The sequence below is a fragment of the Microcebus murinus genome, chromosome 10 (genome assembly GCF_040939455.1).
Source record: "Microcebus murinus isolate Inina chromosome 10, M.murinus_Inina_mat1.0, whole genome shotgun sequence".
NCBI classification, from domain to species: domain Eukaryota; kingdom Metazoa; phylum Chordata; class Mammalia; order Primates; family Cheirogaleidae; genus Microcebus; species Microcebus murinus.
In genome coordinates, this window is record NC_134113.1 from 59,181,842 (window position 1) to 59,252,229 (window position 70,388).

General features: G+C 39.9%; 2 protein-coding genes across 4 annotated transcripts in view; one reads left to right on the forward strand and one right to left on the reverse strand.

Annotated features, from left to right (window-relative positions):
- The window catches only part of MUCL1 (mucin like 1), a 15,699-nt gene extending 4,788 nt beyond the window's left edge, over nucleotides 1-10,911 (forward strand). Inside the window, exons 3-6 of the mRNA XM_012754616.2 lie at nucleotides 6,775-6,917; nucleotides 7,391-7,429; nucleotides 9,355-9,426; nucleotides 10,556-10,911. Coding sequence (XP_012610070.1) covers nucleotides 6,860-6,917; nucleotides 7,391-7,429; nucleotides 9,355-9,426; nucleotides 10,556-10,611 — 225 coding nt within the window. The 5' untranslated portion in view covers nucleotides 6,775-6,859 and the 3' untranslated portion in view covers nucleotides 10,612-10,911. The remainder of the gene's footprint in view (nucleotides 1-6,774; nucleotides 6,918-7,390; nucleotides 7,430-9,354; nucleotides 9,427-10,555) is intronic.
- Nucleotides 10,912-29,886: 18,975 nt separating this feature from the next.
- On the reverse strand, nucleotides 29,887-60,091 carry TESPA1 (thymocyte expressed, positive selection associated 1). Of its 3 annotated transcripts, none has more exons than XM_076007332.1 (12): nucleotides 59,959-60,091; nucleotides 54,299-54,359; nucleotides 50,040-50,247; nucleotides 49,083-49,125; nucleotides 42,550-42,599; nucleotides 41,899-41,952; nucleotides 41,114-41,150; nucleotides 40,761-40,859; nucleotides 39,926-40,134; nucleotides 38,624-39,429; nucleotides 37,347-37,440; nucleotides 29,887-30,000 (listed from the first exon to the last, which is right to left on the reverse strand). In XM_076007332.1, the coding sequence occupies exons 3-11, from the start codon at nucleotides 50,200-50,202 to the stop codon at nucleotides 37,348-37,350; spliced, it is 1,554 nt and encodes a 517-aa protein (XP_075863447.1). In that variant the 5' UTR covers nucleotides 50,203-50,247; nucleotides 54,299-54,359; nucleotides 59,959-60,091; the 3' UTR covers nucleotides 29,887-30,000; nucleotide 37,347. The 3 variants fall into 3 exon arrangements, with proteins under 3 accessions (XP_075863447.1, XP_012608252.2, XP_075863448.1); XM_012752798.3 differs by having other exon boundaries at nucleotides 29,931-30,081; XM_076007333.1 differs by lacking the exons at nucleotides 29,887-30,000; nucleotides 40,761-40,859 and having other exon boundaries at nucleotides 37,346-37,440.
- Nucleotides 60,092-70,388: the final 10,297 nt, after the last annotated feature.

The window sequence follows — 70,388 nt, forward strand, 5'->3', positions numbered from 1 at the left end:
CAGCTCCCTTGAATCCTTCAATATGTTCCCCTTCACCTCTGCACCTTCATCCCTGTGTTCCTGCCAGGCTTTTCCTTCCACCTCAAACGCTCAGTTCCCTACAGTAACTTGAACTTCACATCCCCTGCAAATAAATTTTTATATGCATTATTTAGGTAAATTATCTATTTGTAATTTATTTTAGTGTATCCAGTGAAGCAGTGGTTAGTATTTATTGTTTTCTCTATAAATCTCCAATTTCCCTGTAAACATTCTTTTAAAGGTCCATCTTTTCTTTACTTTGGCTTTAAATTCCATCACTGTATATTTCTGACCTTGCCTCTCTATTTTTTCCATAGTATAATTGTAAATCCTTGTCACAAACCACACTGTTTAGTTCATATAACTGTATTTTATCTGGCAACAATTTTTAAGCTATCTTTGTTTTGGATGACATTGACAAATTGAGGAATACATTTCCATCCCCATTTTTAATAAATAAAGTGTGCCTCATTTGGGGATTATTTAATTATTTCTGACAATTGACTTCAACTTATGCTTTTCCAGCCAGAGCACTACTTAGAGGATATTGAATAATATCTAATAAAATGCTCTGTTCTTGAGGTTTTGGCATGAATTCCAATCAACCCAGAATCTGTTTATTTTATCAAAGACTGTAATGCTTTATTTGACAAGAGTGTTGACTAGATCACAAGTTATGCCAGGTAAAAACTACCAGAATGTCCTAGAAGCTTATGTAAGTTTCTGAATAAATGTTGCACAATATTCAAAATAAATACCCAGCATGTGTGCTGATCAAAGACTGGTAACGTGTTAGGGCAGAGGGAGGTGAGCTGCAGGGAGAAGGAGGCTCCATTAGATGTGTCAAGGTCCATCTGGCACCAAATTTAGAATGATACAGATTTAATATGTCAGGAAGGAGACTCTTGCTGTACAAGAGTTGTCAATGTCCAGAAGGGTAGGGTGATCATCAAAGACTGATCTGCTAAGTGTGAGGGTAGAGAACGGTGAAGAGGAGGAAGGAGGCTCCCTTTAAGTATTCCAGAGTGAGCCTGACACTGTACTTGAAAGAATGTTTCCCAAAGTGTTAGTGAGGAGACTCACAGAGTGAAATTATGTTCAGTTTTCCAGGAAACAAGTCTTGGAAGCCTGAGAATGTTGCATATAGCTTTCACATTTTATGTAAATAAAGAAGAAACCGTGTTAGCAGTTATAGCCGTGTGCTAAAGGCTGATGGGACCAGGCAATCAACTGAACTTTAGAAAGACATATAGACATTTAGAAAAAGAGGAGGAAAAGCTGCAAATTCAGAAAAAGGAAAAGAATGCAACAAATGATATAGGAAAAAGAAAGAGTGTGATAGTCTCATAACGACCACAAAAGAAAGGTGAAGTTAGAAATGTCACTCTTCTGATTGTTTTACTTCATGCAGGAGCATTTTGTGGTTTGTTCTGGGTTTCCCACTTTGAGGAGCCTTCAGTATTAGTGGGAAGAAGACAGGCAGTGATGGGAAATGGGTACACAGCAGTGAGGGGGATGACCGTGTACTAGGAAAAGCATGATAAGTAGAAGAAAGATTGGAAGTTCTTTTCCGTAACTATGAAAAACCAATGGTTGAACAAATTTGTGCTTCAAGGGAGACCTTTCCTTAGAGTAAAATAATGAACCAGGACATGTGCATATCATTACAGGAAGTAATTTGTGTTGTTTACTAATGACATCTGCGTAATGACTGTGCTTCACTTGCTTGTAGACCTCCTACCTTCACCTCGAAGTGCATACTGTTGTTATTTTTTTATATATTCTTTGTACATCCAGGATTTTGTGACAATAAGAGTATTGAGTTTGACTCCTTTCCTTGTTCATTCTGATTATAGCTTTCCTACCTGCCTAAACTTTCCTCGTCTATTTTATATGCTAGCTCACAATCGTAGCCTGAGCTTTTACCTTTCACAATCTAATCCACATTGTGCTGACTTCTTATGTTTCAGAGACATATTCTCTCTTCCCAATAGTTTAATAAAGTCTTCCCTCTTTGTCTTATTCTTTGATTTGAATTGCATATATTCATTCATTGATTCTTCTAGTTAACTCACATGTAACAAGAACTGACTAGGTGCTTGGCACTCTTACAGGTTTTGTGTCATCGTGTAGAACAAAGCAAATTTTTGTTTTTTAACTCACAGAACTTATTTATTGAGAGGGCAGGTAGAAAGCCAACAATCAGAGAAAATAAAGAAAGAGACAAGCAAATATCAGATAATGATAAGTACTATGAGGTAAGTAGAATCAAGTTGTATATCTGTAATTTGGGGCTTACTGTAGTTTGATAGACATTTAAGGCTTCCTTATATTCATAATAATGAAGTCTAGATTGATTGGCAATGATATTTGGCAGAAATCATATGTACTGATAAATAGTAGAAACAACCTTATTGTATATATCGTGTGTGGTGCACACATTCAGATTTAAATGCTGGACACTCACTGCACAGCCCTGTGTGTGCCTCAGCTCTGTTGACCTGATCACAGGAAGAAATCTTACCTTTTGGTCCTAACACAAAATTCTATTTTGCCTCAAATTATCCCAGGTCTTCCCTTCACCTCAATTCTTTTTCTAAAAATTCAATATCTAAACCTCTGGCTGGTCTGTGTTCAGTTGTATCTTGTTTTGTTGAAACCCATGTGTCCTTGCCCATCCCAGTTCAGGACTGCAGCAGGTGCTCCCACCTCTATGTGGCGCGTGCCGACCAGTGAGGGGTCTGGATGGACTGAGTCTCTGATGCTAAGACCTCTCTTCAGGGCGGGGCTTCTTTGCTGCTTTCCCCTCAGGGCCCGTCTGCCCTTTTAATATGCTCTCCACTGGCGCGTGCAGGGATGACTAGAGATAGTTTTGTGATCATTGGGTAAGTCTGGGGATTAACAGTAGATATGTTCTTAGCATAGAGGAATATCAACTTGTCAAAGGAATAACATGACCCAGTTGCATCTCTTACAGATTCTTCACTATAGAAATTATAATAAAAGTGATAGTTCTATTTGAATTTCAAAGATTTAATAAAAAATTATGAACAAAATAAAATGTTAGATTGGAAACTGATATTTATACAAGATAATATGTTAATATTTCTTATAATCTCAGGGTCTGTAAGAAGATACAAGCAGGTAACACAATAGATAAAAAGATTAGAATATGGATATCTTGGAATAGGAAATTCAAGTTCTCAAATATATGCAATATGCTCAAACTTACTGTAATCAAGTAAATGCAATTGATATAACAAATATTGCCTCTAACCTATCAGATTGGCATAATTACATTGAGATGATATTTACTGCTCACTGAGAAGTGGCCATAAAAATATGCTCTTACTATTTGTTTCTATTATTTTAAGTCTTGGAGACTTTCCTGAAACCAGTTTGATAACATGTATCAAAGTGTATATATATATATATATATATATATATATATATATATATATATACACACACACACACACACATATATTCATATGATAATACTGAAAAACCTCTGGAGATATATAACATAGATATAGTACCTTTGTAAATTAGGGTCCATTTAAAAGCATATCAATGGTTTCATGATTTGGTGAAGGCAAAAAATTGAAATGATCTGTATCCCTATGAACAGGTATTACTAGAGTACATTATGAAAGCCACTGAAAAGGATGAAACAGACATACAGGGACTGACATAGAATTTTAAGTACCAGTGTTGAGGGTACAAACAAGAAAAAGTGGTCTATAACATAATGACATTTTGGAACAGCATTTTTAAGGACACGGACACAAATATATGGTCATTGGCATCTACACATATTTGCCTGTGGTAATGGAAACATGGAAAAATTTACTTAATTGTTACTTTTTGGTAGTTGTGGCAGTGATAGTATGGAGTATTAGGCATGGAGGAGTATAGACAAATAACTGTGTGTTCATATATGCAAAATATGTTTTAGGAATGTGTATTTACCAAGTAATAATGGCAATTATCTTACTGTCTTGGTAGATCTGGAGCCCCCCCCCTTTTTTGTAGCTACGCTTCTATTTTGATTTTTATAAAGAAAATCCCAAAGTAATCTAGTGATGTGAAAGAGCAGTGGTAAAAAATTTTGGAGATGCATTATGTACTTAATTTTACTTTTTAATTACATATACTAGTATGTAGTGTATACATATATAGAGAGAGACAGATAACATTTTGTTATATCTAAAATACATGGCTTTAAATAAACTATGTTACATAATATTTGACAGTTGCCACAAAAATGGAGTATAGATGTGTATAGATGTTTGGAAGACTCAGTCTAATTTTCTTACAACATATCCAATATATGTAATGCTGTTTATTTTATCAAAAAAGATATTATTTCTGAGTAGATTTTATATATTCACGTGATACACTACAATTAAATTTTAGATTCCACTGCAAATAATAATACTAAAAACAGAGAATTTGAGCATAATATTATCCAAATCTAATAATTTCAGCCAAATAAGACCTCAAAGTTGTCACAGGTCCCAGGAGGCCCAGCTACACCCTGAGCCCACTCCCCTCTGCACACCGAGGCTACAACTTACTATTGTCTGTTCCCACGTGTACTCTCTGGGTGATGGATCTCGGATTGCACAGCAGCTGCAGACCAGCTTCAGCCTGGTCAAAGCAGCAAACTTCTCTGCTATGCGGAAGGCTGCTTCTCCAGTGAGTTCTGAGCACCTGCCTTAGGGAGGAGGCCCCTGTCCATGGTTGTCCTTTCTTGGACATTCTTCTTTATCCCTGGGCTTTCAAGTAGTTTCCTCATACTCTTTTATTAGACTTTAGTATTTCTTTATATCAAACTTTTTCTTTTTAAGGCACTGTGTGGCTTCTCTCTCCCAAGTGGACCTTAACAGATATACATGTTTAATCTCAACCAGTCAATCACTGCCTTAGGTAAGTCTGTCTGCTGGCTCTCTTCACTGAAGAGGACATATAGTGAGCTCCCAGTAAGGAACCATCCCCTAGAATAGCATCCAATTTGTGTCTTTTTTTTTTTCTGGAGGCTTTGTGTGACTAGATATAGGATTTATTTCATGTTATCTTTAATCAGAAAATATCTGTCATGTAAGTCTTTCTTCCTTGTCTTTATGTCCTTTTAATATTTCTCCCTTTGCCTTTCCATTGAGAATATGCTTTTATTTGATTTTTTTAGCATTGCTTTACACTATCTCCTCACCATGTTATGACGACTCAATGCTTCATGGCAGATGTGAGATTGACTATGACAAGGACACATGCTTGCCTTTCAGAGGTTCAAGACAATTCTCTCATTTTCCATTTTTCCGTTCAACTGATGGTGACCCTATAGCATCTCTTGGCAAGTGAATTGACTGTTATTTCCAGGTAGATGATCCAATAAACAGAGAAATAGATAGATGTTTAGTGCTATCCCAGCTAATAGAGATCTAAGAAAAAGATATACTCTGTATGAACAGGAAGAACTTTGGAGCAATGAGAGACATTGAACAACAGGGAAGTCTTTAATACACAGTGAATTCCTCATCATTCTGGGCATTCCAGACGTACAGCACCCCTCGGAAGCCTTGATTGGGTATATCACTTGGTTATGCTGTAAATGTGGGGATTTATCTCCTTTTTTGTGTTTACTTAGTATCTTGGGTCCATTACAACAAAGGTCGTGTAGTTGGGCATGCCTTGGTGCAGTGCTGGCTCTACTCAACAGCAACGGAGAAACCTGGAAGACAATAATGCACGTGCACTCACGTTGTGTTTTTTCCCAATGCACTATCTAAACATACTACATGGTTGATTTCTCAGCCTCTTAAATCTCTGTGCAAAGGCCATGTTTTCCACTAATGCCCTCTTTGGTCACCTTATCTAAAATTACACCCCACTTTCCATCTACAACATTACTCCCTTTTTTCTTTCTTATTTTCTATTAGACTTTATCACCTCAAATATAAGGCATTATCTTTTTCCTTTTCTGACCTCTTAATTTATGAAATATACAATATGATACATGTCATGAAGTTTTTTTGTACTTTACCTTCTGCTATTTCTCAAATGTCCAGCATTGCTCCTGTCACATAATAATGCTCAATTAATACTTGTTGAGTGAATGAATTGATTCATTGGATGCACTAATTGACAAATGTTAGTTCAGTTTTCTATCTTCTTAACCTCTAATCTAAAATATTTACACAATAATTGCTTTAAACTGGGGAGGTTAAATGTTGTTCTTTAGATAAGTATTGGACTCACTGTGTATCAGTGTCAGATGAGCCTAACAACACGTACAGGAGGTACCCATGGCTTGAAGAATACACAGCTTGATGTACACAGGATGGTCTTTGGACTAGGCTGCTCTGCCCTAATTATTCCCTTATGAGGAGACAGAAGGTTAAGCACTCTGTAAGTTTCTACCTCCTAATGTCTATGAAAGGAGCACTGCAGATATCAGGACGTCTGATAATGAAGTCATCCCTACCTTGACAGAAGAGATTGAATTCATGGAGACACTCAACCCCACAAGTAAGAGGAAGCCTGAAAGTGAAGTTACTGCCTGGAAAATATTTAATATGCACAAGTCTTGAGTTGAATCAAGGATCTGAACTCAAAACCTTTCCAAAAGGCCTCTAGCAATGCTGTTGATTTTCTAGTTGTTTCTCTGTGCCACAACAATTTCTGGCATTAACCATCCTAGATTCTGGTCTGGCAGCTTCTCATTGGTGTTTTCTGCCTATATATTGTCAGGCTGTGGAATCCTGGAGTCAGCATTTGCCTACCCTTGGACTCCGAAGCATTCTTGTTTGTGCTCCTGGGTCTTCAATTCACCACCATGAAGTTTTTGGCAATGCTAGTACTGGTGGGAGTTTCTACCATCTTGCTCTCTGGCCGTAAGTAAGGACACTTACCTAAACATGAGGTTTGAAATAGTAGTCCGTAAAAATAGCCACTCTCTGCTGATTGTACTTGCAGGTGCCTAGAATGCTGCACCTCCTTACATCCACTCCCCTAATTTGTTCTACCACTTTTTGACTGGCTGTACAAGGTGGAGTTGATTCCTCCCATAGGAATATCCTAATTCAGTCAAATCTTAATAACCATAGAATACAATTTTATTGCTATTGTCAATAAAATAAGTTTAGAAGGTAATCAGAGGTTTATTTTACTAAAGGACATATGACCACGTTACTTCTCTATGGTATTTCACGTGTTTTACATTACCTGTGCATGTGTTCACCTTCAATTTCTGCACCAAGGACTGAGGTTCTTCCATTGTGAAAGTTTAAATACTGTCCACATTCTCTTCCCTGCACCTCACAACTGGTTATCATCTTTCATCCTATTTTTCCTTCTTCTCTTTCAGAGGATGCGACAGCTGCTCCATCTGACACCTCTGCTACTGGTGAGACTGAACTTGAACTTCATCTCCTTCCTGCAATGACTGTTTTCCATTTCCAGCTCATGGCATATAATCAGCTTGCATGTGGCTATTCTAAGTTGTAACGAATCCCAAACAGAAGCCTGAGAAGGCTGTATTCCTTATACTAACGTGCATTATGCACACAGTTAACCTATTTATATCTTATATGTTGATAGACAATACAAAATCTAGGACATAGACTTATGTAAATTGTGGACTTCCTCATTGCTCCTCAGACAGTGGCACTAGTTCATGAGGTGTGATGTTGAAGCCTGAGAATTTTTGGCTGATGCGTGTAAAGTCTTTAATAAACTGAAGGACTGAATATTGCTACTGTAAACAGAGACCAGTGGGTCACAGAATAAAGTAAGAGATTGTAATTTTAAAAGTGATATAAAATGAAGCATTTGGACTGCAAATGAAAGTGGTGTATGGAATGTGGAATACAGGGGTCTGGTAGAAGTAGGATTCTGAGTTTGCTTTTCTAATGGTGTATAATGTCTAATTCTAAGGGTAATGTTTGTTTCCTCTCTCTGACCTGAAAACCAAGGTTGTCGATCAAAGTCCCTGGTCATTCTTGGGTTTCTTTCGAAGGGTCCTGTGCATTATATGCTGTGTGTGTTATGTTCATGTATGAGTTATGAGGATCTCTATATTCATCCTCCACAGTTTGGAGATTTGCATCCATTGGTCAAAGGACATTGACTCCAACTAGGCATCTCATTGTGGGCCACATGCCCTATCTTCACTTTTCCCTTTGTTGGCCTTGCTGGGAAGAGTGAATTTGGGATTTTCCCCCAAGGGCAATGACAACAACTGCAGAGATAGGCATGTTCCTTGCCCTAGGCATGAGCACAGAAAACAAGTGACATGTGGTGCTACTCACAGGACTACTGCCCAGGAGCAATAAGTGAATTCATGGTAACCTGACATTCTGATGCCTTCCCATGGAATGCACAAGTCCCATTGTCATTTGAATGAGTGTGAGTAGAGGGATAAAATATAGAGGAGAATTTAGACCCCTACATGGGATCCCGTTTTAACAGTATTCTTTTTCTGAAGAGGTCTCAGACAGCATGGCTGAATAATGGGTTTGGAGATGGAGCTATCCAGTTCTTGAGGGAGGTTTAACTCAGAAATGTGGAATCTGACTCCTAGGCTTTGTCAGTAGCAATAGTGTAAGGTCAAGGGAAGCATAACTCTCATACCTGTTAATAAGGTCCTTTAACATGTAATAACTCATGGGGCATGTGCTCATTCTTATTGCCAGAAGTGTACCAATTTGTCCCATTAAATCAAACGTGGCTCTCACTATTACTCTTCTAATAGGTGACAACTCCTCTGAATTGTCACAAAGCGTGCGATAAATATGACTTCTTTCCGGCTAGAAGGTGACAGAAGTTATTTTACAGCTAAGATAGGAAATACGACTCTAAGATTGGATACATCTTTTTAATCTTCCTCTTCTTCTCGACTAGAAATTATCCCTCTGCTTGTCCTCATTCACGCTGCAATGGCACGTTCGCAGTCCTAGGCTGCTCCGTGGATGCCATCAGAATGTCAACCAAGTAGGAATCTTCTTGTTGCTCTGGGAGTAGTCCTGTCGATAGCACCACATGTGGACTTGGTATTTTGTGCTCAGGGTGGGAGAAAGTACTTGCCTATCACTTCTGTCAGTGCCATTGCTCTTTGAGGGAAATCCCAAATTCTTTCTGTCCTAGTGAAGACAGTGCAGGGAACATAAGGCAAGAGGTAAATGGGAAGGTATGCTACTGGTATGACAGAATTGATGACATATGCAGAAATGAATTGAGGATGAAAAATGAAGGTCCACTCCAGGGTGGGAGAAATTGTATTCCCTGCAGAAGAGTCAAAGTCTTACCTGGAAGTTTTCTTCCTAATTTCAGCTGCCCCTGAAGAAACCTCCCCTGCTGCTGTAAATGCAGATACCTCTGGTTATATTTGCAACCTTTCAGAAGGTAAGATCATTCCATCTAATTGCTTCCATTTTGTAGTCTTGGATTTCCTGGGTTCTCTATTCCCCAGAGACTATATTTTTGGTGTCAGGAAGGGAAAGATAAGATGAACGCCCTGTTTTCCTCACATTGTTTTTGAATTTCTCGTGCATTTTAAATCAAGTCAACACATAAATATCAGAGGAGTCATGAGCTTGTTACTCCTAGTTTTCCAATACTATCTGGATGGATCTTGAAATGTTAGCATTTATTAAGGATAATTGTTATTTAATAGAAACATCATTGGTAAGACCAAATTATCTGCCTTTATGTGGCAAGGTAATGGATTATGTTTTATATTTTTATCAAATCAGACAATTTTTTTTTTCTTGTGAGCATTTCCTTAAAATAGAAAATAGCTTAACAATGGGTAAACTGTACGATCTTTCCTGGGGCAGATTGTTTAGAATATGACTTAGGATATTTCTGGGAATTTGGAAATCCATTAAGCATGAGGTATAGTTTTACTGTTCTTGGTTCATTTTTCCCTGCTTTTCAACTTTCACATAGCGTTGACTACAAGATTAGTTGAATCTAAACATATGCAGCCACTGTTGGAATTTCAATCTCACAGTCACTCTATGAAATAAATATTCTGAAGTTGTGTAAATGGAAAAGTTACAATGAAAAACTTTCCCTTGAGGACATGAGCAATAAGAAAAGGGATGGAATGATGGTCAAATAATTGACATCCCGAGGTTTCATCTTCAAATTTTGCTTTATATTTTTCATGTCTGGGCCAATGATTGGCAATATCCCTAATAATCTGTTTCATGGGTTAGAAAATGCAGAGTTCTCCCTTATAAGAGGATTGCTTTGTGCCATATTATAGGGAAAACCCATATGCATTAGCTGGCTTCCATTTCTCTCTAATTGTCCACCTTACTTGGGCTTCTATGTAGGGAATATATCCTAATTCTTTAAGGACAAGAATTGATCATTTATCTTCTTGGATTTAAAATCTCATATTCTTTTTGAATCCACTGAATTCAGTGATATTTGACATTTAGTAACTATTTATAGTCCAAAAAATAAAGTTAGATTCTTCATCCTTTGTGCAAACCTCATGACAATATATTTTTTTCTCTTGCAGATTACTGGTTTTGTGTTCAGGACATCTATCAGTTTTTCCGTTTTCGATTTCTTTGAGGTAGAATCAGCCTGGGTGTTCTGAATCTGGTCCTGAGGGGCTGGGCCTTTTGACAAACTTTTGGTAATATCCAATTACTTACCTTGCCTTCTATATATCCCTCATCTCATCAATTTATCTCCTTTTGAATTGATAATAATAATGAATAAGACAAAATGATGGAATTTTTAGAGGTGGTAGGGTAGTTGTCCAATGTTTAGACAATCCCAGTGACAGACACTTCAAATTTTACCTTGTACTTCCTTGTGTTCCTGTTAATATTTGGACTTTCCATATCTTTATTCCATAATTTGAAATAAACACTGATCTTGGAAATACTATTAGAGTCCAGAGATTTATCCAGCATGAATATGCTAATCAAAGCAAGGACAAATGTTCAGTTTCATTCCACACACTCCTCTATGAAGTGACACAGAATTTTTTCTTATCTGCAATGATTTAACAAGTGAGCAGGAAAGCAGCTCCTGACATCTGGAAACTGCCTTGACACTTCCAGGCTTTGGAGTTGTGAGAAGGTGACCTGGTGCTGCCTGCTGGGCAGTGGTGCTTTCCTGTTGGACACAAACAATCTTACAAAGCACGAAGATCAGACAATGTCATTTAGTGACTGTGACAAAGTGAGAAAAATAAAGACCCCGTAATTAGTGTGATGCTCACCATCTGGGGGACAAACACGCTTGAAGCTTTGACTGGAGGGGGCCAAGGAGACACTGGCAATATACATATCTTTAACATTTGTACCCCCATAATATGCTGAAATAAAAAAAAGACGAATTCATAATATTGCTTCTGCATACACAAAACCAGAGTTAGTGTGGAAGCCACAGGATACCAAACGTTTACCAAAAATTTAGCACTTGTCCTCAAGGCTGCATCAGAAGAATAAGGAAAAGTGATTTGAGAATGAAAGGGGAGCTTATATGCCAGCAAAATGAGAAGTATGGCAGACCCCCGTCTTCAAGTACCGCAGTCCTTCCTATAAGCAGAAATACAGAGCTTTCAAAAGGACTTTCCCGTTTGGGGTTGCTGTTCCTGTTCAACCCCACCTCTGATGAAAACAGGTGACCTCTGTTGAGCCATCACCTGTGGTACAAAGAACAAAGGACCTGGTTTTGCTCCTCTATTACTGGCCTCAGGCAGGGGTGAAGGTTTTCATTCCCAAAAATTGTGGGGATGGTTTTTAAAGAGACAACGTGTAAAACATTTTTCGCTTTTCCAGGCCATTACCTCTGTTACGTATTCTGCACTATCAATTTTACCCTTCCATATCTATTGGGAGGAGGAGGATGTAGTCATTGAGCTTCTTCCTGCTGAATTTGGGCATTGTTTTAGATGAAAGTTTTATACTTATTAATGCCATTGCAACGTTTTGGAAATAGATCTACAAAAATAAATAATATACTAGATTACCAGGTGGAAAAAGGGGCTTAACCAACAAGTATAACTGTGAGGATTGACAAGGCAAAATGAAGGAAGATACCCGATAAGAGAGATTTTACCTGGCTTCGCATCTATGACACTGGTAGGATTGCAGGTCTTTACTGTCACCTTGTACGTAATGTCTCATTCAGGGCTGGGCAAGAACGAAACATGGGACCTCTGAGCACAGGTTTAGGATGGCAAACTCAGTAGTGAGACAGTTAAGCAGAAAATGTGATAACCCTGGAAATACTCACTCACTAAGGAGTTGTCCTCCATCCTATAGATAAGACAAATAACCAAAGAAAGCTTATCAAAGATATCAGCATTTTCATTTTTCCTTCTTCTTTTTTTTTTTTTTTTTTTATGAGACAGAGTCTCGCTTTCTTGCCTAGGCTAGAGTGAGTGCCGTGGCGTCAGCCTAGCTCACAGCAACCTCAGACTCCTGGGCCCAAGCGATCCTCCTGCCTCAGCCTCCCGAGTAGCTGGGACTACAGGCACGAGCCACCATGCCCGGCTGATTTTTTAATATTATATATATTAGTTGGCCAATTAATTTCTTTCTATTTTTATGGTAGAGACGGGGTCTTGCTCAGGCTGGTTTTGAACTCCTGACCTTGAGCAATCCGCCTGCCTCAGCCTCCCAGAGTGCTAGGATTACATTTCCTTCTTCTTAAACAGATACTTTTAATAACCTTAAAGGTAGCCCATCCACTTGGAGATTTGGTTTGCTTCTTTCACTGGGCACCTCTTTACTCTGGTATCATGGACTCACGGTTTCCTCCTGATAATTTGAATGAGGTGTGTGTTGTGAGAGGCACTTCACAAGTTCTCTTCCACTTCTCTGCTTCTAACTGGGTTGGCACCTGAATGAGGCAAACCCATGCATAGTGGTTAGTATCTGATATATTGAGACAGAGAGAGAGAGAAAGAGAATTTGCCTTTCACGCCTGGGTGCCCTGGCTTAAGCCTATAATCCTAGCACTCTGGGAGACCAAGGCGGGTGGATCACTCAAGGTCAGGAGTTGGAAACCAGCCTGAGCAAGAGCAGGACCCTGTCTCTACTAAAAATAGAAATAAATTTTTTGGCCAACTAAAAATATATAGAAAAAATTAGCTGGGCATGGTGGTACATGCCTCTAGTGCCAGCTACTTGGGAGGCTGAGGCAGAAGGATTGCTTGAGCCCAGGAGTTTGAGGTTGCTGTGTGCTAGTCTGACGTCATGGCAGTTTAGCCTGAGCAACAGAGTAAGACTCTGTCTCAAAAAAAGTAAAAAGAAAAAGAAAGAAAAAAAGAAAATTTGCCTTTCCTGTGCTTTTTGTTCTGTCTGGGCCACCAGCCAATTGGGTGGTACCCAATCATATTGGAGGGTAGATCTTCCTCAATTCGGCCCACTGGCTCATATGTTAATATCCTCAGAGATCCATCCAGATATAATACTTTATCAATTTTCTAGATATTCCTTAATCCAATCAAGCTGACACCAAAAATTAACTAGTACACATTTTTTTTTTGCTAAACTTATTTCTAGGTATTTTATTCTTTTTGATGCTATTTTAAATGAAGTGGTTTTCTTACCTTCACTCTGGATTGTACATGGATAGTGTTTATAAATACAATTGATTTTTCAGTATTGATTTCATATTATGAAACACTGCTGAACTTGCTCATTAGTTCTAAATTTATTTTTTTACTGGAATACTCAGTATTTTATATATTCAATGTCATGCCATCTACAAATAGAGATAGTTTTATTTCTTCCTTTTCTATATTGATAGATTTTACTTCTTTTTCTTGCCAATTTACCCTTTCTATGCCCTCTAAAACAATGAGTAGAAATGTCAAGAGTGGAAATTTTTTTTTTTTTAATGTTAATGAAAAAGCATCCAGTCTTTCAGCATTAAATATAATGTTAGGGGCATGTGTTTTGTATATGTCTTTTATGAGCTTGAGAAAGTTTCCTTCTATTCCTATGTTGTTCAGTGTCACTTTTTCTTTTATCATGAATGATATAGATCTTGTCAAATGCTTTTCCTGCTATTATTACACGGTTTGTGTCTTTTATTGCTTCAATATAATAAATCACATTGATTGACTTTCATATATTGAAGGAATCTTGCATTCTTAGAAAAAATTGTACTTAGTCATGGTGTATCCACCTTTTTACATGTTGTGAAATCCACTGCAGTGGTGCTTATTCGAATCATAATTCTCCCTTGAATAAAGTTTACTTTACCATTCTTTAACAGAAATAGTTTTTTCTTTAATAGCTATGGTGCCTGTGACTTGAATAGAATCAGAGTCACCATTGTATCCCCTGTCTCTCCCCCTTACATATGTGCCTTTCAAGCTTTTATCTTCAATTCTGACTGAACAGTGATCATTGGTGAGTCAGATTCCTGAGCCCTTACTCTGGATGACAGTTCATTGAAACTGATAATGACAGGTTTTGATGCTTAAGATTCTGAGAATACTCAAGAAACTGCATTAGAGTCCCAAGTTTATTTGTTTGCGAGAATTGAGGTTATAAGCAACTGTTTATAAGACACTACTTGAGTCCCAGGAAAGAGGAGCTGGGGAAGAGGCCTAGGCTTCTTTGTTTGGAAGGTGCCTGCTGGGCCAGAAGTCTCTTTTCCTGGCTCTTGCTCTCTGTCTTGAGTGGGGATTATTTCTGACTCCCTAGGCTGGAAGTTTTCTTCCTGGATCTTTCTCTTGAGCAGGAAAATTTACATGGGTGTTTCAGGGGACTCTCTGTTCTGTCTATTTTCTCCTGTCTCTCCCATGGAAACTTTTCAGTTGGCTGCACCTTCCTTCTTGAACTCCTGTTGCCTGTATGTTCCACCAGACTGTCCACTTCCTTCTTGTTGGCAGGATTTTTGTGAAGCTAATTTAGAATTTCATTGGCCTCTTAGGAAACTTATAAAAATCTCCAAAACTTGCTCCTCAAGGCATCTCTCTTCTTATTGCTTCTGTTTCCCCTTTATCCTCTCACCACCTTGGTTCTTATCCTCAGTGCCTTGAATCCGTCAATATGTCCCCTTTGAACTTTACTCCTTCATTCCTGTGTTCCTCAGGCTTTTCCTTCCACCTCAACCTCTCAGTTCTCTATAGTCACTTGAACTTCGGACCCCCTGTAAATACATTTTTATATGTATTATGTAGGTAAATTATCTATTTGGAATTTATTTTAGTGTATCCAGTGAATCAGTGGTTAGTATTTATTGTTTTCTCTATAAATCTCTAATTTCCCTATAAGCATTCTTTTAAACATCCATCTTTTCTTTACTTTGGTTTTAAATTCCATTACTGTATATTTGTGAACTTGCCTATTTTTTCCATAATTTAATTGGAAATCCTCATCAAAAACCACACTGTTCAGTTCATATAACTTAATTTTATCCTGCAACAATTTTTAAGCTGTCTTTGTGTTTGATGACATTGACAAATTGAGGAATACATTTCCATCCCCTTTTTAAATAAAGAAAATATTCCTCATTTGGGGATTGTTTGATGATTTCTCACACTTAACTTGAAGTTACGCATTCCCAGCCAGAGCTCTACTTAGGGGATATTGAATAATATCTATTGAGAGGATCTGTTCTTGAGGTTTTGGCATCAATTTCCATCACTCCAGAATCTTTATTTTATCAGAAAGACTTTCTTTGACAATAGTGTTGAGTAGATCACAAGTTATGCCAGGTAAAAACTACCAGAATTTCCTAGAAGCTTCTGTAAGTTTCTGAATAAATGTTGCACAATATGCAAAGTAAATATCCCACATGTGTGCTGATCAAAGACTGGTAACGTAAGTGTTAGGCCAGAGGGAGGTGAACTGCAGGGAGAAAGAGGCTCCATTAAATGTATCAAGTTCAGTCTGGCACCATATTTAGAACAGTACAGATGCAATATGTCAGGAAGGGTATTCTTGCAATATAAGAGTTGTCAAAGTCCAGAACGGTAGGGTGATCATCAAAGACTGACCTGGTAAGTGTGAGGGTAGAGAGAGGTGAGGAGGAGGAAGGTGGTTATCTTTAAGTATTCCAGGGTGAGCTTGACAATATATTTTAAAGGATGTTTCACAAAGTGTTAGTGAAGAGACTCACAGAATGAAATGATGTTCAATTTTCCAGGAAGCAAGTCTTGAAAGCCTGAGAGTATTGCATATAGCTTTCAAAATTTATATAAATAAAGAAGAAAGTGTGTTAGTAAAGCTTGGGATGGGGTAAAGGCTGATAGGACCAATGGATCAACTGAGTATGAGAGAGACAGAAAGACATTTAGATACAGAGGAAGAGCTGAGAATTTAGAAAATGGAAAAGAATGCAAGAAATGATATAGGAAGAGGAAATAGTGTGATAGTCTCATAAAGACAGGAAAAGAAAAGTAAAGTGAGAAATGTCACTCTTCTAATTGTTTCACTTCGTGCAAGAGCATTTTGTGGTTTGTGCTGGGTTTCCCATGTTGAGTATCCTTCGAAATTACTGGGAAGAAGACAGGCGATGATGGGAAATGGGTACACAGCAGTGAGCTGGATGACCGAGTACTAGGAAAAGAAGGATAAGTAGGAGAAAGATTGGAAGTTCTTTTCTTTATCTATGAAAAACCAATAGTGGAAAAACTTTGTGCTTCAAGGGAGAACTTTCCTGAGAGTAAAATAATGAACAGGGCACGTGGATTTCATTACAGAAAGTAACTTGTGTGGTTACTAATGACATCTGAGTAATGACTGTGCTGCACTTGGCTGTGGACCTCCTACCTTCACCTCTGAGTGCATACTGTTGTCTTTTTTTTTTTTTATATATATATAGTCTTTGTATATCCAGGTTTCAATGACAATAGAGTACTGAGTGTGACTCCTTTCCCTAGTTCACTGTTGTTATAGTGTTCCTGCCTTCCTAAACTTTTCTTGTCTATTTTATATTCTAGCTCACAATCATGGCCTGAGTTTTTACCTTTCACAATCTCATCAACATTGTGCTGAGTTCTTATGTGTCAGAGACATATTATCTCTCCCCAATACTTTAATAAAGTATTCCCTCTTTGTCTTATTTTTATTATATGAATTTGAATTGCATTCATTCATTTATTGATTTTTCTATTTAACTCACATGTATCAAGAACTGATGAGGCGCTTGGCACTCTTCTAGGTCTTGTGTCATAGTGTAGAATAAAGCAACTTTTTTGCTTGTTAACTCATAGAACTTATTTACTGAGAGGGGAGGTCGGAAACCAACAATCAGAGATAACACAGAAAGACTCAAGCAAATATCAGATAATGATAAGTACTATGAGGAATGTAGAATCAAGTATACCTGAAATTTGGGGCTTACTGTAGTTTGATAGACATTGAGGGCTTACTCAAATACATAATAATGAAGTCTAGATTGATTGGCAATGATATGTGACAGAAGTCACATGTATTCATAAATAGTAGAGACACACTGTGTCTATATATCCTGCATGGTGCACACATTCAGATTTTAATGTTGGACACTCACTGCACAGCCCTGTGTGTGCCTCAGCTCTCTTGGTGTGAGCACGGGAAGAAATCTTACCTTTTGGACCTAACACAAAATTCTATTTTGCCCCCTTTATGCTAGGACTTTCCTTCATCTCAATTCTTTTTCTAAAAACGTAATATCTAATCCAACTGCTGGTCTGTGTTCAGTTAAATCTTGTTTTGTTGAAGCCCATGTGTCCTTGCCCATCCAGGTCCCGGACTAAACAGGTGGTCCCACCTTCTGTGTGGCGCGTGCTGACCAGTGAGGGGTCTGGATGGACTGAGTCTCTGATGCTAAGACCTCTCCTCAGGGTGGGGCTTCTTTGCTGCTTTCCTCTCAGGGCCCGCCTGCCTTTTTCATATGCTCCCAATTTGCGTGTGCAGTGATGACTAAGACAGGTTTGTGATCTTGGTTAAATCTGGGGATTAACAGTAGATATGATCTTTGCATGGAGGAATGTTAAGTTGTCACAGGAATAACATGACCCAATTGCATCTCTTACACATTCTTCACTATAGAAAATATTTAAAAAGTGATAGCTCTATTTGAATTTCAAAGATTTAATAACATATTACAAGCAAATTAAAACATACGTTACATTGAAAACTGTGATTTTTATATGAGATAATATGTTAATATTTCTGATAAACTCAGAGTCTTTAAAAGGATAAAAGCAGGAATTACTAGAGTAAAGTATAAAAGCCACTGAAAAGGATGAAACAGATATACAGGGACTGACTTAGAATTTTAAGTAGCTGTGTTGAGTGTACAAACAAGACAAAGTGGTTTATAACTTAATGACATTTTTGAACAGCATCTTTAACTACATGGACACAAATATATGGTCATTGGCATCTACACATATTTGCCAGTGATAATGGAAACATGGAGAAATTTACTAAACTCTTACTTTTGGTAGTTGTGGCAATGATAGTAAAGAATATTAGGCATGAAGGAGTATGGATAAATAACTACATGTGTGCTCATATATGCAAAATATGTTTTAGGAATATATACTTACCAAATAATAATGGCAATTATCTTACTGTCTTGGTAGGTCTGGAATTTTCCCCTTTATATTTTATTTTTTTTTCGGTACCTACACTTCTATTTTGATTTTTATAAAGAAAATCCAAAAGTAATCTAGTGATGGGAAAGAGCAGTGGTAAAAATTTTGGAGATACATTATGTACTTAATTTTACTTTTTAATTGCGTATACAAGTATGTAGTATATACATATATAGAAGGAGACAGAAGCATAACATGCTTTATGCCTAAAATACATGGCTTTAAATAAAATATATTACATAATATTTGACAGTTGCCACAAAAATGGAGTATAGATGTTTATAGATGTTTGGAAGACCCAGTCTAATTTTCTTACAATATCCCAAATATATGTAATGCTGTTTATTTTATCAAAAAAGATATTATCTCTGAGTATATTTTATATATTCACATGATACATTACAATTAAATTTTAGATTCCACTGAAAATAACAATATTAAAAACAGACAATTTGAGCATAATATTATTCAAATCTAATAAGTTCAGCCAAATAAGACCTGAAAACTGTCACAGGTCCCAGGAGACCCAGTTACACCCTGAGCCCACATCCCCTCCTCACACACAAGTCCGCACTTACTGATTGTCTGTTCCCACGTGTCCTCTCTAGGTGGTGGATCTCTGCTTGCCCAGCTGCTGTAGACTAGCTCCACCCAGGGCAAAGCAGCAAACTTCTCTGCTATGTGGAAGGCTGCTTCTCCAATGAGTTCTGAGCTCCTGTCTTAGGGAGAAGGCCCCTGTCCATGGTTGTCCTTTCTTGGACATTCTTTTTTAGGCCTGGGGTTTCAAGTAGTTTCCTCATAGTGGCTCTTTTATTAGACTTTAGTAATTTTTTATATTGAACTAATTCCTTTTAAGGCACTGTGGGGCCTCTATCTCCTAAGTGGACCCTAACAGATATACATGCTTAATCTTTCTTCCTCAATGAGTCAATCATTGCCCTAAGTCTGTCTGCCGGCTATCTCCTCTGTGGAGGACACAGAGTGAGCTCCCAGTAAGAACCATCTCCTAGAAGACTGTCCAATTTGCATAGTGTTTTCTTTTTGTTTTTTTTTTATTTCGGCATATTATGGGGGTACAGATTTTAAGGTTTCAATAAATGCCCATTTCCCCCTCTCCCCCCAAAAGTCTGAGTCTCCATCATGACCATCCCCTAGATGTTGCATATCTCACTCATTATGTATGTATATACCCGCCAACCTCCCCCCTCCCACCTGCCCAATACCCTATTACTGTAGTACCTACGTGTCCACTTAGGTGCTACTCAGTTAATACCAGTTTGCTGGAGAATATATCTGGTGCTTGTTTTTCCATTCTTGGGATACTTCCCTTAGTAGTATGGGTTCCAGCTCTAACCAGGAAAAAATAAGATGTGCTATATCACCATTGTTTCTTAGAGCTGAATAGTACTCCATGGTATACATATACCACATTTTATTAATTCATTCTTGGATTGATGGGCACTTGGGCTGTTTCCACAGCCTTGCAATTATGAATTGTGCTGCTATAAACATTCGAGTGCAGGTGTCTTTTTTGTAGAGTGTCATTGGATCATTTGGGTAGATGCCCAGCAATGGGATTGCTGGATCAAATGGTAGCTTCACTTGTATCGCTTTAAGGTATCTCCATATTGCTTTCCACAGAGGTTGAACTAGTTTGCAGTCCCACCAGCAGTGTAGGAGTGTTCCTCTCTCTCCGCAACCACGCCAGCATTTATTGTTTGGAGATTTTTTGATAAAGGCCATTCTCACTGGGGTTAAGTGATATCTCATTGTGGTTTTGATTTGCATTTCCCTGATGATTAGAGATGTTGAGCATCTTCATATGTTTGTTGGCCACTCTTCTGTCTTCTTTAGAAAAATTTCTGTTAAAGTCCTTTGCCCACTTTTTAATGGGGTTATTTGATTTTTTCTTCCTAATTTTCATGAGTTCTAAGTATATTCTAGTTATCAGTCCCTTATCGGATGCATAGGATGCAAAAATTTTCTCCCATTCTGTAGGTTGTCTGTTTACTTTCATGACTATTTCTTTGGCTGTGCAGAAGCTTTGTAGTTTGATCATGTCCCATTTATTTATTTTTGTTGATGCTTTGATTGCCTTTGGGGACTTCTTCATAAATTCTTTGCCCAGGCCAATATCTAGGAGAGTGTTTCCAACTTTTTCCTCTAGAGTTCTAATAGTTTCATACCTTAGGTTTAAGTCTGTTATCCAGCGTGAGTTGGTTTTTGTGAGAGGTGAAAGGTGTGGGTCCTGTTTTAGCCTTCTACAGGTGGCTATCCAGTTTTCCCAGCACCATTTATTGAAGAGGGATTCTTTTCCCCAGCGTATGCTTTTGTCTGCTTTGTCAAAGATGAGATGGCTATATGAGGATGGTTTTATATCAGGATTCTCAGATCTGTTCCACTGGTCAATATTCCTATTTTTGTGCCAATACCATATTGTTTTAATTACTACAGCTTTGTAGTATAGTTTGATATCTGGCATATTAATGCCTCCCATTTTGTTTTTGTTGCCTAGAATTGCTCTTGATATTCGGGGTCTTCTTTGGTTCCATACGAAGCGTAAAATTATTTTTTCTATATCTGTGAAGAATGCTGATGGGATTTTAATAGGTATTGCATTGAATCTGTAGATCAGTTTGGGTAGTATAGATATTTTGATGATATTGAGTCTGCCGATCCACGAGCATGGTATGCATTTCCATCTGTTTACATCCTCTGCTATTTCCTTCCTCAGTGTTTCATAGTTCTCCCTGTAGAGGTCTTTTATGTCCTTGGTTAAGGATATTCCTAGGTACTTTAATTTCTTTGTTGCTATTGTGAAGGGAATTGAGTCTTTGATTTGGTTCTCAATTAGATTGTTGTTGGCGTATATGAATGCCTCTGATTTCTGTGTATTGATTTTGTATCCTGAGACTTTACTAAATTCATTGATCAGTTCCAGGAGTGTCTTGGTTGAATCCTTGGGGTTTTCTAGATACAATATCATATCATCAGCAAACAGTGAAAGTTTGATCTCTTCTGCCCCTATTTGGATACCTTTGATTCCATTTTCCTGTCTGATTGCTGTAGCCAAGACTTCCAGCACTATGTTGAACAGAAGTGGAGATAGTGGGCAGCCTTGTCTGGTTCCAGTTCTAAGTGGGAATGATTTCAATCTTTCCCCATTCAGTATGATGTTGGCTATGGGTCTGTCATATATGGCTTGTATCATTTTTAGGTATGTCCCTTCTATGCCTATTTCCTAAGTGTTCGTATCATGAAAGGGTGTTGAATTTTGTCAAAAGCTTTTTCTGTATCTATTGAAAGAATCATGTGGTCTTTGTTTTTGCTTCTGTTTATGTGGTGAATTGCATTTATAGATTTACGTATGTTGAACCATCCCTGCATCCCTGGGATGACGCCCACTTGGTCGTGGTGGATTATTTTTTTGATAAGTGTCTGAATTCGGTTAGCTAAGATTTTGTTGAAAATTTTTGCATCTATATTCATTAGGGATATTGGTCTGTAGTTTTCTTTTTTTGTTGCATGCTTTCCTGGTTTTGGTATCAGAGTAATATTCGCTTCATAAAAGGTGTCTGGGAGGTTTCCGTTCTTCTCAATGTTGTGGAATAGTTTCTGTAAGATAGGTTCTAGTTCTTCTTTGTAAGTATGGTAAAATTCAGGTGTGACGCCATCTGGACTGGGACTTTTCTTTTTAGGGAGATTTTTAATTGCTGTTTCTATTTCAGCTGTTGAGATTGGTCTGTTCAGGGAATCTATTTCTTTCTAGTTGAGCCAAGGGAGGCTGTGTGTTTCTAGAAAATTGTCCATTTCCTCCACATTTTCCAGTTTGTGTCCATAAAGATTTTTGTAGTATTCATAAATTGTATCTTGTATCTCTTTGGGATCAGTTGTGATATCTCCTTTTTTATTCCTGATGGAGCTTATTAGAGATTTCTCTTTTCTCCTTTTCGTTAGCTTAGCCAATGGTGTGTCAATTTTTTTTATTTTTTCAAAGAACCAAATTTTTGTTTTATTAATATCCTGAATAGCTTCCCTGTTTTCGATTTCGTTCAGTTCTGATTTGTTCTTGTTGATTTCACTTCTTCTGCTGGGTTTGGGGTTGGTCTGCTCTTCTTTTTCCAGCTCTTTGAGTCGTTTCATTAGATTGTCTATTTGTGATCTTCTTGTCTTTTGGTTATAGGCATTTATGGAGATAAACTTTCCTCTCAGAACTGCTTTAGCTGTGTCCCAGAGGAGTTGATAACTTGTCTCTCCATTGTCGTTTTCTTCATAGAAGTTTTTTATTTCCGTCTTGATTTCTTCATTTACGAAGTAATCATTTAGTAGGAGGTTGTTTAATTTCCACGTTTTTGTGTAGAAATGTGAGTTTCTGTTAGGGTTGATTTCTAGTTTTATTTCACTGTGATCTGAGAAGTTACATGGTATGATTTCTATATTTTTAAATTTCTTGAGATTTTCTTTGTGTCCTAGGATATGGTCAATCTTAGAGAATGTCTCGTGAGCTGATGAGAAGAACGTATATTCAGTGAATTTTGGGTAGAATGTTTTGTAGATGTCTGTCAGACCCAATTGTTCTAGAGTTTTGTTTAAGTCCATTATTTCTTTATTAATTTTCTGTATGGAGGATCTGTCTTGTGCTGTCACTGGGGTGTTGAAATCTCCGGCGATTATGGAGCTGCTATTAATCCATTTGCTTAGCTCCAGTAAGGTTTGCTTTATGAATCTGGGTGCACCTAAGTTGGGTGCATATATATTTAAAATTGTTATCTCTTCTTGTTGGACTGTGCCCTTCACCATTATATAATGACCCTCTTTGTCTTCTACTACCTTGTTGGTTTAAAAACTAAATCGTCTGAAATTAGAACTGCCACACCAGCCTTCTTTTAGCTTTTGTTTGCTTGGAATATTGATCTCCACCCTTTTATTTTTAGTCTATATGCATCCTTGCAGGTTAGATGTGTTTCCTGAAGACAGCATATACTTGGCCTGTATTTTCTTATCCATTCAGCCAGCCTATGTCTCTTGAGTGGAGAGTTTAAGCCATTCACATTTATTGAGAGAACTGATAGGTAAGGTAGATTACTGTTCATTCTGTTGGGTTGGATGTTGTTGCTATGATTTCTGTCTTGAGCCATTGTATTATCTGGCCTTTAATATCTTTGGGTTTTGGTTGTTTTTATATTCATGGGTTATTATTATGATGTTCCGTGCATAACGCTGTTTTAAGTACTTCTTGTAGGGCTGGTCTTGTCTTGGTGAATTCTCTGAGCCTTTGCTTGTCTGAGAATGTTTTTATTTCTCCTTCATATACGAAGCTTAGTTTTGCAGGGAATAATATTCTAGGCTGGGCATTGTTTTGTTTCAAAAGAGTGAGAATGGGGCCCCAGTCTCTCCTTGCTTGTAAAGTCTCATTAGAGAAGTCTGATGTTATTCGAATTGGCTTTCCCTTGTATGTTACTTGCTTCTTTTGTCTTACAGCTCTTAGAAGGGCCTCTTTAGTTGATACTTTGGTCCGTCTGATGACTGCATGTCGTGACGTCTTCCTGTTTGCATTGAATCTCCCAGGGGTCCTCTGAGCTTCTTGGACTTGTATATCAAGATTTTGAGCAAGGCCTGGGAAATTTTCCTCTATTATGTCTTCACACAGCTTGTCCAACCCTTGAGTGTTGTCTTCTTCCCCTTCTTGTAACCCTATGACCCTTACATTAGTTTTCTTCACATAATCCCACAGCTCTTGTAGGCTTTGCTCTTTTCTCTTGTTTCTCTGCTCTATTTCTGTGACTGATTTATTTAATTGGAGGGTGTTATCTTCAAGCTCTGAGATTCTTTCTTCTGTTTGATCTACCCTGTTCTTGAGACTTTCCACTGTATTTTGTAGTTCCCTGAATTGATTCTTCATTTCCAGTAGTTCGGTTATACTTTTCTTCATTGTGTCGATTTCTTTTCCCATATCCTGGAGTCTTTTTGTGGTTTCTTGGTGTTGGTTATTGAGTTGTTGTTGCAGCTGGGTGAGTGTTCTTATGATCCACATACGAAATTCCTCTTCTGTCATATTGGTTGCCTGATTTTGGTTGGTGTCCATTTCTAGGGGGCTGGTGCTCCTCCTTTGGGGTGTGTTTTCCGTTTGGTTCTTCATATTTCCTGAGTTCTTTCGCTGATTTCTTCCCATGTCGATCAGTTGTTGTTTCTTTCCTTAGGCTATTGTTTGGGTATTCACACACCTTGTTTAGTTTCTGAGGCGTTAGGTGGTGTCTGTGGGTGATATTGGACCACTCCCTGTATAATGAGTCAGTGGGTGCTGTGGAAAGGCTGTACAAGATGCCGTCCATGTCAGTAGGTGGCGTTTGCTTGGAGGAACAGGCTATGCAGTTGATTTTGTGTCCTATTATCAGCTCTTGTTCTGGGCGGAGCTGGGTTGGGTAAGCCTGCCCTCAGGCCGTTAGCAGGGGTCAAAGTTCTGTTCTCTGCTTCCAGGGAAATCTGTCAGGGTGGGGCTGGAATGGTCCCGCTTAGCCAGAAAGTCTGGGTGTGGGGGTGGGGCTGTCTGAGACCCGCAGTCTGGAGCAGGCCTCGCTTCTTTCCACCCTCCCCAACTCCGCAGCTACTCCTGGGCCTCTGCCAGCAGGCCAGACCACAAGCCACTAGGCCTCCCCGGACTGTGATGCGGGCGGGGAGGTTCCCTCCACAGGAACGCCACCTGGGCTGAGCGCTCGGCCTCCTCCTGGGAGGAGGGTTGCCCTCTAGGATGCTGATCCGCCCCTGGAGGCACACACACCTCAGTAGGCTGTTCAGGTATAACCCTTCTGTGCCCCGGGCAATGCTAGCCCTTGGTGCAGGGGATCTGGTCTGCAGGTCCGACCTCTGGGTCCCAGAGTTCAAACTGTATTCCTACCAGGGAGAGGATTTCCGGTCCCAATTCACCCACAGGGAGCCCAAGCTGGGTCTATGTCTCTCAGCCTCTGAGTCAGCACCGTTCTCCTGGGAACACGGTGCTAGCAGCACCTGGGAGGGCGGGCGGGTAGGGAGCTCACAGTCTGAGTTCCCCTGAGTCAGGTGTAGGTTCCCAAACGGGAAGGTCCCGTTCCCTGAAGGTGCCTCTAGCTGGTGGCTGTATTGTCTCTCTGGGCAGCCGTGGGTAGGGTCAGCGGAGGGGAGGAGGAGGCAATATGGCGCCTGCCGTGTGGCTCGGGTCTGTGCACACGGAGGTGCCCGGAGGAAGTTGGGAACCTGGTGCCACGTCTGCTACAGGCTCACCGCTGGCTGGTGGCGGCCGTCTCTGGGCTGATGTCCACAGGTCTCTCCACCTGCTGGGGAGCCCACCAGCAGTCCCAAATGCAGGGGAGGGGAAACAGCAAATCCACCTACCCTTGCCGCTGGTCTCCAGGCTGCTCCGGTGGTCTCAGCCTCCAGTTCTCCTCCGCAGCCTCCCTCCGTGGAGTCTCCCGGGGTCTCAGGTACCTCTCCTTCCGGCCCTCGTCCGCTGTATGCTGGTCTTCTTGCTTCTTTTTTCTAATTTCTGCTAGAATCTGTCTTTTCTACAGAGACACTCTGTCTGGCGGTGTTATTTGTCCGCCATCTTTCTCCGCCCTCCTCTGATCTTTTTTATTTCTTTTCTTTTCTGAGGGAACTGAGGTATGGGACTATGGTCTCCATTTTTTGTTCTAAAATTCCCAGAAGGGCCATCATACCCATCTTAACATTCCTTTTAGCAATCCCAGAATCTCTGAATTCACCTGTGCACTCCCTTCCCCATCCAACTTCAGGATATCCTGCCTTTTTGGGCCAGGCCAATGTGTAACCTCCATGTATTGATTTGTTGTTTTGCCTGCCTAAAATGTAACCTTGCCTTTAAAAAGCCTGACTTGTAACCCATTGGGGAGTTTGGATCTTAAGCATGAGCTTCCTGCAATCCTTGCTTATTGTCCTGCAATAAATAAAGTCTTGTCCTCCTGCTGCAACTCTCAGCTTCACTGTTTGGCTTTGCTGCCCTGGGTCAGCAGTCCTCAGTTTGGTTTAGTAACACCTTCTTGTCTTGTTTTATGTCATTGATATCTTGACTTGTGACTCAGTGAAAGCACTCTGTATTGATCTCCACTATCTGGAGGGGCATGATTTTCAGGTCACATTAATAAATGTATATGCCTTTTCTCCAATTATTTTGCCCTTTGTCAGTTAATTTTTCACCAAACCTTCAGAGGGCAAAGAGATAGTTTTCTCTTAGCCTGTACAATATGCTCTGGGAAATGAAAACTTTGTATGACTTGCTTTATTGAGAAATTTGCTTTATTGCGAGTGGTCTGGAACTAGACCTGCAATATCTCTGAGATATGCCCGTAGTCCTAAACTAGGTTGCAGTTTTGTAGGGAAGAACTCAATGTACAGACATAGCCTCAGACTAATGGCCTCCTGCCTATCTAATTTAACAGCTTATATCTTCTCTAAGCCAGTTTAATATCTCTGATCCTCGCTCCCCACTCCAGCAGTTCCCAGTGCCCTCTTCCACCCAGCAGCCTCCAGAGGTCTTTCTGCAGCTAAAGAAAGCCATCTCCTAAAACATTCTCCACCCACGTTACTTTCCTTGGAACCAGCTCCCTGTGATGATCCTGGCTTTCCCTAGCCTTTCCTCAGAATTCACTTAGGAACTCCGATTTGTATATGTATACTTGTCACTTTTTTGGGGGGGGGCAGCACATATGAGCTCTAGCCTGTTTCTTGTGGGTGCCTTATCTCCCAGACTGGCTTCCCTTCCTTATGCAGGGCTTTCAGGTAAGGCAGGACAGCAGTCTGGGCTGGGAGAAGTCATGGCAGAGATAAATCTGCACAGAGAGAGGACAGTGGGGAACTGGGGAAAGCTTGAGCAACACAGAAAATGGATGTAAAAGAAAGGAGCACCCAGCTAATGACCAGGGACCCAAGCTCTAGCTGGTCTTGTTCCCATTCCTTTCTTTTCTCTCACTGAGCCTTTCATGCATTACAATCAGACAACTGAGCTAGCTCTTTTGAGTTGTGATAATTCTGTGATTTCAGGCTTTACTTTTCCTGTTGGGAATGGAAATAGTAGACCCTGTTCTGCTAAGCTTCCAGGGGTGTGGCAACTTACTTTACAGCCTCAGTTTACCACTTTGTAAACAAGCGCACAATCCAGAGCATTACTGAGTCTCCTGGTGTTGTGCTCCACTGAAGGAGCCACTGAATTCTCAAGCATCTAATCCATTTTTGCTAAACAGAGCAGCAACTTTGTCATCCACCAGCTCCTCTCTCACACATCCAAAAGAAGATGGAACTGCAGATTAGGCTGGGGACAATTACCAGTTGTTCTGCTATGACCAATGGGTGCCCTTGGAGCTCTGACATTCCCACCCCCACATGAGGATAATTTGTGGCTGAGGAGGCTGTCAGAGGGGCCTGGTCCTCCTTGGTATCCAAAGAGAGGAGGTCGAGCTCAGGCAGATCCTAGAGAGAGCTAGGCAAGAGAGGAGCAGGGAAGCCTTTGTTCTCCAGACTGATAATATAACCTGTAAGAGATTCTGACTCATATCTCAATTCTTCAGAATCTGCCTCATGGAGGTTGACAGGCAGGGGAGGGTGAGAAAGAATGCATTATTTTTCTCCCCTTCCTGGTATTGCCTATGCAGGTCCATCAGCCACTCCTCATGGACCATGTGGTCTAAGAGATTGAATACTGAGGACGCCTCTAGGGCACAGAGGAGGTTCGTACCCTACCTCCAGAATGAGATGCCTACCTCCCGACAGACATACTCCCAGATGCATTCCAGTTATCCATGCCTGTATTTAGAAATAGCTCTGGTGAAGCTGGATGTGGAGATTGCCTCCTTCTGCAGCCCCAGCCCCATTCCTCTTGCAGGTGGGATCAAATATGCTGTTAGTCTCTTAGGTTCGTTGGATGAAATAATCTCAGATGCTCCCATTCTCTCTTGTGACCAAGAAAGATGGCCTTAAAGTTCCCCTCAGCTCGACCAAACCCTTTGGCATCCCTTAGTGCGTCTACTTTAGAAAATTTATTCTGTGTCCTTTCTCTATTTCTTGAGATGAAAATCTTCTCTTAGCTTCTTTCCAGTTTTATAGCCTGAAGGTGTCTTTTTCTAGGACCTGAGATCTAGCTCTTTGAAATGTGAACATCAAGGAAGACAGTGCCCCTAACTCCCAGTTTCTGTGGAAGGGAAAAATAGGAACCTTGGGGTGGGGGTGGGGGACTCTCTCCAATTTGTATCTTTTATCATGAAGGTAGAGGAGAATTTATTTTTCCTTTGGGTCAAAGGCCAGTCGGTAAACACAAACTCTCCAGCCCTTTGTCTCTGCCTAGCTAGGTATCCACACTGAGTTAGTGCCTCCTCCTCTAATGCTGGCAATAGTAGCAGAATAAAATCAACTTCTATCTGCTCATCATGTGTGGTGTAATTTTTTTCTTTAACATTCATGGTTATGATTTCCCGCAAATCCTCTCAAACCTATATCTTCTGGTCATTATTGTCTTATGATTTATTAGGCAGTAGAGTAATAAATTTCTTAAAATGTGTATCTCTTACCTCTCCAATTCTACTAACATTTTGAGGGATATGTCCAAGGTGCTCTGTACTCACACACTACCTACAAGAGCACTGTATGTGCTCAAGCCCTGTTAGATGACAAAACATTTTCCCTCCAAAGCAGACTACCATTGTTAATTACCTTTCAGAACTTGACTTGATTTAAAAAAATATTTTTATTTGTATTGTTTTCTGCCAGCAGAAATATTGTATATTTTTTGCAATGGCCAAGAGGAGGGTCCCTGAATCCACTCATCTCTTTCCCTATGAAGGTATAAAATTTTGGGTTGAGAGAGAAGCTGGATTTAAGAGTTCCTGGTAATCTCCTCACATGAGGCCTCAAGAAGAAAAATGGGACTCTGGTGTCATGGATGATTTTCTGGAATTCAATTAGGAGCACATAGGGATGGAAGGAGTTTTTGAGGGAATCTCGCTGCAGGTTGTATCATAGTTTTAGAGACAGGTGAGATTTCTTCTTCCTGTCTTTGCTTGTGTGTGCCCTTTGAGAGCATCCCAGTGGCAAACCTTGTTCCCTAAACTTGATCATCCTAGATCCTCCTCTCAGCAATGTCAAAGATTGGGAGAAAATTAAGTCGTTGTTCTGTTTACTATTGTCCATATATGAATACTCTAATACTCACATTGCAGAGAAAAAATAATGTGCAAGAAATGTAGTGACATGCCTAAGGCCTTTCTCCACGCATGCAGCTTGTGACAGCTTCAAGATGTGGACTCCAGATTTCTCAGCCTGGTCTTCTTTCCCATGCACCATGCTGCCTTTCTCCTACTGAGTCCAAGGGTTTGGAGGGCCAAGGAGCAGAGGCTGGATGTTGAGGGCAGTGCAATTTCCTGCAAGAAGAGGTGGGAATTAGGCTCTTCCCTGAAGCTGTTGCCTGTCAGAGCATGTGCTGTTGTGGTGGCTGAGAAAGCCTGCAATGGGAATGGGAGAGAAACACATCACACACTTTTGAAACAACTTTAGGTACTGAGGTTGGTAGGAATTTGTGTACTCCACCTGTGGAAATGTTTCTTACTGCTCTAAGTAACATTTGAAGCTATTAGCAGCAGCAGCAGCAGCAGAGTTGAGATTCCTGGAAGGGTTTATCTCTTATTCTTTAATACCTATAAAAGAATACTTTTATACTTAAAGTTATATCGTTTTACACTTATAAAAGTACACATCTATACTTTTATTTTTATTCTTTTACGTTCTTTTGCATGAATTGCTGAGCACTGTTGGAGAATATCACCAAATCCCGACTAATTCATGTTCTGCACCTTGGGCTGAGCCTAACATTATTCACATATTCAGATATCATGTTTCTATTAATAAATGTTTCTCTTGTCCTTTCTCTGTAATGGGATTCTCAAATCTTTCCTATGCTCCCCTGCCTCACACTTTTTAGTGATGACTCCCATAGGAAAAAGAGAGAATCCAATAGGCAGAAATTACTGACTTCCTCTCCAGATGACCAATATAACTGTCTTCACACCTATCATTTTTCCTTTCTTCTAATCTCAAAGATCCATAGCACTACTTTATGGCTGCACCCTCAAAAGGTGCTTTGTGTCTCAACTCATCCTAGTTCTCCAGTGACCCCACACCCTTCCCTCTGGAGCCATGGCCTCTCCCATTCTAATGATTCTTTCCCTTCAGGAAATATTGACTGTATACTTAAACTTTCCCCATCCTGGGGGAGAGGAGGCAGAAAAGCACTCCCTGGAGTGTCTTGATCTCTTTATCTACTTTCTTTCCATAATTTCCTATTCACTTTTCATACTAATATTTTAAGATCCCATCACACAAATAAAAATACTCCTATCAAGGTTAGTAATCATCATCTAGCTGCAGATACAATCATACCTTTGCATTCTCCAACTGGATATTTTATGGCATATGTTACTGAATGCTACACTCTCTTTCTTGAGACAACCTTAACTTGTCTTTTATTTGCAACTTTCTTTTTCCAATCAAAATAGCTGCTCCTTTATGAATATCTTTTTCTTCATCAAACCTTAAATATTAATGTTTCTAAGGGTTTCTTGTTGACTTGTTTCTGACTCTGCATATCTTCTCTGGGTGAACTATCTTTTCTCATGCCTTCACCTATTATAAGTAAGCCTTGAACTCCAGAAACCTCTCTTCTCATTATATACCCAGCTGACTTATGGATTGCTATGGTTTTAGTGTCCCTTCTAAAGCTCCCATTAAAATTTAAGTGCTACTGTGATAGTATTAAAAGGTGGCGGCTTAGGGAGGTAATTAGGACTAGAAAAGGTCATCAGGGCAGGCCCCATGATGGGACTGGTAGCTTTATAAGAAAGGAGAAGAGAGATCTGAGATGGCATTTTCTTGCTCTCTTGCCCTGTGATGTCCTCTGCCATGTTACGATTCAGTTAGAAAACCCTCAACTGATGAGGTTTCTCAACCTTGGACTTCCCAGCCTTCAGAACTGTAAGGAATAAATTTATTTGTTAAATAAATTATCCAGCCTATGGTATTCTGTTATAGCAATAGAATACAGACTAAGACACAAAGTTCTTTATTTTAGTATTTCACAAGTACCTCAAACTTACCCTTGTCTAAATCTGAATTCATCAAGTTGTTCTAAACTTGAAAATAGGCCAACAAGATAAGCAGATATTCTTTCAGTGCAGTGTTAGTCTTGACTTTCTATTTACAGGGCAATTTTACAACTCTGTAGCGGCAAAGTGTATCTTGCAGGTTTATGTTGGGTAATGATGCAAATAATTTCTGTCCAGTGGAACCAATAATCCCAGAGATACAGTTTATGGTGTCATTGAATATTAACCAGTTTTGTATGTAACTTGGCAATCTATTAAGTTGTCTATGTATATAAACTAGCTTCTCAAATACTCTTTGGCCCAATTTAAACATATTGCTGGTATCTTTATTAATTAATGAGCTAAATAAAATCTTTGAACATGTTTATCTTATGTTTGCATGAGAGTCATTATCTTGCCTTTTTGAAAATTATACTTTAAATGTTTGCTTTCCAACTTGTTACTCTTACTGTACTTCATTCTTAATAAAAGGACATTAATATCCACTTAGTTGCCCAAGAAAAAACCTGGAAGTTGCCCTATGTTTCTTTTTCTCATCCCTTTTTTTCTCCCTCAAACACAAGTCTAACTGGTTGTAGGCTTAAACATTTTACCTCCTAAATATCTCAAAATCCTGCTTTTCCTCCCCTCCATTCCCAGTGCTCTCATCTTATTTTTGACCATCACATTTCTCCTTGGATTTCTGTGGTAGATTTCTATTTTCCTTACTTCACTGGCCCCTTACTCAACCTATCTGTCATATCTCTGCCCAAATGATCTTTCTAAAAGACAATTCTAATCATATAACTTTCTTCGTAAATTTTTCAATGCCTTCCTATTTTTTTAGACTAAATAAAAAAACTTGACATAACATAAAAGATTTTACTTCATAATCTGATTTCTATCTATCTTTCTTATTCTCACTTTTGATCTTTCTCCCACATATTGACTTTCTCCTGCTAGGAACAAGTGTAGTTTCTGAAGACATTATGACATTTCATTTCTCTCTGCCTAGATTATGAATATCCTGCTTCTTCTTTTTCTACTCCCCAACCACCCTTCCGTGTTCAACCTCTACCCATCTGTCCAGACTCTTCTTCTCCATAACCTTGCCAACACATATCTTTTTTACAAAAAAAAATATAATAATAATAATAATAATGTCATCATCTGGGAAATTAATTTCTCTGTGTCTTCATGGCATTTAATAAAAAGTAAATTAACAATAAAATTAACAATAAAAATTGTTAATTTTCCTGTAATGTCTTACACTAAACTAGGAGCTCAAAGTCTCCTGTGAACATTCCTGCTTAATCCATATAACACTCCTCTTGCTGGTGAGTTTATAAGAAGATAAGCAAAATCCAGTGGTGACAAAGGTGGTGAGGCATTGCTATTTAGCTCAAAGGGCCAGGGCACCCAGTTAATGAAGGTCAGATTCAAGTATAGGTAGTGAGGCTTGCTCCGATCCACAGTAATAGTCTGAACTCCTGCTCATCTGGGGCTGTGGGCTCTGATGGAAAGAGAATTGACGTGGAAGTCAGGAGACCTGGGTTCTAGTTCTGGCTCTGATACTAACTAACTAGTTGCATGATCCTGTTAAGTTATTTTCCTTCTCTGAGTCTTTTTGAGTATAAAATGGATTTATCCCTCTATATGATTATAAAACATATGAAATATCTCTGAAAGTGCTATAAGGTATAATGGCTAGAAGCTCTTTGTATCAGGAGGGCTGTGTAAGTCATGTGGATGGAGCCAGAGCCTCTGCTCTGCACATGTCCAGAAGCAATACTTAAATTTCTATGTGAGTGCTGATACCTGAAGTTGTGTGGCTTGACAGCCTTGAAAATAGTCTTGGTGATCCATTTGAACTACCAGTCAGAAAATGGGCATTATGCAATGCAGCTAGCTTGTCTTTCTGCCTCTCACAGCCAAAACAACAAGACAGTACAGATAAAGGGAGGCCGAGGAAGAGAAAAGAAGACACAGTAGTGTTTCCGTATCTGTGGTTTTGCTTGTCACCATTTCAGTGACCTGTGATCAACGATGGTCTGAAAATATTAAATGAAAAATTCCAGAAATAATGGCCTTTATCAAAATGTCCCGAAACAATAAATGTTGGCATCAATGCGGAGAGATAGGAACACTCCTACACTGCTGGTGGGACTGCAAACTAGTGCAACCTCTATGGACAGTAATATGGAGATACCTCAAAGAGCTACAGATAGAACTACCATTTGATCCAGCAATCCCATTACTGGGCCTTTACCCAAAAGAACAAAAGACACTCTATAAAAAAGAAATCTGCACTAGAATGTTTATAGCAGCACAATTCACAATTGCAAAGAGGTGGAAACAACCAAAGTGTCCATTAATACATGAGTGGATTAAAAAATGTGGTGTATATATATATACCATGAAGTACTATTCAGCTATAAGAAACAATGGTAATCTAGCACCTCTTGTGTTATCCTGGATAGAGCTGGAACCCATTCTACTAAGTGAAGTATCCTAAGAATAGAAAAACAAGCACCACATGTACCCACTGCCAAATTGGTATTAATCGACTAACACTAAGGTGCACATACAGTAGTAACATTTATCTGGTGTCGGACGGATGGAAGTAGGGAGGAGGGGATGAGTGCAGTGTGCACTGTTTGGGGGATAGACATGCTTGAAGCTGTGACTCAGGTGGGGCAAAGGTATACGTAACCTAAATATTTGTACTCCCATAATATGCTGAAATTAAAAAAAATAACAACAAAAAAGAAAAACAAAAAAGAATTCCCCGCTTCCATATTCATCACACAGGCTTTAATATTGGCAGTACTGAGCTGTTTTCACAGCTATCTCCCTTCTTGTGATCTCTTAAAATATGATAGAGGAGTGGGTTGAGACAAGTGGGTTGACAGAGGAGTTGGTTTACAGCTTTGTGAAAAGATGATTAAACAAATGCATAGACCTTTGGAAAGAATTAATCACTGTGACCGCTTGCCTTAGCTAAAGACTGTGTCAGCAAAGAAGATATCTATTCTTTAAGGTAAACATAGAAAGAAAATCTACAAAATATTTTCCTGATTTTCTTGAGAGACTGCATGCATTTAATTCCTCAAGTTATGGTATTTTATTGAATTTGGTAAACCATATTTTGTAAGACTCATAATTATGTGTAATTATTTTACATTACACGTAAGGAGGCAAAAAAAAAAAAAAGAGGACAACTAAATTGGTTGACATCACCAATTTTAGGACATGCTAAAATTTGGCAAAATGTGTGCCTTAGAGCCAATAAAATTCAACATTTCTGACTATAATCTCTCCTATTGCAATGCCATCACTGGCAGAAAATGGAATCTAGGTACATACCTGAAATGTGTAACTTCTAACCATACTTTTTGCCTAGTAATTCAAATCTAATATTTTTAAGTACTAACCTTTAGTAAAAGTTGGGACAAGTTTGTGAGAAAAACTGGTGTTCTGGGCATTGCATAGATTGCCTAGAAAAGGATAACCATGTAGATCCTGCAGGTAGCCTGCAGAGCCGGACATCTTGACATTTTTCTTGTGCAAGGCTGACATCTCCTGGACAAACAAAACTTAAGCAGAACTTTGCATTATAGAGTAAATTCAATTATTGGAAACCTAGCTGTGAAATCTATATCTCACCTTTTCTATTTGAATTTGATAAACCTAGAAGTGAATTTCCTTTTCAAATTTTGAATTCCACAGCTGAGTTTGAATGAGCTTTAGAATGAGAGCTTATTTGCACTGAGTCTTTTAAAAATGTGCAGAATAAAGCCCTTTAATTAAACTGGTTGTCCTTACCCTTCATGGTGGAACCAGAGTCATTGTTTGTGAGAGACTGTCTGCAAAGATGGCCACAGTAGCCCTTCCACCGCACTTGACTTTTTACAATGTAACTTTTTGCCATCTCATAAAAAAAAAAAAGAGAGTCAGTTTTCCTTTCCTTTGAATCTAGGTTGGCTCTGTGACTTGCTTTGAACAATACTATATAGCAGAGGAAAGGTTGTGCAATTTCTAGTATATCCTTAAAAATAGGCATTGAAACTTTGGTTTTTGCTAAATTTCCATGTAAGAAAGACTAGATATTAAAGAATGATGCATTCCCGTGGAGAGAGAACCCAGCTGACTTTCAGCCCCAAGATCCCAGACATGTTGGGTGAGCCTACTTTTGACCTTCCAAACTAGCCAGCAGCCAAATGCAGCAGCGTACATGAACATAGGTGAGTCAAGCAACAGATCCTACCAGTCAACCCAGAGAAAAATGAGAAACAATGAATAATTCCTTTGAGCTAGTACATTTTGGGTGGTTGTTATGCTGCAATAGGTAACTAACACATAAGGAAAGCTTTAAAAGAAGAACAAACACCAATGCCAGCTCTCAATCTCTGAGATTTGTATTTAATTCTATTGGGTGGAAATAGTTATTTTTAAAAAGCTCACAGGATTGCTTTTTTTAAAAACTAACCTAATATTTAATGCCCATGATTACCTTTACTAAAATTCATCAGCAAAATTATTATTGTTGTTTTAATATGTTACATTGCCTTTATATACTCCCTATAAAGTGTTGAAACTTTATGTAAATATATAGTCCATATACATGTATATGCGAATATACGAGGTTTGTCTGGAAAGTATTCAGCCATGTAATATGAAAAATAGAGACATTTGTTGGAGAAGATATAAGAAACATTGTGCATCGGACAAAGGTGCCTCAGTGTCCTTCAAAGTAGGCACCTTGGGATTTCATACAGTTCTCCCAGCATCTCTTAACCTAACCTGTACACATTTAACATTCTCAGGTGTTCTGCTTGTTGCAGGCCGTGGATCACTTTCAATAGATTCTCGACCACCTTTGAAGCATTATGCCACACTTTTATTTGTGCTTCACTCAAAGCCTTTTGAGTCATCCAAATCGTTTCTGCAGAGGAATGTTCACGCTTAAAGCAAAATTTGATGCAGATTCATTGCTCAACTTGCTCAGTCATTTTGAATGTGATGGCCACACAGTATACATGATTTGGCACTTTTCCCTCAGAGTTACACCTGAGCTATGTTTTTCTTCAAACTAAAACTTTTTATTCTTTCTGAGACAATCTGGTGACCAGTGTCTCTAGTCAGTCATCTTGCCTCCCTCCTCTGAGAGTGCATTTCTAACAAAATCCAGGTGATGCTAATATTACTGGTCTAGACTATACTTTGAATATTAAGGTTCCGCAGAATTTCTTCTATGACAGCAGTTCTCAGACTGTGATCACCAGACTGGCAGCATCAACATCACCTGGAAACTTGTTAGAAATGCAAATATTTGGGCCCTATCCAGACCTACTCAGTCAGAAACTCTGGGATTCGTTTTATTTTAACAAGCCCTCCAAGTGATTGTGATGCTTATCTGAGCACCACTGGTCTAGAGAAGTGTTTCCCAGTCATAATAGAATCACCTGGGGAGCTTAAAAAATCAGTCACTGGTTATCATGCCATACCAAATAAATCAGAATTATAGGATGTGGGACCCTTTATCATGGGTATTTTTTAAAAAATCTCCCCAGGTAATTATAATGTGCACGCAGGTTTGAGAATCACTGCCTGAAGACACGCCCACTTACTTCATGAATCTTGGCCAGCAAATGCCTGATAGCAGTGGGGGTGTGTGGGTCTGCTTGGCCAGAGGCTCTGCTCCTCTTCACTGTGGCTCTGCACCTGTAAACAAGATCCCACAGAACTCAGTCAGAGCCAGTGGGGCAGGGAGCAAGGAAAGGTGCGTGGTGGCAGGTAGCTGTAGGGGAAGAGGTTGAGTGTACTTGGGAGACTCGGCCTCTTCTGTCATGTCAGGGACACAACAGTGAGAAAGGCAGAAGCTGACATGCAGCTCCACATTCCATGACAGGTGACACACACGCCAATGGTATTGCAAATAATCACATCTCCTTGTGGCAAGGATTTGGAAGCTTTTTTGAGAGATCCCAACATTTGACAGTAGTACCTTCCATAGACCCAGGCAAGAGGAGTCCTGAATTTTAGAGGGTCCACACAGTAAAGAGTTGGTGGACTCAGAGGATGTGCCCACCTGGGCCCTGCAATGTCTCTTCTATAATATGCTCTGTTACCCAGAATTGCAAAATCTGCTGGTCAAATGGCCCCAAGCCTGTTGCAGGGACTTGCATTGGTTTTGCCTGATGTCTGTTCTGTAGAGGGCTGAGCTCTCCACTAGTGTACACAGCTCTGGGCCTGAATAGTGACCAATGGCTGGCTGGCTGTGTGGGTAGGAGCTTGTGGCATTTGGAAGTGCAGGCTGGGGTGCCCACACATGGGAGTGCAAGATCCCTTAAGGCACAGGACAGATATGGGCATGGGAAGAGAAGGGGACAGAGAAAAGCTATAGATTCTTGCCCAGAGCTGGGGAATAGCTCTGCCCCGCACTGCCATGTTCTAGCACAGAAGTCCTAAGCATCTGAGAATTCCAGATGGACCCTGCTCTTCCAGGTCTTTATGATTACATATTTGTCAAGGGTTGGAGAAAACATTTTATCTAATGGCATTTAGCTTTGTGTAAAACTGACCTCCATTTGTACTCTTTTGAGGATCGCTGCAAATAGTAGGGGTGGATGTGCTTAGTGAGAACCTTCAATGGAGATCAGATCAGGTAAGTATTACAAAAGCAGCTCTGAAAACCTGACTGCTTTTAAGGAAATTGGGCCATTTCTCTTTCTGCCTCTACATTAATCCACTACCAAAAGTTGCTGAATTTATTTCAAAAAGTGATGTATCTGGTGAAGACAGGGAACCTGGATTTCCTTTGCCCAGAGGTCCTAACTCTTCCTCATCTGGGAAAGAATCTATAGCTTTTCTCTTCCAGACTTTCCATCACTTCTAACTCACTCACCTCCTCCCAGTCAAAAGTGTCCTGCCACTGCTGGGTTAAAGATTGATGCAGTTCTGGTCTGTCTGTGCTCTGCTTCCACTTCTGCTGGATGATGGACAGGTCCAGTGACTTAACCTTCCTGACCATGGACTTCTGAAACAGGCTCTTTCTTGCTCTGCTCTTTATTTTCCAGAAAGTCTCATCCTTGGCTGAATGGACTTCCTTATTGGTGGCCTGCAGACTCCACAGCTCTCTTCTTACCTGTGCAGAGTCTGTGCTCCACTGTGGATCTGCTGTGGGTGGAGAACGTATGTAATGGAGTACCTTGGAATTAGAATTCAGAGTTTGTGAAGATGGTAGCACTGTGGACACCCCCTGCTGTGTTTCCTCTTTAGAGCAGAGGGCACATGGACAGGGAGAAGTGGGCAGATTTGTACCCCTAATAGGGTTCATAGGATCTTCCGGTTTGCCTTGCCCAAACTCAGAGTCTTGCTGGACGATGAGCTTTTCACCTCTCACTCTGTCCATTACTTCCCACACCACTTGGTCCAAACTGTTCCTTTTGGGAGTGTTGTAGGGTGGTGATAGCCGACCTCTGGGGCATGTGTACAGGCACATCTTGGAGATGGCTTTCCGGAGACGCTCTCTGGGTGAGTGGGGTTCGGGCTCTGGGGCCAGAATCCTGATGGATGGCACATCAGTTGGGTTGTAATTCCATAACATGTGGGATGGTGTGAACTTTTGGACAGGTGTCTTAGACACATAGGAGTAGAGACAGAAGAAGGCATCAGCAGTGACAGCCAGTGTCTGTACCTGCTTAAACCTGCCTGGGTACAAGGGTTGAAGATGGTGAGTCTGGGGCTCATTAGAAAATTGCCTTTTAAATCTCTCCTGTCAAAAGCCTCCCCAAAGCACAAAATTCAGAGGGAAGGTGATAATTTACCTACTAGTGTTTCTCTCATTTAGATTTTTGGGACACTCAGGGACCCTTTTCTTGATTTCCTTGACTTCCCATCCCAAGTAGATATTCCAACTTGGAAATAGAAAACAGGGATAAGATTTAAAGACACTGTTTTGATTTGATTCAGCTAAAGCAGAGAAGACCTGAAGGAAGCACTAGGTCTGAGGTCTCTTGAAGACTGTTTCTTTAAGAGAAAGAAGTGACATTAGCATTCTCCATCGTCACTTAAGACAACATAAGAGGAAATGGACACAAGAGAAAAGGGCGAAGTGATGCTAAGTGAGAGAAAGGGGGATGTTGAGCCACTGAACCCTGTTGTGATGCTCCGGAGAGGAAGAGCGGGTGTCTGTGGTGACACTCACTGGCCAGCATGAGGCAGGGGTCCTCCATCTCGATCCTCCGCACCTGAGCCTTCAGGAAGAGCTGGAAGTCAATGCCCTTGGCCTGAGAGGGGGCGGTGAAGAATCGGGCAGGGATCCGAGAAGTGTCTTTTTGGTCTTCTTGGCCAAAGCCCAGACTGAAGAGGACATCTTCAGCATCTTCTTGCACCTTGTCCAGAATCTCTGAGATGCTGAAAAGAGTCAGTTTCCATAAACAGGTGACAATGTTGAGACATATGATAATACAGAACTAAAACTCTCAAGAGATCAAAATTCCTTTCTGGTCATTTCTCTGCCTTGCACTGTGAAAAGCTTTTGAGAAAAGCTTTCACTTCTCTGAACCTAAATTCTGTGTCTGAAACATGGAAATTACAGCCCTAGTTATAAAAACTGAATAAAATTGTAGCACAGTACATTGAACTACTTATTGCAGATGGATAAAAATTGAAGCAAATATGAAAGGGTTTTGAAAAGTGAAAAGCAGTATAAATGCAAAGAAATTGTGTGGTTGTGTTATTAACTACTTAGTTTCCACTTGCATTTGCTATGGTGAATCTGCTTTTTGCCAGGTGCTTTGCAACTTGCCAACCAACTTGTGATTGAGTGGGACAACTAAGCAATAAGTGTGGAGGGATCATAGAACTCTGAAGGTAAAAGTTTTTACCCTGAAGGTAAAAATGAGTCAATAAGGACATTCAAAATCTGGTTTTGAGAGGTACACTAGCGGTTCCATTCCCCTCTGGCAGTGCACTATGGGTTCCTTTCTCCTTGCTTCTCATCTTCCTCATGCTCCCACCCTGCCGAAATGAGTACCTACCTTGAACTAGTCTTGTTGGTTCCCCCAGTCATGCTGCTGGAAGCCAAACTACAGCCGAGATCAAGTAGCTGGCAAGGCCTGCCTGTGTTAAGGAAACTCCTGTAGAGACCAAAGTGGGTGTCATATAAATCATTTCCCAGTCTGCACCCTGGCTGCAAGGCATCCCTGCTGGGCATATTCACCCTCTTCTGGCACCTATGAATCACCTACAGAGGAAACAGTCTGTGCCCTCATTGCTGGTTGGAAAATCTCACACTCTATTGTGAATCTTTAACTTTTTGTTTTTAATCTCTTTGACTCTGAAACCTACCCCACTTCACTCTGGCTCCATCCTGGCTGAACCTAACACTTACCTGGAGAAGAGTTTGCCATTGGCGGCCAGCAGCGTGGCTGGACAAGGAATAGAAAGACAAAGAGCAAGTTAGAAGGGAAAATGAAAATCACTGAAGTTGCTCCTCTGAACTTGAAACTCAGCCTCCTCGTTCCCTCTGCCACAGGCTAGCTGAACTCCATGAACTCTGCTCTTAAATGGAGTCTCAAGATAATCAAGCATAGCCCTGGAGTAGGGACAGATATGGTAGGGAACGACTGGCCTTGTGCTGCTGAACTTTTGACCCATGACTGGTGTCCAGGCAAGAGCCCATCTGTCCTGAGGAGGGTGGAGCCATCCAGTCCTTCAGGCCTGTGCTCCCGACACACCACCGTCTTCACAGGCCCAGGAGACACTGGTAGGTAGGTTGCTGTGTCTCCACCCTTTATTGAAGCCCTTAAGCAGTGCAGTTTCTCTCTTACGCCCAGTACTCAGACTTCTTTGGGCTCTCTATATAGAAAACAGTCTCAAAGGTGTTTGGGCAACAAATGTTATGGTGTTTTTATATGTTATCACCTTCCCAGGGGCTAAAGGAAAATTCCAGTGGTGGATCAGTGAAAGTTACCATAAGTTGTTGAAAAAACGTTTCTGGGCATGTGATGCTTTCTGTGTTTTACAGTACATCATAATGAGACTGCTCTGTTCCTATAGATAAGATCCCAGGGATGGGCTGTTTGTTTCTGAAATTTTCCTCTTCCATCCTAGCCTTAATTTGTCAAATGTATATCTTTTTCCCTCAGCCCAACCTCAGAGAACTGTGCCACTCACCCTCTGCTCCAAGGGTCAAGTCATCTTCAAAGCTGGTCCCATGGCTGGAGCACTCTGTCAAATAACCAAGTGAAGGTCACAGAAAATCAGACTTGAACATACACACATGTACACCCTCCCCCTCCAATACATGAACATCTACATGTGCCCCTGAACAACCACACAATCATATGAGATATCCATGTTTGCAAAACTACCCCCAACTACACATATACCACCTCAGAAATCACATTTATAAACATAATCACACATATATCACACTCACCTATAGCTAACCTGCCCCCATGTCACATAGCCATGTATACAATCCTCTGCCAAATAGTAAACACATAGGGGTGTGTACTCACACACACAAATATACACATATAAACACACACATTTTTTAAAGTTCTGTTCCCATAGCAGTGGCTACTATAGTAGCGGAGCAACCACTAGCAGATGATAAGCTTAGAATATTTGTGGGCTCTGAGCCAGCACTTTTCTTCTGGATTTTCTGGACTGCCTTGTGACCACTAAAGGGTGTTTTGCAGACAGTTTAAAAACACTCAAGCACTCTTATGCATATGCACGTGCATGTGCATAAACATACACACACACACAGCTGTCATTCTCCAAGTAGAAGAGCAACAGAAGAACAGAACCTATACTCACCATTGTAGATCGACTGTCCTGATTCCTCAGAAAGTCCTTCTTCAGAGTATCTAAAACCCCAAGACAATCTTATAGTTTGAAGTCACTACATTTTCCCATAGGCCTTTCATCAGATATCTCCCACATGTTCATATTATTTTCCAATGTGAGTCAGTAGTATTTAATTTGCTTATATATTGGATAAAACTAAGTGAGAGTAGTTACTTCACTGACGAATTCATAGATGTAGTCAGGGGAGTGGGATTGGAATGTACCATATTTTAGATCATGCTACTGGTGTCCTGGCCACATCATCTAAAGTCAACTTAACAATAATTCTTTAGTCTTTAGGTAAAACAGAAAAGAAAGAGTATAGAAGCAAAACTGGAGAAATACATTTATAGAAACAGGGGCATGGGTACCATAAATTCTAAACATCTAGGTTTTCTTACAATTTTTAGGAGGTCACATTATCTCCCCACATCCCCTTTCTTCTCTCTGAACCATGTTCTTGCTGAATATCATGTCTTTCAGGAAACAGCAGAAATTGCATTCTGGTTACAGATATTTTAAAATTTTGAGATATGGTCTTATCAAACATTTACCATCTCCACCAGAAGAACAAACGGAAATCAGCATAAATGGTAGTGAGAGACAACTCAGTTTTATAAACAAAGAATGCATTTTCTCTGGCCAAAACAGGTGAGTGAAGTATTCTGTGAAAAAGCTTTGAACTGGGAGCAGGACATCTTCATTCCAGTCCTGGCTCACTGTGGCTCTTAGTTCTCAAATACTATGTACAGGGATTTGGATCCCTAGATATTATCATTATCTAAGTCCACCTCGAGCAGTGATATGTTGTGAATTTTTTAGCGATTACTTTCATAAAAGTTTTTAAATGAAAATTGTACATGATGCTTTAAATGTAATCTCAAGTAGAGGCTGGAGGGGAGAAGGGTTGGAAAAGTGAGTTAGCAAGGAAATCAAAGTGCATCCGTTGGGTGCTGGTCCTAAAGAATCCTTCTTCTTTATCTGTCTCAAGTGATTCAGACAATTCTCAGGTTATTGAAACATCACTTCATGAAATGTTTAGTAATGGGAATAGGCTTATAAATTGAACATCTGTAGATAAAATTGTGCCTAAATTTTATAAAATAAATGATTACATGTATACATATCTTTTGCTGGTACCTTCCTTTTGATAGTGAAAAAACCAACCTTGTTTTCCAAAATCTAAATTTTTATATGTACTAATGGAAAAAGATGGTACAGTAAGGTTTATCACGAAACGATATCCAAGCTAATTAAGAATGGGTAACTCTGACAATACAACTAGAATACTTCTGTACCTAATATATAATTACATTAAATATGTTATAATACTATGAATATATATGTTAATATATAATATTAAAATGTTAATAGAAATTAGTATTTATTATTACTGATAAAAATACTATGATAACTAACGTAGTCAACTACTAGAACATTGGGATTTACTACTGCATTTAAAGCTTGTGTTGTAGCTACACAGTAATACAACTATGAAGGCCTACTATTACTAGACGTATTCTTAAAACATGCTACTATTCCATCTCTAGGTTGTACCTAATGCAAATGCCTGTATATCTTCTCTAAAAGAAATGCTAGTTATGATAACCCAGATATAGAAGCCAAACTCTAGATCTCCATTTATTGTAGAATGGAAAAATTGTATGATAATTGTACAATACTACATGACAATAAAAAAGAATGACCTGCTGCATGCAAGGACATGAATGAACATCACAAACACGATGCTAAGCAAAAGAAATGCACATAAAACACTCTATATTGTATGATTCTGTTTATATAAAGTTCAAAGGAATCCCAAACTTCATTATGATGCTGCAAGTCAGGGTATTGGTTACTCTTGGAAGCAGAGTAGTGAATGCAATGGGCCAGAATGGGGGCTTATGGAGTGCTGGCAATGGTTTGCTTCAGGTTTCATGGGTTTATTCCCTGTGTGAAAATTCATTGAGCTATGTATTTAACAGTCATTTATTTTTCATTAAGTATATTATACTTACGTACAATTTATCTTAAATAGAAAAATGCTACCAGTATGTATGCTATACTTACATAAAATTTATGTGAAAAATCGCTGATAAGATTCCTTATTAGTCCAAAGTAAAACTCACTGCTATTCATTAGACACAAATTTGTTTTGGGTGCTCATGCCACATTTCTCTTTTCTAGTTGTGTCCTGCCAGGTATTTCTATTTTATTTATTTATTTTTTTGAGACAGAATCTCACTCTCGCCCTGGGTAGAGTGCAGTGGCATCATTGTAGCTCACTGCAACCTCCAACTCCTGGACTCAGGTGATCCTCCTGCTTCAGCCTCCCAAGTAGCTGGGACTACAGGTGCAAGCCATGACACCTGGCTAATTTTTCGTATTTTTGGTAGAGATGGGGTCTTGCTCTTGCTCAGGCTGGTCTCAAACTTCTGACCTCAAGCCATTCTCCTGCCTTGACCTCCTAGAATGCTAGGATTACAGATGTGAGTCACCACACCTGGCCTCTATTTTCTTTTACAGGACCAGCCCAGGATAAGCTTTGGGGCAGCAGGCTTTTCTATGTGTATGTGGGAACTACCATCACAGTCTGGACATGGGCCTGCATCTATTGATGACTTCTCACAGTGCATGATGATTTGAAACTTGAAACTTCACGGCCATCACCCAAGCACCCAAGTCCCAGGCCATTCACTGGTTATTGCATAAGCCATAGACTCAATAACTAGGAACTAGATTTATAGCTGTTCCCTTCTTCTCATACACTGAAAGGTCCCTTAGCATCATTTCAAGTCTGTAACCAAAGAGCTAAGGTGTTGTTCCTCTTGTATAACAAATTTATAAACAAATAGTAGGGAGGGGGTTGGACTGTGAGAAGCAGCATGTGGCCATTTTTAGCTGCTTGTAGCAGATTCCATTAATGCCTGCCCACAGAGATTTAAGCTGAAGTCCACAAAGATGACTTTAGAGCTTTCAAATCCACCTCTGATGATTCATGAGCAACATATTTATGTCCTGAAAAATCCCCTGAGAGCTTAGAGGAAGAAAGGAAACAGGAGAGGCATAGTTTGTAAAGGCGTGCATGATCTAATCCTATAGCAGATTAGACACTGAGAGACATTGACATTAAATTGCCCAAGATGTTGGTAGACTTTCTTGGAGAACTTATCAGAACAGAAAATCTTCTGGCTACTGGAGGGTGTTTGACATCATAAAGTGGAAACTATATGGTATTGAAACAAAATTTGACAAGTGTCTCTTAGGCCACCTGACAACAGAGTGGATGGACAACCAGAAAATGTGAATTTCTTGTTCATCCTCTTTCCTCTATGGTCTTGGCACCCTAAGAACTGAAGACTGTTGTAACTCAGAATGTCATCTTAGAATGTGTTGTTTTTCCTTTATGTTATTCATTTTCTATTATCAAAAGTCAAGTGTAATCCCATTGCTGGGCATCTACCCAAATGATCCAATGACACTCTACAAAAAAGACACCTGCACTCAAATGTTTATAGCAGCATAATTCATAATTGCAAGGCTGTGGAAACAGCCCAAGTGCCCATCAATCCAAGAATGGATTAATAAAATGTGGTATATGTACACCATGGAGTACTATTCAGCTCTAAGAAACAACGGTGATATAGCACATCTTATATTTTCCTGGTTAGAGCTGGAACCCATACTACTAAGTGAAGTATCCCAAGAATGGAAAAACAAGCACCAGATATATTCTCCAGCAAGCTGGTATTAACTGAGTAGCACCTAAGTGGACACATAGGTACTACAGTAATAGGGTATTGGGCAGGTGGGAGGGGGGAGGGGGGTGGGTATATACATACATAATGAGTGAGATGTGCACCATCTGGGGGATGGTCATGATGGAGACTCAGACTTTTGGGGGAGGGGGGGAAATGGGCATTTATTGAAACCTTAAAATCTGTACCCCCATAATATGCCGAAATAAAAAAATATATATATAAAAAAAAGTCAAGTGTATTCTATCATCAAGCATCATCAGTGTTATCCTTTAATTTTTTTCTGGTTTTCCCTTATAATCAAAAAGTATTATATCTTACTAGAGAGAATTAGAAAATAGAAAAAATTGGAAATATTTTCTTAATCTAACAATTCCCCTTCAAAGACAGATGCATGTTAATAAACTTTCTAATGACCTCTTGAAGTTTAAATACTTGAAATTTTTTCAAAACACAGATAAGTAAAGAAAATACAGCAGAAGCCCTTGTACCTGTCACCCTATTTTCACACATGTAGACATTTTGCCATATTTGCTTCAGAAAGAAATAAAATATTAAAAAATATGTCATATAAAACAATAAAAAATAAATAAAATATTAAATACATAACTAAAGTCTTATTTTACTTCTATTCTTGTAATTGGCCTCATGAACAAATTTCAATGACCCCTATATTTTTTTTATAATCCTCTCTCTTAATTAACTACTTGACCTTTTGAGTTGTTTCCCAGAAATGGTGAATTTTCTGTAAGACAAAGGAGCTGAGATTCTGAAGTCCTCTGGGCAGACTTCCTGATGCCAAGATTCACCATCCCTCCAATCTGCCCCCAATGCACTAACACCTTGTTAGTTAAACCACAACCCTGGCCCTTCCTTTAAAAGCCCGTGATCTTTAGATTAGTTAGAGATATGGATTGGATTTGAGGCAGCTTCTCTTGTTCTCCCAACAAGACATATGACATATTAAAAATTCCATTCTTCCTTGGCAATCTTCGTTGTCTCAATAATTAGATATTTGTGTGATGAGCAGCTGGACTGAAGCTGAAACTCCCTTGCAGCTTCAACAACATTTTTTCCTACTGTTTTCCTTCCCAGAGGTAACTAATATAAGAGTTGGTATGTATCTTTTTTCCTGATAAATGAAGTAGATAGGTAGATAGATAGACAAGCAGACTTATTTTGTGTAATTATAAGCAGACATAAAGCTCCTCCTTTACAAACCTCACCACTAACACATTATTACAGAGCATAAAACACATACACACATATCTCTCAAACACTTCACAAAACATTTGTGAAATTTATTATTCTAGTCTTTCATTTTATAGATCAGGAGTCTGTAATGGAAATAATTTCAATTATTTGCTTAAAGTTGGTTACATAGGCACAAGAAGTAGGCTCAAATCTTGGAGTCTTTTCACTCACCCTATAACCTTTTCATCATAAGTTTCAGTTCAAAGTTTATCTTTATAGAGCATGGGGTGGGGAGGTGATTTCTAGAGTTTATAATCTTATATTTCTATGAATTTATTCTTTTCAATTAGAATGCAGTATGTTTGTACTCAAGAGGCACATTTTAAACTACTTATCATCTTTCTAGGTTGTTCAGAGAATGAGACAGCAAATGAGCAATTGGTAATTGTTGATGTGAATTGGTAACATTCAAGAGTAGTTAATGAGAAAAAGACATTAAGTGAGCCAACTCTTTCTTCTGTACATGTCCAATAAAGCATTTTCAATCCTAGGACAGTTCTCATCCTAGGTTTCTCACAGAAACCTGCAAATATTTCTATTACCATCCCTTTTCTTTCTGTATTTTGAGAACCATCTATTGACTTTGAGTTGAAAGAATTGTGAATAACATTAGGACAATATATTTTTTAAACAACAAAACAAACACAAACACAAAATAACTGCGTCCTGGCATTGCCTTCCTAGTGCTATTTATTCAGTGCTATTTATTCTCTACCAAATAGGCAACAATGGGTTTATTTATGTCAGTTAATAATCGAGTTTAGATTAAAGACTATATAAAGCTTGAGACATTCCTGGAAGGAAAATAAGCAGGCAGGCAGGAGTTATACATTCTGAGTATTCATTGTCACACAAATAATTAGGCTTAAATAGGCCACTGAAGCCTTCCCTTTGTGTCTGGGCAGACTGAGAGCAAAATGGGATAGGCTGTTGGCGTGGAGTCTCATAATTTAAAGTGTTTCTGAGGAAAGAGATGATGCTTTGCTCTCAAGTGCTGCTCCAGTTCTCTATTGCTTTGAATGACTGTGGTAAGCCCTGAGCCCCTCCCGTATTCTGCAGTAGAAACAAACAACACAGTGATGAACTGCACTTCAGTGAGAATGCTCAGGTTTCTAACTCCTCTTCTTCTGTTACACAATGTAACACTCCAGTCTGAATGGGAAAGCCTCAGACAGGGATCTGGAACTGAGCCCAGCCATTCCCCATAGATATGGATTTCCACCCATTCTTAGATTCAGACCAGATCCAGTCTATACGCCCAGACCTCCAGTCTAACTTAGCCTCAGCTCGGAGTTGCACTTGATTCGCAACTCTGATTACCAGCTCACTCCAGACACCTTCCACCCCCCTGCCAACCACCATCTCAACCCACTTCTAATCTTTTGGCCCAATTCAAGCCTGATCTCCCTGGATCTGAGTTCCCTGGATCTGTGTCTGTTAGCATGTCCAGCCACCAGCCACACCCAGTCCCATTGCTTGTCCAGCACTTACCCACAGTCCTGTAGCCAGTCTTCAATCTTATTGATTGGATTCCCTAGAAAAGTCAGACACCAGATCACTGTGAGAACTGAAGGAAACAGACCTCTTGCCTGCAATGAATCCCATTCCATAAGTGTATTCTTGTATAAGGTACACCATGAGTCTTTCTTCACCCATAAAACTTCTCTTTAAGATATGAGAGGAATATACCCATATACAATGTAAACAATAGTGGATATTTCTTTTCTCTCTCCCTCCTTTCTCCCTTCCTCCCAGGAACCTGGAAAGTCTCTAAGATGTTAGGCCCCAGCTCTCTTTTCCCTAAGTTTTGGGAATAGTGTGATCCTTCTCCTTTGAAAAAAAAAAAATCAAATAAATAAATAAAAAGGCCCAATCTTGTGTTGGTGCTTTTTGTTACCTACCAAAGAAGCAAGGATGGGTTTATTTCTATTAGAATTTTTGTTTTACTCCTATGTCAGTGGTCTGGACTGAACCTTAGAGAAGCTCTGAGAAGAGTGTAGGAAAGGTCCTACTACTTCATCGGACAAATGTGTCTTGGGAAGGTGAGTGACTCTCAAAGGTCATGCAGCTTGCTAGTGACAGCCTTATGGCCACAGCCTAGGCATCCAGCTTGAGGATAATCTTGTTACACATACAGCATAGTAACACCCTAAAGCATTCATAGGGAGCCCCTAGCCCGGGGTTCTTAAAGAAATGTCTCGGGATGGTACAAAAATATGCCCCTTTCTTTCCCTTAATTTTATGCCTGTCTTTTTCTCACATAATTCATGTCTTGTATTACTTTTGTCTCCTCCCTTAAACTCATTTAAAGCAGTCAAAATGAGCCTCTCTGAGGGCCCAGCCAAACAAGGGCCCCACTGTGCACACTCTGTACTCTGCAGACCTGTGCCTGCTGTCTCATTCTGCAAGACAGCGTAGGCATCTGTCTGATGTCTAACAGTCTCTTACCTTCTTGGAAAACGTCATCCAGGCTGGAAGGCTCAGGATCTGTGACATCCTGCAGGGCGGCTGCAGCCTCCTCTTCCAGGACCTGGGTCTGCCAGTTGCGGCTCTGACGGAGCCAGGCCCGCCGTTTCTCCCAGGACGTGGGGCTCAGCACCGAGGCCTCCATGGCCCTGGCGCAGACTCCAGGGCCTCCTGCCTCAGTGATGCTCTTCTGAGAGTTGAAAGAAATGGTTGATTCTCCCTCATCCTCTGCTCAGAAACCACCACATTCAGGCTTGCCCCTCACTCCCCACCAAGTCTTCTTATCTCTCCACAAAGGAGCTTGACCTCTCTGCCCACTCAAGAGCTAGGAGGAGATGCCCAGCCCATCTCTGTCTTCCCCCTAGAAAGGAAATGCTCTGAAAAATCTAAACAGCACAGCAAGTCTTTAAAACCAGTAAGTCCGAAAGCTTCAAACATTATATGATTTAAGGGACATTGAGAAAGCTCTTCTGATTTAAAGAATCTCTACTTCTCATGGTAGCTGAAATGCTATATTAGAAAACATTTCTCCTTAATCTTTAAGGATTTTGTCTCCTAGGATTTTCCATTACAACTACAATATCTTTAAATTTATAATTTATAAAATTCACTTTATTTTATCCTCATCATGATATATGAAAAAGTTTAAGATCTCAAAGGTTAAATAGCTTTTCTAAGGTCCCACAATCAGATGTCACTTCAGTTACCATAATTTTAGGTTCTGTTTGGTTCTGCTTATTGATTTGCTTTGTTTTCTTTTTTATGTATTAGGGATCCACATAGAATTTCTCAGAAAAAAAAATTTTATGATAAATAAAAAATAAACTGCCTTGAGCAATTAGCAGCCAACACCTTCCAGAGGATCACTTTCTAATTTGTCAATTCATGTTTCCACATGAGTTCATTACTGAGTTCATCAATGCAATTACTGATCCTATAAATTTATATTTCATCTAACACTGTCTAAACCACACCTCTGTATGCTTCCAAAAGACATATAATGATGGCACTAGCCATATATACTAGGCACATATTCAAAGAGGAACAAAGAGGGGAAGAATCATTCAATTGTCCAGATAGAGCTTAAAAAGGCTTGAGGTTAATGTTTGTTCATTGCTCATAGTCTGTCTTGCTAGCTCTTCCCCGCCGGCCACACTCACATCCCACCATGCTGAGTAAGTAGGAGTGGAACTATGACTCTCACTGTCTTATCCCTCTACTCCCTCGAGCTGCCATAAAAGGCTTCATCTTCAGAGCTACACTTTTAACTGTCAGAATAAGGGGAAATAAAAAGAAAAAAAAATAAGAAAAGTGCCAGTTTCCAGAGACTTCTGTTCTTCTAACACTTAAAAACAAAACCATTAGTGAGTCATTCAACAATTTAGGCACTAAAATAGCTATTTTTAAAAAGAACATCCTGAACATAAAATGCATTCCTAGGGCAATAAAATTGTTTTAGATGCTTCAGCTTGCAACAGACAAAACATCCACAGAAAGATAATCATATTTACTGTTGTCTGATATAAATTCTTTTACTGCAGGCCCAATTCAAGCCATATTTTTCTCCCAGGCAAGACAGCAGTTAGCACTATGAAACTTTGCTTGTTAACCCTGAGTCCTGGCCCTTTGCCCACTGCTTATTTCTTTTAGGTGAAATTAAATCACTGAATTCATAAAGAAGCCACAAAGAGGGGTAGCAGAATGACTTTCTGTCCTTTGGGTAGAGCTGTAGTGATGTGATAAAAAAGGATATGAAGCTGCCACTAGATAGAACTTAGGAGAAATGTCTAGAATGCCTTGATCAGAGTTTGTTTACCTAGTCCTGTGTTCCAAAATATTTAGTAGGTTGGTTCTAGTCAGCCCAAAGAAGAAAATGTCGAAGGCTGACTTGCCTATTGTCTTTAATTCCCAAAGGAAATGGACACCACCTAAGTCACAAGGATTCTTCAGCTCACGAGAACATATTCTGGTGGTTAAGAGAACTCAAAAGGAAGGCAGGAGGGCAGGAGGGCTGGAAGGAAGAAAGGGAGGAAGGGAGGAAGGGAAAGAGGGAGGGAGGGAAAAATATCTGATTCCCACACTTCACTCTGTTACTTATTAATGGTATAACCTTGGAAAATTCAATCACTTTCGCTGGTCTCAGTTTGTCAATGGGGACATTACAGCCCTACATTTGATTCTTCTAATACTACAAACTTCTGGATGTGCCATAGAGCTGGGTCCCCATAATGCCTAGCACAGGGAGCCAAAATCTCACCAACTGAGATGCAGGTAGAGGGTTTCAATGTCCTCTGTGATATGAATATATTTTATATTCCTCCCACAACTTTGAAAATATATCACAGCCATGTAGGCTAATTTTGTCTCCACCCCCTGAAAGTGCTTTCCTCCTTTTTAGCCTCAAGTTTTCTCACACTCTTCTCCCCACTCTCGTCCCCTCCTCTCCTTCAGTCTTTGTCACACTCAACCTGCAAAGTCCAGCTCTTCACCAACTTCCTCCATGAAGCCGGGCCTGGCTTCTGCAGCCTATCTTAACCACTTTCACTGACATTCTTCCCTGCTTGACTTTTTTTCTCTTAGTGCTTCTCACTGACACACTTTATATTTTAATTATTTACCTAATTTATTGTTTAGATTAGATGAGAATGTAGGCTCCAAGAGGACAGAGATTTTTGTCTGGAATGTTCACTGCTGTGTTCCTAATGCCTAAAACAAAATGTTACAATTGTAATCACTTAGCAGAATGCTTATTCTCTAAATAAATGAATGTTTAGTAGGTGACTGTTCCTAACAGGAGCCCTGTGCCTTACAGAGCCATCACAGAGAGACGCGTGCAGGGAGATCAGCTTCAACACTGTAATAATAAGGGTTTAATATGTGCTTGCTAAGCAAGTAAAAATGTGTTAGGCTGAAAATTGGAGAGAAGAGAGAGGGTTATTCTATGACTTGTTTTTACTCTAGGAGTTTCGATGATTGACAGCAGAAGTTACAGTTTCCTCATTATTCCTATTTGCTGTCTGTCTCTGTGTCCTTACGTGCAGAGGTTTTACTTGACGTAAGCACCTAAAGGAAAAGGGCTACAAAAACAAAATCCTTAATGGTTGGAGTTCAAAAGAAAGCTTACAAATAAATGGCTATTACAGTTATGGCAACAAAAAGGCTAGGCAGGTTAAGTGTTCATTGAGGATGACAACCATTTTCTGGGCAATTTGGGTGAAAATGGAATAATTTCTTTACTTGGAAAAGCAACAGTGGGACCTGATGCAGTGGCTCATGCCTGTAATCCTAGCATTTTAGGAGGCTTAGGCAGAAGGATCGCTTGAATCCAGGAGTTTGAGGTTGCAGCAAGCTATGTTGATACCACTAACTATACTCTAGCCTGGGCAACAGAGCAAGACCTTCTCTCCAAAAAAAGAAAAGAAAAAAAGCAACAATGACTTCACGTGTGAGAGAAAAGATATAAAGTGGATTTAAGCTAATCTTCACAACTGTGGCATACTGGAGATGGGACTGGGGAGTTGAAGAAATAAATTTTCCCCAACCTCTGACACACTGGGGTTGTAGAGACCTTTTCATGGGGTGTTATGTACAGCAATATTAGGAGGCAGGGAGAAACAGAAGTATCTGGTTAGTGGTCACAGAAGGAAGCCTTACTGCCAGGAGATAAGAAACTGGGTATATTTTTGTGGAAATCTGCAGGAAGCAGCAAACAATTATCAGGCAAGTACATCAGCAAAGAGTATGTTAGAGAGAATTGAAGGACGGGTACGCACAGATGTCAAGATAGCAGCTTCGTAGGTCTTGGGGTGCCTTGCAATAGAGAGAAAGGCATGGAATGTTTCCTTCAAATAAGTTATACAGAAACATAGGCCTATAATACAATGGAGGTTGATGCTGTGAAAAGAGTACTGCCTAGAAATCAGGAGATTGGATATTCTTACAAACTTTTTGTCCAATTAATTGACTTCTGGTAAATCAACTAGGTTTTTTATTTGGGCATCCCTTTTATCCTCTAGAAAATGAATTGGTGAGATTCAATATGGCATAAATTTACATTCAATGCCAATGTTTATGAATTTATTTTTATACCTTTTAGCTGAGTTTGAAATATATATAGGAATAGTACCTGTAAAAGAAAATGCATTTATATAGTTTTTCCTATAAAAATTAAGAAATAGTCCCATGGTCTCTGGAGTTACTTCCCACTTAGCAAATTCCCTTTCAAACGAACACTGACTTACCGAGTTCCTGGACTTGCAGCTTTCACTGATCCAGGAACGTGGTGGGCCTGGATGAGGGGGGCTGTAGAGGAACCGGGTGAGAGGAGTCCGTCAGGTATTGCTCATTGCCCAGCACTGCTTGAAATGTTCTGCTTCTTTGCTTGAGTTTACGGTTTCGCCTACCTTCCTCTCCACCTAAACAAATTCTATCTACCCTTTAAAGGCCTACTCAAGTCATCTCCTTTCTCTGAACCATTTCTAGTGACGATCACACATACCTGCACATACTCAACAAGAGAGTAAAAAGCTAACCCCTGGCCACTGCACACCCTTCCTTTTACCTTCTCCCCTAAACCCCATCACAGAACATAGCACCGTGCTTTTCAAAAGAGGCGGCTCAGCAGATGCTATACCTGCAGAGGAGCAAGGATCACCTTGGTGTTGGAAAATTATTATCCCAGCTGGTATATGTCACAGGACAGGTGCTTCTGCCTTTCCTCATGGCCTTGGATCCTGACATATCCATTTTGCACAGCTTGTAGTGAAGAAGGAAAATGCTTGGTGCCTAGTCTCTCCAGTCCTTTGTTGATATGACAAAGGGGTCATCCAAGTCTGACTAAATTTATGAAACTTAAACTATCAAATTGTCCTATTATTAAAATTTTTTTCAGAGTTTTTCATTCCAAGTTTTCATTCATTTCTTAGTAAAAAGTTCCTTCTGGAATCTGACCATCATCTTTCTTGATACTGGTTTGTGTTATATAACTTAATCTATCCTCTATGAGGATGAGAGTCTGAAGCCTGCATATATTTTTTTCTCTAATTTTTCTGCTAATCCAACAAAAACTTGACACTGGTGCTATTACTTCTTGCCTGAATCACCCAAAAACTTATTTTCACCCTCTGTCACCATTTCTAGCCCCTTGTCTTTTGTTCATCTCTACATTTTTCTAGAGGTTCATTCCCTAAATCCTTCTCCACAATCTGTCAAGGGTTTTGGAATCTGACTGTGACAAGTAGGAGAGAATTCTTGTTCTGAGGATGCTATAGTTAAAAGCAGAAATTGTAGCAGACAGGATTCAGGTTAGATAAGAGAAATCTTCTCTAGTGGTTTACGATTAGGCACTTGCTTAAGAGCTGTGAAATGAGTATCTTTCAACAAAAATTATCATCAGAAGCTATAGCTGTAGTGGTAGCAGAAAACCTTTAAGTGTATGTCATTATTACTACTTCGAGAACATCACCTACTTCTAGTCTCTGTTTTCTAAGGGAGGCAGTCAGAGACTCACTATACATTGACGTGGGGAAGTTGGAGCAATCGGTACTCATAATAACTGATGTGTATAGAGCAACATATTTATCCATGAGACCTTCTTGAAAACTACTCCACTTCATCCTGACAACCACTTTTGAGCTAATTATTGTTTACTGATACTGAGAGATATATGGCTTGTTCAAATTTACATATTTAGGAGTTTGTAGTGTTGAGATTTAAACTCAAGTTGGTCTTACTCCATATTTTATAGTCTTTTCACCGACTCATAGAATAAGAAAATAGCCCAATATTGCCATCCAAGTGTTGTCAGTAAATAAAATTTGGGAGAAAGGAAAAGAGAGAGACAGTTTTAGTAAATTCTCAATTTAACGTGCTCTTTAAACTCTCCATTTCACAGTCTAGTTTAGAAAAGAGGCAGCATAAGCCCACTGCATATACTTGGTTTTGTGACAATCTTGGTGAAGGGAGCATTGCTTTGCTTGTGCTATTAGCATGGTTTTCCTTCTTGACTCCAACTAGGTGACTATGAAGCAGTTTAGCCTTCCTTAGGCTTCAGAGTGTTTTCTTTTAACAAGGGCTCACCTAGGTTCTAGTTGAGAGGAGAAAGCCTGCCTGGGATTCCACATTACTCTCAAACTGCTGTGGCATTCAGGCCATTTAACCATGGCTATGGGGCAGCACAGACCAATCAGAGCTGACACCAGTCGCAGCCCTGTGGTTGGGCCCTGTCCAGTTCATGGCTGGTGTGGCACTGAATTTTGAGGGCTAGTCTGGGGAATCTTGTGGAAGGAACTGAGAGAGCTGGATTGGTGAGAAGAACTTAGAAGGCTTGAAACAATGGATTTTTATTACAATTTAATATAGACATATTTTAATATTTTCATAAGTATAAGCCAAATATGAGTTCTGCTTACAGATATTTCACCATGGGGATATTTTTAAGGAGTCCGTTAAAAATGATCAATGTTTCTTTTTCTTTAAATTCCAGAGTATTATTTTGAAACTCATAAGAACAAAAAATCATAGAAAGAGCTTGGGGCTTGGAATTAGAATAAGCCTTGTTTGGAATCAGTTATGTCTACTTACTGCATATGTGTCCTTGGTAAAATTATTAATATTTGTCTCCTCTATACCTGAGTTTCTTCATATGCAAAACAGATGATGTACCAAACTTCGTGTGTTACTGGGGGTTATAGCCAGGTAATGTATATTAAGTCCCTGATGTATTAAGAAGGTCCTTAATAAATGATAGGTATAATTACTATTAATCTGCTCTCCATCTAAGCTGCTCAGTAGAGTTGGAACATTTTAAGGAATAAGGAAAGAAGGAAGATGGTGAAAGAGGAATGTTGCTGTTAAGCAGAGATGAAAAATAAGCAATGAAAAGTCCTGCATTCTTACCTAATGCCCAAAGGGATCAGAGAGATCATCTAATATTGGTCACTCATTTTGTAGTTCAGGAAATCAGAGAGAGGGAGAGAGAGAATGAGGCTTGTCTGGGTCATAAAGAATATTAGTGGTTGTAAATGGGACTTAAACTTACAAGTTCTGAGTCCCAGATATGTGCTTTCTTCCTTTATATTATGCAGCCTTCCTCTTGCTACTCTTGGTTTCTAAGACCCAGCCACAGGTTTGTCTTCAGGGCTCTGGGCCTCCTTGTAGGGACATGTATCAGACAGATCTCTCCTCTCTTCTATCTGTATTGTACCTATGCCCCAAACAATGCTGGAGAATTGGGTCTGAGAGTGAGAACCAGCGTGGGAGGAGAACAAAAGGAAATGGAGTTTCCATGATGTGGCCCACAAGACTTCTGCATCCACAGCCAAGATACAATTTGCTACCATTGCAAAGGACTGTGGGAAATCCCAGAACAACTAACATTTCTCTGTTTGCAGACTGGACAAACTCCACCTCAAGCCAGGTGGACTGTCCTCCATTCTCCATACCTGCAACCTGCAACAGGCTTTCACATTCCTGCATAGATAAGAAATGTCTTCTTAACTTCCAACCCTCTTTCATGTCACTGCAATCTGGAAGATCATCAGAACAAAAAGTACCCCAAGTATAACGTTTGAGCATTCCAATATTTCTGTTGTCTAAGGAAACATTTCCAGAACTTCTATTGTCTATTTCAGGGAAAAGAGAGGATGTTATTTGGTAAATAATAGCAAGAAAAATGCCAATTAATCAGTAGAACTCCTTCTCCCTGCCTTTTTCATATGCTTCCTCTCACAAAAAAGTTTAGCAGAATAAATCCTGAAAGAAGACCATCTAAGACCTCCTTTCTCTCCTTCCCTTTCTTTCTTACATCCACTTTCATGATGTGGATGAGTTTTACTGACAGCTTATAAACTGCTGCAGGAAACATTAAAGTTGTGCATTTGGAAAAAAAAGTAGTCTTGTGTTCTCAATGCTGGAAGACTTCAAATGTTTTCATTTAGAAGGACAATAAAGGCATTAAGAATGAGAAATAATAGTTCATCTGGGCTGGTTTATATATGGTTTCATCTAGAGATAGTAGGAAGAGTAAGCATATTTCTTGACCATTGAGTTAGCTCCGTGAATTCATATCTTTAATTCTTCAGTTCTATATCATTGGTAATGAGGCTCTTTCCCTAATGTACTCATCTTTATTCTTTCTCCCTTTTCTTTCACAATGTCTGCACACACTCTTCTCCTCCTCTCTCTGCTCATTTGATTGAATTCTATTCTCAAGCCAAAATCTGTGCTTCAACCATGCTGATTAGGTCTGGGTGTGGCTGGGCAGAGTATTGTGGATACTGGAACACCCACTTTGACCTTGTCCCCTTAGGCAGAAAACAGAACAGTTTAAATGGAAATCAATGTTTGATCTCTTTCCCTTACTGTAACCCAGAGTAGCCCATCACTCACCTTGTGAGTGATGATATAGGCTGAGCTCAAACTTCCTTTCCATTCTCTATTAGAATCCAAATCATAAACCTTGAACTGAGAATGCCTATGTTAGGCTTCCATGTCCACTACACAATGCTTAATCACAGGATTCCATCTTAACTTTCAGAGGCCCAAAAGCGTATGAGAACATGTTATCAGTAGAGTTGTAAATAGTTTCTAAACTCTCTGGGGTGCATGTGAATAAGAATCATGTGTGTTAGGTCTCTTCCTATCCTTCTGTTATATCTCCAGCTTGTTATTTCTGATAATATTCTCAGTAGAGATAGACAATACACTTGGCTTCCCCTCTTTCTACTAATGCTTCATGTTGCAAGAGAGCACATCAGATCTTTATGTCTAACCACTCAGGCTGAGAAACTGTTGAGTCTGAAGCTTGGACACACAAGTTGAAAGCCTCCAATCTCCAAGCTCCTATCCTAGGCACTTCTCTGTACTGTCTAGAAAGTCCCCTTCCCTTCCTACTCAGAGCCATTTGTGGTAGACAGAGTCACTAGTACTTCACAGGGTATCTCTTCTAAATCTTCACAGTATTGTCAAGCCACTTCTGTGGAACTCTCTGATCTTGTCCTTGCTCTGCTCTGGGGACCCACCTCTTCTCCTCCACCCACTGGTGAGCTCAGCAGCATAGCAGAGCTATGGGAAAGCCCCAGTATAGAGGATCTTTGCACCCCTCCAGCGTCCCCAAAACTCATGTAGGTGGTGACATGCTCAGCCTGGCTACCACTGAGACAAGTGGTGTTGGAGGAGCACAGATGTCCCCAGTATGATGTAGGTCACAGGGAGGCCAACATGTCCATCTTTCCATCTCTGAGATGTGAAGCCTGTAAACCAATCCTGACAAGTGATTGTCTAGCTTGAGCCTCCCAGTTAATTTGGCCTGGCATCATTCAATTATGTAAATCCTCCCTCATAGCTGACCCTGATGTATCTTACTGCAGTTTATGGCAACAACTTTCTTCTACAGCTTTTGAAGATAGAGGTCATACCCACAGAAAGCAAAATTGATTTAGGCCAAGTATTCCCAGTAGTTGGAGCTATGGACACTAAGATTAGACTTGCAATGAAACTGGGAAACTTTTTCCTTGAGAACTTTTCCAAGTAATAATTAGATTGAAATTGCAGCAACAATGAGTTCAGCAAGACACAGAGAGAAACTTCTCAGGTGAGAAAGGTAAACAAAAATCCTAAATATTTATTCAAGTCATCAAGGGAACCCATGTTTTGCAACCTTAGCAAGATTATCTACCTCTCTGGTACTAGGGAGGAGAAAACAAAGAAACAAAAGGGGCCTCATCGTTCTGATAGGTGCAATGATGCAAGTTTTTGAGGTTGATGTCCACGAGGTGGGAGATTTTCTCCTGATTTTTCCCTTTTCTTGGCAGGCTGATTCTTCTCTGACCTGTTTCCTTCTCTCTCCTAGCATCGTCCTAAATCAGTAGAGCCTTAAAACTGGGGGAAAATTTGCACTTACCTGTCGAGGCAAAGCAGTTCTCAAAGCCGGGCGGAGGCCCTCCCAGGTGTGGAGACAGAGGTGAGTGCACCGAGAAAGGATCATGTTGTGGACTGCGCCTTTCTCTCTATCCTCATTCAACTGCCTGCGCAAAAGGGGAAACGGAAATGAGCACACACATGCACACATCCACACGCAGACACAGTCCCCACCTCCAACCTCAGCCACATCCTCTGCTCCAGCTCAGGAGACTGACTAAGAGCAAAGCACGTAGTCACCGTGCTCACAGCTAGGGAGCCCGTCCTTCCAGGGGCCGCCTCAGTCTTTCCAAAACAACTGGAGATCTTTTCCTATTAAGGGAAAGGTACCGTTCATTTAACAATGTGTGTATGGGAAAGTCTTCCTCCCATATAACTGGAGTCCTACTGCTGCTAAGAAAGCTTTCTGTCCTCAGGAGGAGAGGTGTCTAAATTTGGGAAAGCTTGTTCTCAAAAATTATCTCATATTTATCTCAGAGAAGATGCTAACAGCCCTGTCACACATTTGAGAGGGCCCTGAGCCAAAGTCGATCTGTTTTTGTAACTCTCTCATATGCTGGTAAATTCCCCAGAAGCTTGTTTTCAAATACTGCATACTGTTTTTTTCCTGTGTTAGTTTCTTAACATTTTGTTTTTATGTTTGAACCACTTCAAAGTTTTGGGGGTTTTTTTGTAATAAATGACTGCTTTCTCCAAAAGTTTTCAAAACTGGACTTTAAAAATCTGTTACACATTGGAGATGTCTTCAATTTATTGGTTTTCAGTTCCAAGAAGTCTCCTTGAGCTCTTAAAGGTTTCTCCCCCTGAGCTCAATCTCTTCCACCCCTGCATGGCAGTTGGCACTGCTGACCATTCCGCCCCTCCTCCAGCTCCTCCTCCTACTCCTTCCTCTCTGATGTTGCTCCATTCCCGATACCTCCCCTCTCTCTCCTATTCTGTTTCCTTCTCTGCATCATTTACAAATATTTGTCACAAGATCTTTTCTACAAGGCACTTTTCTAATGTGTTAACTGTGACTGATTTTCACATGTTCATTCTCTTCTTTCTAATTTTATGGCTGCAACTATAGTTAAATCTTTTTTAAAAAACCAAGTCCCCAAATTCCATTTCCGATCACCTATAGGTCAACTGCATTGAATACCCACAGTATAGCTATACTTGTGAAAAGAAGCCTAAATAAAATTCCTGCTTAGCAAATCAAATTCTCTAAGTGTTATTTTATTCAAGTATAATATGAGGAAAATAACTTTCTCTGTTTCTCTTTTAACACCCCCTACCACATTCCTTTTACATAGTGATGAAAATGTCTAACATGTTTCTCAGGACATAGTAGATGCTAAATATATGCTTTTTTAAGAATTACCTCAGAGTCAACAAGCAAAAAAACTAAACCCAGCATTCCCTGGTTCTCTTCATTACTTTCCTTTTCTATACAAATAAACTGTAAAAACTAAACTAATGGAACTCTTAGAATTCTTTTTAACCCTAAGTTTCTGGAATTCAATTCAATATTTTCCTTAACAGTTGTTTTTGATAGGTTTGGAACAGGAAGAATGCCATCTTTATAGGGAGCTTGAAAATATCTGAGGGAATTTTAATTTCCATGGAGATGGGAAGTGGATACCAGTATTTAGTGTCTGACAGCTAACGATGCTGAATGCTTTTGAAGGCATGAGATTGTTCAGCACTAGGAATAATTATGCTGGCCATAATGCAAACCCCTTGCTAACATCGATAGCTTCATGGTTAGAAGAGGAGGCTGTGGAACGAGACTCTGGCACTGAGTGGCTCTGTCGTCCTGGACACATTAACACCTCGAGGCCTAGTTTCCTAGTCTGCAAAATGGGAATAATCTTCCTGAAGGAGTGGTTACAACGTTATGGGAATAAAAGAATATAGAGTATTTAGTCCAAGGCCCACCTCACAAAAAAATGCTCAACAAATTGCAGCTCATTTTTAAGACCTGAAATACAATGTTTTCAATTTATCCAGCATGCTATGTGTCTATCTAAATTAACTCATTCATTAAAGAAGCCATTTGCATGCAATTGCTAGAAATTTTATTTGTATTTTTTTTTAAAAAAAGAAATGCTACTGAAAGATAAAGATGAAGACTATATGATTCCTAGGAGGAGAAGGAGGTCCAGGGTGTTCCTCTATGTTTGTCTTCTTCCTCAGTTGTGCAGTGTTCTCTTTCTTCCTCTCTCTCTTCCCCCCTCTCCTTGCTCTTTCTCTTGCTCTTTTTCTCATCTTCCCTTCCCCATCCTTTGAAAACAGTAGGTCCCTCTATATCTTTGACACCTGAACTTCTCTTCCACGTACTTCATGAAAACACAACCACTTGTCCTTTGTGTACTAGAATGCAGTTCAGGGTTTCAGAAAGTTTTATGAGATCTTATTCCCCTTGGTTGCAAATAAAAACCCTTATAGGCTGGGCGTGGTGGCTCACGCCTGTAATCCTAGCACTCTAGGAGACCGAGGTGGGAGGATTGCTCAAGGTCAGGAGTTCAAAACTAGCTTGAGCAAGAGCAAGACCCCATCTCTCCTATAAATATAAAGAAATTAATTGGCCAACTAAAAAATATATATATATAAAATTATCCGAGCATGGTGGCACATGCCTGTAGTCCCAGCTACTCAGGAGGCTGAGGCAGTAGGATCACTTGAGCCCTGGAGTTTGAGGTTGCTGTGAGCTAGACTGATGCCACAGCACTCTAGCCCAGGCAATAAAGTGAGACTCCGTCTCAAAACAAACAAACAAACAAAAAAAAAACCTCTTATAATAACTGAGACAATGAGTTAGCTCTCTACTGCCTGTGCGACTCAGCTGTTTGGTGGCTTATCAGGTGGCTTATTTTTTGTCATTCCAACACTCCTCCCTTCCCTCGTATTTTATGGAATTTAGTAAAAACACTGAACAGGGAATAAAATAGTCATCTGACTTTAAAACTAGGTATATAATAGGCACTTAATTTCATTAGCTATCAGTTTCTTCTTCTGACAAATAGAGAAATATTTTCTAAGATTCTTTTGGCTTTAGAAATCCATAACATCTACACAGCCTATTTTTCTCTACCCCATCATAACTTCATGTGATTTATTATGGAAAATAAAATATCAAGTGACAGATATTTGGTAAGAAATCATTACAAAGGTAATAGAAAACATATTTCAAAGAACTTCTGTTTATTACCAAGCCAAGTAAAAACTGCTTTTGAATGATATTATCCTCCAGATATGTAACCTGCTCACAGTGACAAATAAGAACAGTTTCTGAGCACCGATGTGCCTGTCAAGCAGATGGGCTGGAGTTGGGGCACAAGTTCTGGAGCTGCAGAACTGAGAGCTCGGCTGGCAGGTTGCCCAGACCTGGGGCAGAGCCAGGACAGCTGTCCATGGAGGCTGTCCCATGACAGAGAAGCTGCTGCTCAGAGCCCCTGCTCTGGGCCGAGCAGCTGGGCCCCTCTGCCCAGGCCCAGATGCGAGTCATCTGCTTCCATTTCAGCTCTCAGCCTTCTTCTTCTCAGGTCCTGAGGTTTGCAAAAGCCCATTTTCTTCAGGAGTCTTTTCCTCCAAATTGCTGAGGTGGGAGCTTGAGTGAGTTTTTCTCCTTCTTGTACCAAAGAAACAAAGGTGGGGAGAAAGAGTGGATATAGAGTTGTAGGGGAGAAAGCAATGATTTCTGTGCTTTCTCCAGGCAGAAAAGAGTCCACTGAAGTCATCTTGTCTTCCTCTATGCTTCTATATCCTAAATGTCAAGGATTCTAAGAATGAGATTCTCTAACTTTTCTAGAACACCCATTCTCCTGAATCACTCCACTCAATGCTGGGAAGTTCTTCCTTCTGTTTGGCTGTATCTTCCCTATTTAAAAGTTCAGTGGAACAGAAGAACAATCTGTCTCAGGCCTCTTTCTTTCAGAGATCTGGATTACAATTCTATTCAAATTGTATTTTCTTGAGTCCCTTCTGAGTGCCAGAAATGAGCTAGATCCACGGAGGTGGAGATAGGAGGTTGGAGGGAGAAGGGAGATACTAAGAGAAACAATATAAAATAGTATCCCTCAGTGGGCTTACTCTCTAGCGTGACCAAGTAATTTTGAGAAATATAGGGTTAAGAAAAGACAAACTTGTTTTTTTAAGGCACAGCTTCTTGGAGCTTTAAATTAGCTGATATGATTTGGGATTCTCCTAGAAGGGGGTGTATTGCATTTCCCATACGTCTATAGATTTTATTATTTTTTGAGGAGCATTCCAAGGAAATTATTTAGGGGGAAGTTTCTTTCACTACCACCTTCAGTTCCATCTTCTCTAGATTAAATAATGGCATTCATATCTTTTGTTATTCTCAGATGTGTAGGAACACAGGATTGTTTGACTTCCTGGTGAGCTCATGTTCCCTCTTTCTTCTGACCAAGCCTGTTTAACTCAGAAGAGCAGGGCCTTGTTGAGGTCTCAGGCTTGATTCATGTGTTGAGTGCTGAGTGTTTTATGAGCCCATTGGGGAGGACAGAGCCTGAGGCCCAGGGGATGCACATGTTAAGTGCAGTGGAGGAGAAGAGATATGAGGATCTAGTAGGGTGGGAATCGGGGTCTTTTGGGGCTAGATAGAAATCTGTAGAGAAGAATCCCATGGACTTGAGGAATAAAAAATGTGGTTCAGCTTGGTCTCTCTACCTAGAAAAACAGAAGGCATCTAGCAGAGTTTCTCTCTATACCAGGCACCTGGTATAAAGCAAACACTCATAGCAACAGTATAATTGGCGGTACAGAAATAAAGAGGGAAGGGAATTGAAAGTAGTCAAAATGTTTAGGGGAAAGAGTGTTTAAGATGAGTTGAATATTTATCTGAGTCTGTTCAAACTGCTGTAACAAAACACTATAAACGACGTTTCTTATAAAAAGCAGAAATTTATTTCTCAGAGTTCTGAAGGCTGGATGTTCAAAATCAAGATGCCAGCAGATTTGGTGTCTGGTGAGTGTCCTCTTCTTAGTTCATGGATAGCCATCTTTTCACTGCATCCTCACATGGTAGAAGGGATGAGCCAGCTTCCTGAGGGATCTTTTATTGGCACCAATTCCAATCATGAGTGCTCTGCTCCCATGATCTAATCACCTTTCAAAGTCCTCACCTCCTAATACCGTCACTTGGGGGTTAAGATTTCAACATATGAATTTTGGGTGGACACAAACATTCAGACCATAGCAATTTTAGAGAAACTCCAAAGCAAGTGTCAGGGTTAGTGACCTCACGGATTTGGGGAACATTTAAAGCTTGATTCTTTAGACCCAGTGCTCTAAAACCTTAGAAAGGATAGTCATTAAAAGGCACAACAGCAGGTAAAATCTAGGGGCGGTTGTAGATTTGGTATAAGGGAAAATAGGTAGGGTGAGTAAATATGAAATTAGAATTTAGAGGCAGAACATGAGAACTTGGGTTAGGGTGAGGAAGGAGGTCACAGGTTGGAGGAAGGGGCAGCTTCTTTAAAAGGATAAGTTCTTCTGTCATCTCCACAAAAGGGAAGCCCTAAAGCTCTGAGACCACTCCACCAAGGTTAGACTGTACTGCACAGTGGACGAGAGACCCTGGTGGGCAGACTAGACATAGATAGGGGCAGGAGTGGGCGTGGGGCAGAACCCCATGATAGACCACAGAGAACAGATCAGGGTTTCTGGAAAGACGTTAAGTGTTTCCTAAGTGTTGTGTCAGTTAATCAGAGGAAGTGGGACAACCGTCATCACTTTCTGATCAGAGGGGAATATTCGGGAGGGGAGATGGTGTATGTGCCACCCCAGAGCTTTGTCTGTCAGGAGTCTCAGCTCCAAGGAGAGTTCTCTTTGCTAGGTTTAGAGAAAGAGAAGGAAGAAGAGGTGGAGGAGGAGAAGAAAGAAGAGAGACTGAATCAGAGAGAAGCACAGAGAGAGAATCTGAAAGTGATCACATACAATAGAAAGTGAAACTGAAGTGTAACCACCCACCCAAATTGCAAAGGTCAAACCTCGGTCCGCTCTACAGGTGGAAACATCTCTTCTTTCTCAGGCACCTGTCCAGGCCACAGCCCTGCTACAGCTTGCCCTGCCTACCTTAGAAGGTAGGAGCGGGTGAGAGGGTGAGTGTGGAGGAGATTTACATGACTTCAAGTACTCTCCAGCTACATACTATAATTTTCACTCTACTCGCATTGAACCTGTTTCTTCTGACCTACATGTGGTAAAGGGGTGAGGAGTGAAAAAGCCTGTACTTAGGGCCTTGCTCTGTTTCTCTTCTGGATTTCAGATTCCTTAACATAAAATGCTGATATAAAAATAAATGATCTTTAAGGTTCTTCTCTGTAAAATATTTTATGTTTCAAATACTAGCTGTCATACTCTGTGAAAATGATTAATATATCTTAATTCTAATCCTCAAAACAATTCAGAAAGTGGATATTGTGATCCACAGATTAACTGATGAATTAAATGAGATTGTGTCTCTTTCTGACTTTTTCCACCCTGCAATCTTCTGTGCTCACAGATGAACCTTGAAACTGATATACAGTCATGTGTTGCTAAAAGACAGGGATACATTATGAAAGATGCATCATTAGGCAAATTTGTCGTGCAAACATCACAGAGTGTGCTCACACAAACCCAGATGGTACAACCTACTATACACCTAGGTTGTATGGTATGGCTATTGCTCTTGTACTGTAGGCAATTGTAACACCATGGTAAGTATTTGTGCTTCTAAACATTTGTAACCATAGAAAAAGTACAGAAAAAAATACAGTATAAAAAAATAAAAAACCAGTACATCTGTATATGGCACTTACCATGAATGGAGCTTGCAGGGCTGAAAGTTGCCCTGGGTGAGTCAGTGAGTGAGTGGTGAGTGAATGTGAAGGCCTAAAACATTATTGTATACCATTGTGCACTTTATAAACATTGTACACTTAGGCTATACTAAATTTGTAAGAATTTTCTTCTTCAGTTATAAATCAACCTTAGCTTACTGTACCATTTCTACTTCATAAACATTTTAATTTTTTTTAACTTTTTGACTCTTGCAATAACACTTAGCTTAAACACAACATATTGTACAGCCATACAAAAATATTTTCTTTATATCCGTATTCTATAAGCTTTTTTCTATTTTAAATTAATTTATTTTTTTAATTTTTAAACTATTTTTTTTAATAAACTAAGACACAAACACACACATTAGCCTAGGCCTACACAGGGTCAGGAGCATCAGTATCACTGACTTCCACCTCCGCATCTTGTCTTACTGGAAGGCTTTCAGGGGCAATAACATGCATGGAGCTGTCATCTCCTGCGGTAACAATGCCTTCTTCTGGATACCTCGTGAAGGACCTACCGTTATCAAGTATTGTGTACTGTACATAACACTATGTACTATACTTCCATTCGACTGGCAGTGCAGAAGGCTTGTTTACATCAGCATCGCCACGAACACATGAATAGTGTGTTGTACTATGACATTATGAAGGCCATGATGTCACTAGGCAATAGGAATTTTTCAGCTCCATTATAGTCTTATGGGACCGCCGTGGTATACGCAGTCCGTTCTTAAGTAGAACCGTCACTTACGCGGTGCATGACTGTACTTCTAATAACCACCAGGTGGCAGATTACATCCATTTTCTAAGCTGGCGTTACACAGGTAGGAATCTGAGACTAGCCCTTGCCCAGAATGTTGACCTAACCCAGACGAATGAATTAACCCAGATATGCACTATCTGGACAACTGTTGTTTGTCTGATTTGAATCACAAGAGGTTGGACGGATTTAGGGACTAAATGGGCAACTGATGGTTTTTTTCTTAAATTGATCAATTTTAATTAAGTATGTCCAGGTTCAATAAGATTTCAAAAGGATAAGGATTTGTAAAAGGAAGGCTGTCCTGGCAGAGAGATCTGAGTGAGCATAAATACCAAGATGGAAAAGTACAGAGTATGTTTGGGAAAAATTAAGTAGCACAACGTGGCTATCTTGTGAGTTTTATAATGAGAAAGAATGACTGGAACCTAAGACACTTAATATAAATTGAGATCAGATCTAAGAAATCCTGGAATGTCATATTTGGGGGTTTGAACTTTGTTTAACTTTGAAATTTTTTTAAAAAATAATTTCAAATTTACAGAAAACTTGTAAGAAGATTAAAGAGAACTCTTGTATACCTGTCACTCTGATTCAGAGTTGTTAATATTTTGCTTTACTATAACATCTCATTTTCCTAAAGTTTTGGGAGTAAGTTATAGATATTATGCCCCTTTACCCCTTACCTAAAAACAAAAACAATGATCTTCATAAGTACAGTACAATTATCAAAACAAAAAATTTAACATTGATGCAATATTATCTAATTTGCAGACCTTATTCAAATTTCTATATTTTCCTAATAATGTGTAGGATCACACATTGCATATAGTTTTCATGTCTCTTTAGTATCCTTTAATCTGGAATTCTTCCTCCACTTTCCTTTATCTTTCATAACATGGACATTTTTGAAGAGCATAATGCTTCTGTTCGGTAGAGTGTCCTTCAACTCGATTTGTCTGCGGTTCATGGGATTAAATTTGGATTAAATTTTGTCAGGTTTACTACATGTGAGCATAGATCCTCTGTGCATCATGTCGGAAAGCACATGATACCAGTTTTCTTATTATTGGTAACAGAAGGTGATATTCTCCTTTTCGTTTGACTATAAAGTTATAATTTTCCTTTTTAAATTAATAAGTACTTTTAAATATTTTAAAACTATGTAAATACCCTATTTCGTATCAAACTTTCAACTTTTACCTACTAGTTTTGGTATTTTGTCAATATACTGAGTTAAGCAGGTTAAAATCAGAGCCATATTTAGAAATATCTCTCTGGAAACTGTGTGTGTGTGTGTGTGTCTATTTATGTGAATTTACTATCTCTACTCCTATACATTGTAGTGCTTCCTTCTATCTGGGACTCTAATACTAAAGTTCTAACCTGCTCCGGGAAACCTTTTAGTGCGGAGCCTAGCACACAAGAATCTTGGTAGATTAGAGGGAGGAGAAATAGATGCCCTTCTTCCAGGCTGATGTAGCCCAGTCTCAGATCACTTATTTGGGGTTTCTTTGTTCCCTTTGGCAGGTACTCTTGTGCAAGGCACAATGGCTCAACCATGAGTGCAGAGATAGCTGTGGATTGGATTTTGGACACGTTAGAATCTGGGAGAAAACAAACAGATTAAGCTCTCTCTTCTAGTTATTTCACTATACGTTCTCTCATTTAATCTCACAGGAACGCTTCAAGGCAGGCACTGTTATTCCCATTAAGCAGATGAGGAAACTGAGGTTCAGCAGTCTCTGTAGAGGGCCAGTATTTAAACCATGATCTCTCTGATTTTGAAACTGTATCATTTCTGCTGTTTTATAACTCTGCTGATTGCAATGACAATACTAAAAGCAATTCTTGTCATTGTCTTATAACCATATTTTTAATATACATTTTTCTCATATTGTCATGACAATTTGTGGGAAATATAGAGCAGATGCCATTCATCTCATTTGATAGGTGAAGGTAAATGCCCACACAGCTAGTGGGAAAGCCAAGCCTTTTCACTTTCGATCAAGAGATCTTTCTCATTTTATCCTGTGCCCTCTCCTGAGGACATCTGGGGGAGTGAGGGAGAAGATATGAGGATTGAAAGCTATGGGGTGGAGGATGTCAGGAGTGGGGAGACCTATGAAATCAAAATGATGCTTCTGGCTTCCTGGACATGAGCTGTGAGGCTGCCCAGTGATGCCTGCAGGCTGCGGAGGCAGGGCACATCTGCGCCCTTTCTGGTTCCTCCTGCCAGAGCCCAGGAGATTGGCAGGGACCCTAGAGAAGACCCACTCCTGGGTGCAGGGCAGATGCTGAGCAGCTGAACAAGCAGGATGAGCAGGCAGGGGGGGGGCTTCTCCTCCAGCTAATTCGGGTTTCCAGAGGGCTGAAACTGTAGCCTCCTTCCTGTCCTCCTTTGGGAGAAAGAAAGCTGCTTCTCTCCCTTTCTTGCTCCCAGTGGCTCTACAGCCCCAGAGGAAGGAAAAAGAGAGCTAAAGGAGAAACTTTCAAGGTGTGAAGGGAAAGAAGAAAATGGGCTTCTGCTCTACTCTTTCTTATAAGACAAGAGACAGCTAGGGGAGGGCAGAGAATGATTTTGGAGATCTTGCAGGGAAGGGAAAAGTTTAAAAGCTGCAAAGAAAGTTAACTCTGAGGATAAAGACAAAGCTCTACTTGTCTACTCAGTCTCCAAAATAACAGCAGACCTCTGAGTGGGGCTGACTTAGGCTTGATGTAAAAATAGATATCTATGGACCTTCAAGGTTTTGTGTCATTTCATGGGTAGATAGACCTTGCAGGCCCCTTTGGACACCTAGAGGGATGCGATAATGC

Excerpts from the sequence above, each read along its gene's own strand:
- TESPA1 (XM_076007332.1), bottom strand. The coding sequence starts at position 50,202 with ATGGAGGCCTCGGTGCTGAGCCCCACGTCCTGGGAGAAACGGCGGGCC. Across the intron at positions 49,126-50,039 it reads GGATGACGTTTTCCAAGAAG|GGAATCCAATCAATAAGATT; the intron begins GTAAGAGACTGT and ends TGACTTTTCTAG. Across the intron at positions 40,860-41,113 it reads AATGGCAAACTCTTCTCCAG|GAGTTTCCTTAACACAGGCA; the intron begins GTAAGTGTTAGG and ends TGGTCTCTACAG.